We start from the raw sequence: 60,948 nt of genomic DNA on the forward strand, positions 1-60,948 counted from the left end.
ATATCGACTACATATTGACAAAAATAGATTATTGGTATCAACAATCAACGCCATGTTCACATTTAAAAATTGCAGTTAACCTCCTCAACATTGAAAAGAACATATTGTTGATCCTAAAAACTACTTAGCCTAAATGGCGTGCAGACCGAGTCACTAATGAGCTAACTACATTTTTTCTAGTGAATGTGGGCGTGCCAACTTGCCACCTTGCTTGGTTTGAGTAAGATGGATGTGGTAGTCGTGTCGAACTCGCTGCTGACTTTTGTGTACGAGCGATCATGGCTGAGAAAGAAAGACGCCTTGGCCTTTGGGTTTTAGAGCTTGAAGACAAGCCTACTAGTCATTGTGAAGTTCAAATAAGGTTTGACCTTCAATGTGCCGAACATTGATTAACCTAGTAATACCTCACTTTGCCAAGAAGGCTAATAAGATGACCTTTTTCAAGAAGAAGACTGAAGACTCCCCACCGACATAGACTTGGATAGGTAACCAGCCGAACTTGAAGCAGCGTTGTTACTCCAAACTGAAGATGCTCATCGGTCGCCTATTTCTATGATTCCAGTGCTATTAATCCAAACTGAAGATGTCACCCGTTGTCAACATAATGTTCTTAATCCAAATTGAAGGTGTGTTGATGAAGTAATGGAAGTTAGTGTTTTCTTAGAGTATGAGAGGTTCGCCTAGAGCGAGATTTATGCATAACGTTTTTGTGTTTTAAGTTGAAGGTCTTTTCAATGTTGCAGAACCACTTCTATTTATAATGGTGAATTCCGTGATGACTGACACCTTTTTGCTGATAGCCAGCTTTTAGCCCTTGATCTGCTCATATCATTTTTGGCTCGACAAGTGTCCTTGTCCTTGCTAGCTGAAAACAAACAAGTGTTTTTTTTGTTAAAACCCTAGCTAGGTCTCATTTGTTCTTTGGTTGTTGAGCTTGTAGAAACTTAAGATTTAGAATGCAATAAAAGCCATGAGCTTCCCCTCTTCCTCATTTATGAAACCCTAGCTGCCAAACTTTTCTTCATGCATTAAACACCTAATCATTGAGAAATACGTTTGTAATTTTTTCATGGTCTAGCTTCAAGTTTCAAATCTTCATTTAGCCTAGTTTTTTTTTATTACGTTAGTTTCTTCCTTCAATCATTTGATTGGAGAAACTGACTTGTCATTTGAATCCACATTACATATCATCTTCATCATCACACCATTATGCATAGAATGTGTGCCATAAGAAGATGAGCTTAAGGGATGAAGCTGCCCTCTTATGAAGATTGATGATATCTCCATCTCATGCAGAGTAAGATTGTACAAAAGTAAAGCCGCTTCGTAGATTAGATCTAGCAAATGAGCTGCTTGATGTGTTATCTTGTATGAATTTTATTTGCACCAGTGGATTAGACTCCGTGGAGTCCCTAGTTTTTTAGCGTATATGTGGGGTTTTCAGGCCAAATTTCTTATGTTCTTTATTACCTAAACTTGTTCACATATCTAATTTATTACCATATGATACATGCATTCTATGGCTTGTTATTTGATGCGTGTCTGTGCATAAGTTTACACTGTATGAGTATGAATAACGAACTGAGCAGTTGCTGATTAGGATAACCTGTAGTAAACTAAGTTTGGTTGCTAGATTTGTGTTTGCTTAACCAACGAATCTGTACTTAGTTGACTAGTGAGTTTGACTAGTCAATCTAGAATACATTTATTTATAATCGCAGGATATTCCGCCTGGTACCATTTTGAAAGAGTTTAACACATTGCTCAGTAGACAAAAGGGTAGTGATTTTTATACTCTCGTTTTCTCTTTCTTTGCACTTCGCCTCTTGTTTTTGTCCCTTGAATCTCTTTTAAATTAATCAATTCAAAGGTTAGAAAAATGGAGGAATGCATGGGAAAAAAGATAGAAATGCAAAAATGATCGAACCAAAAAAAAATTTGAACCAAACTTTTAATTGAAAAATATCAGTTTTGTGCAGTTGATATACAAAGTTAATAGTCAATTACTTGTATCAATTGGCCTTCAAATGACAACAATTCACAAAACCTTAATTACCTACACATAACAAAAACAAGTGATAAATTCTGGGATAAAGTACAAAAAACTACCTCAACTATGGGTCGAACGACACTATCATATCTCATCTTTTTAAAATGACATTGTCATACCTCATCTTACGAATTTGTGACAATGTCATACCTTCCGTCAGTTTTTCTGTTAATTACTCCATTAAATAGTGACATGGCTTAAAAAAAATAATTAAATATTAAAAACTAAAATTATAAAATCATTTAACAATTTTTTTTTACATGGGGACCCACCCCTTATCCCCTTCACATTTCTTCACTCTTCCCGTCTTCCCCCACCCCAAACCTAGATCCCACCCGCTCCCGTCTACCCTTAACCCACCCCTCAAACTCATCACCATCAACCTTCTTCCCCATTTCAGTCCCCAATTTTTAATTTACTTAAACAATTCAAATCCCAATTGGAATTTCGCAAATTGGGTGTGCTCTATTGCTACCCCTTTGACACATCTGCCTCGTGCATCCATTATTTTCTTTCTCCCTTGTTCAAATCCCAATTGGAATTTCGCAAACTGCATGTATGCCGTGACGGCGTGCTCCTGCGTCCATGGATCGCTGCACCGCAGTAGAGGAATTAGAGCGGGAAAGACGCCGGACTCGTCGATCAAGGCACGATTATCAACCCAATTCTTCGCTAAAAGCCTGAGCTTGGCCGCTGCAGATTGCTTCACGGCAAGCGACGACTATCGAAGGCCGTCGACGCAGATCTGGATCGTCGGCTGAAGATCCTCCGGTGAAATACTCTCGATGATCTCGGTCGAGATGTTCTCTATCTGTAAAAACCCATAGCATGGCTCCGGTTCTGGCACAACTTCAAATAATTTAGAGGTCAGCGCGTTTTTAGGCGGCAGCAAGCTTGCAAGCCGTTTTAATTCTCCTGATATGTCGCTGCTGTAGGCGGAGAAATCATTGAAGGCTTGGGATAGTTGGAGGTACTCCTCGTTGGAAGATGCATATTTGCTGGCATAGTTATAAGTGTGAAGGGCGAGCTCGCCGAGGCTCATGTCGACGACCGAATCGGTCAGGTTCTCAGAGACAAAAGGCTTTTGGCGTGGGTATGGAGGACGAGGTTCGCGAAGTCTAGGACTTGGAGCTTGCAAATGATGGCGGAACCAACGAGGCTGCTGTTGCAGCGTGAAAGGGTAAAAGGGAGAAATGGAGAGAGAATACGGGAGGAAAGGGAAAGAGAAGGGGGAGGGATGGTGGTTCTAGGCACGACGAGGGAGAGCGAAGTAGGGAAATTAGGGTGGGGACTGAAATGAGGAAGGAGGGTGATGGTGATGAGTTCGGGGGAGACATATGGGGAAGAATGTTAGGATGCCAGATGTCATCAGCTTGTGGTGATAGTTAGAGTTGAGTATTAGTATAAAAAGTACATTGTAAGAGAAGAAATGGCAGTTAATGAAATTGTATTGTATTGTTCTTCTGTTACTCTCTCTCTCTGTGCAATTATGGAAGATGTAGAGCAGGTTCTAACATTGGTATCACAACCAGCGTTGTTCTTCTCAATCCTTCTCCGTTGTCGCGGTAAATGTTTTGTAAAACCATGGAATCGAGGGGTTCCAATCGGAAAACCGAGTTTGAGGAATTTAAGATTTCTCAGGCCAAATTTCAGGATCAATTCAGGACTACCCAGGATTTAATTCTTCGTCAATTGAAGTTGCTTGCGGCAAAACTGGGTGTGGAATCTTCTGCAGCTACACCGACACATCAGTCGTTCATCAAATCGACATTTCATCTCTCTTTTGAGAAATCAAATCAAATTGTTCTCAAGCTTTAATCCTTCCACAAGGAAAAGGTTCGTGCCCGAGAAAAAGTGGATGAATTCTTATCTCAGTACCGTCCAAAATACAAGCCCAAAAGTCTTCCTTGTCTGCGACCCATATTGAAGAGATTCAAGAAGGTTCACGACTACGACAAACACCACGACGATGATTCTGCGACAATTCGTTCCAACCCCAAATTTCAAGTAAGTTTTGGGTTTTCTTTGAAAGCTCTAGCTGGGGAGAACGAGAAGGTTTTCGATTTGTTTGGCAAGGAAGCTAAAGATTCTGTGAAATGTCTTCCATTTCTTGATTCTGATTGCAAGACAGGTACCATAAACGATTTGGTTTATGGGTTCCCTGTTTCTGATTGTGAATTTATAGGAATGGAGAAAAAGTTGCTGCTTCAAAATTGTTGGCCAAGAAAGGCAAATACTCTTTGCTCTGTGATGTGGGTCTTTGTTCTTTTCCTAAAGTGGGTTCTTTCCTTGAAGTGGTTTTAATTTCGGTTGCAAAATCTGGTGAAAATGATGCCCACCATGTGTTTGTTGGATGGCAGCAAACTACTGATATTGCTTCTTTGAAGCATGGCTTCCATGAATTCATTCGTGACAAAGGTGGAGGTTTACCAAAAAACAAGATTTGGAAGGACCACTCAAGAATATCCAGGAATTTTTCAGAAGAAATCGACCTCTTAATTGTACCTGCTGACCAAACTCGTATTGCTCTCGAAGTGTTTGATGAAAGGTCACACTTAGCAGGTTATGATTTTCAGTTGGGCTATCACATGCCGATTTCTGACACCGTAGGTACACTTCGTAGGTTCTTTACTTCAAATGTTCAAATCAAAGATGCTCATAGTTCTAAATTTCTTGTTTGTACTGGTGAAGTCATGAAAAATGGTACTATTGTGCATTTGAAGCTTGGTTTCCATGAGTTAATTCGTGACAAGGGTGGGATAATTAGTCAGAGGCTCTTTCATTCGAAGTCCAAGAATACAGATTGTGCGCTGGGTTTTGATTGTTCCAAAGTGGTCAAATGTAAGGTGAGTTTTGATTATTCCATGATCATTAATGGGGAGTATGCTGGTAAATTGAGAGTGCATCATTTAGAAGCTTGTATGGACAAGAATAGAAAAAATGAAAGCAAGTTTACTCTCTTGAGATTTGAAACTGGTTGTTGTGTTATTTGCTATGTTGTTCTCGATCGTGACTCCTGCAAGGGCATTCGGGATAAGGGTGGTGGCTCAAAATTCAGGGTAAGGACGATGATAGTCCTAATTGTTAGGGAGGAATATCTGGTTCTTAGCTTTCACAGGCAAAAGAAGTTTCCATTTGGAAGTTCTGTTCATGGCTTTTTTGGCTTGCCAGATACTAATCATATACTTAAGGATGGTATATTAATTGGTCGAAGAATGACGACAACAAGATACCATACTTACGAATATGATGAGCACATGAAAGTGGATGTTGCCTTCACTGGTGCAAAACACATGCCAAAACAAATGATTTACAACAGTAATTCAAAGTTCTCAATCATATCAGAGTATACGGAGGTAGTAGATGGGGCTTGGATAAGTCATGATATTGATCTCAGATTGGAGTCGAGGTAAATAAGCAGCATAAGGAAGCCTATATGGAAACTAACGAAAATGCATGTGGGTTTCCTCCATCAGAACTTGGTTAATGATCAGACAATGCAAGTCACGGCCTGTCCTCGGGTACAATATGTATCCATCGAAGCCATTCCAAAGAGCATTGTACACAAGGAAAAAGAGCTTGAGAGGCAGAGGGAGGACCTTCTGTCCAAATCCAAGAACATTAGGGAGAGAATTGTGGAGGGGAGGATCTCAAAGAAGCTTGGGGAGCTGGCTCTTTTCGAGCAACCTTTCATTAAAGATGATAGTCTTTTGGTGAAAGACCTAGTGAAGCAGACCGTTACTGCTCTCGGTGAGAACATAAAAATTCGCAGATATAATCAAGCTTTGAGTGTGGAGGGTACTCAATTAGATATGAGTGTAGTGTTTCAGTTCATACTCTTTTCCATGTTCCATGTTTCTTGCTTGAAAAAGCATTTGGGATCACAAGTACCAACCACAGTACCACTGCCAGTTATCACAGATGATGGGATTTTGCAAAGATGTACCAGTTGCAATCTTGGACAGAAAAATGATCAAGAAAGTGCTGCAGCTACGGAAGCCTTAGTTCAATGGCAAAACCATTCCAAAAATGATGCTACATGAGAACTATACCATGAACTGAAGCTTAAGTTTCCAAAAATTGTGAACCTTTAACACATTCTTGTGATTTTGTTGTTTCTGGTTTTATTGCTGCTTTCCGATTGTATTTAGTTTGAAATTGTAAATCTTACTTGTAAGATTGGTTTTAAGGGGGGGTATTGTTAGGATGCCAGATGGCATCATCTTGTGGTGACAGTTAGAGTTAAGTATTAGTATAAATAGTACATTGTAAGAGAAGAAAAGGCAGTTAATGAAATTGTATTGTATTGTTCTTCTGTTACTCTCTCTCACTGTGTGCAATTTTGGAAGATGTAGAGCAGGTTCTAACAAAGAAGGTTAAGGGTGATGAGTTTGGGGGGTGGGTTAGGGGAAGACCAGAGCGGGTGGGATTTGGGTTTGGGGTGGGGGAAGACGGGAGGAGAGAAGAAAGGTGAGGGTGATAAGGGGTGGGTCCCTATGTAAAAAAATTGTTAAATGATTTTATAATTTTAGTTTTTAATATTTAATTAATTTTTTTAAGACACGTCACTATTTAACGGAATAATTAACAGACAAACTGACGAAAGGTATGACATTGTCACAAATTCGTAAGATAAGTATGACATTGTCATTTTAAAAAGATGAGGTATGATAGTGTCGTTTGACCCATAATTGAGGTAGTTTTTTGTACTTTACCCTAAATTCTGATATCACTTCTGCAAACTTTCAAGGTTATACAGAATAGTAGTCCAAGAAATTAACATACATACATATGAAAGCACAACAGATAAAGAACCCAATTATTTATTACAAAGGAAGCAAAACGGATCAAGATAGGTTAAGCTTGTGATCAGGACATGTCTAGTACAATAGCCTTTGAATTTGGCTTTTCTTCCCCAATTCCAGTACAAATTAACTCTACCTTAGAGCGATTAAACCATACATAAGTGCATACGAGTGATTATGATCCCACGCGCACTAGTTTATTTTCTTAGTAGCTAGACATTCTATTTAAGGATTTTGGATAACGTGGTAATACCGTACTACTTAGTTTTTCTTCCTATCCACCCCTTAAGGCAAAAGATTTATCAATTGATCCAAATCCCAAATAGCTTCATTATCAACGGCCATTGGCAAAGTCCCACTTTGTTCTGGTTGAGAGGATTGAGAGCCATGGCCTCCTGAGGGTGAACTCTCCGGTGAGCTTGAGTTTGTTCTCCCTTCCATTTTCTGAGGCTTCCTATTTGACGTTGTCAAACCCTGATCCAGATGATCTGCAGCCTGAGCTGGAGCTGCTTGAATGTTTAAGTTAGGGTTTCTTGTGATCTCAATCCCTGGAGGTCGCCTGTCAAATGCCCTAAGGCATTTCGATTTCTTGTATACTCGGCATAAGCTGAATTCTTGCCTTAACTACATGCGTACATGCCAACATAAATCAACATAATAATTAATATGAATTATGAAGTATTGTTAATTAAATTGGTTTAGATGCTAACTAACTGCACTGAAAACTCAATGCCGTAAGCCATCAAAGAAGTCGCTTAAAAACTGTGTGGCCTTGTGGTACCACTAACATGTTCAATCCTTGTTGGTGTCGTTCTACAAACTAACTACATGTCCTCTTGTGTGCCCAATCTAGAACATATATATATGGTTTTTGAATATATATGGTGCAACTTGCAGCTGATGGACAAAATCATTTCTCGAATATTATACATATACACGAACACATAAATGTCAGACAATAAATGTAGATCTTCGTCAAACATGTCGTCAGAAAACTTAGTGATGAAATTGAGGTTCCATCATAAAACCGATTAGCAATATGGGGAGCAAACCAAGACCATATAAGCACATAGCAAGCCTTGTCCCTCACCGATGTGGGACAACTCTCAACACGCCCCCGCATGTGTGATGAATTTTCAAGCCTACACGTGGACAACAACTGGGTGACGTGGAACGCGTGTGGCCGTTTGGCTTCACACGAGGACAACCTGATACCATGATGAAATTGAGGTTCCACCATAAAACCAATTGACAATATGAGGAGTAACCCAATAACATATAAACACATAATAAACCATGTCCCTCACCGATATGGGACAACTCTCAACACCTAGATCATTGTGTTGCAAATAATTGAATTTGTGAATTAAAAAAAAAACGATGTTAAGTTTGAGCTAGGAAATTAATTAGTACGTACGTACCGTGGGAGTAGAAGGAGTACTAGGGTTTGATGAGGAGGCGGCCATTGATGGTTGATTATTATCATCTGCATGAATTTCAATGGCTTTGTATTCATTCATCTTCCACTCCGTTTTCTTTCCATGGGGAGCTCTGCCAGTATAGAAAACCATGGTTCTTTTGAAGCCGATGGCACGATAGTGATTGGAATTGGAAGAGTAAACAGTGCTTGGAGATCCTGTTGCTTTCCAATACCCAGTTGTTGTGAGTCGTCTCGGTCTCCCTCCTCGAGCTTCACTTTCTTGTCTTGGGATGAAAAAGAACCACTGCTCTGGATCTCCATGGATCGCCTCCCCGGCAGCCTCTGTTTAATTAGTAACCATAATTAATTAAAGTACATGTAAAGTATATTCCCAACTATAAAATACAATAGCTGAAGCACTGCATATGCATGTATAAATAAATGCTTTCATAAAATTGCATCTTAAGCTTAGCTAGGTTCATATATCACGTTTTTCTTGGTCTATTAATTGCCCCAAAAGAGGGAAAATCTGATTGAGACTTGCATATTGGCCTCGTAATGTTAAGTATGCATCATATGGATTTTTCATGTTAAAATTATCAAATGTATATTCAGTACACTAAAGCCAACATTTTCCTTGAGTTAAGCAAGCCAGAAGCTAGCATAAATCCCAACAATTAAAGAGAGGGGGGGGGGGGAGGGATGGAGGGAGGGAGGGAGAGGGAGGGGGGAGGGGGGGAGGAAGGGAGGGAGGGAGGGAGGGATGGGGAAGGGGGGGGGGGAGAGAGAGAGAGAGAGAGAGAGAGAGAGAGAGAGAGATGTTAAATTACGTGGGAGTTCCCATGGATTGAACTCGTAAATGTAGACAACGGGTATGATTCGATCCACAACTCGGTTCAAGTCCTCACTCATCCCATCAAGTTTGTTCTGCAGGTAAAACGAAATCAGCTCTTCCTCTGTTGGAGAGAATTTAAATCCAGGTGGTAAATCCTCCATTGCATCTGTCTCTCGATCTCCCTCCCTCTACCCTAACCCTAATAATACTAGCTACTACCAGCTACCCAAATAAATAGGAATAGCTCAAAGCTAGTAGCTAGTTCAAGTTTCTATGTGGTACTAATTTGATGTTTTTCAGTGACGTAGGTTTCAAACGTTATATATATATAGCAGATGATTATGGAATGGCCTGTGTTAGCCAAATGATCGAGCAAAAAGGAGGCCGAGTAAGAGGAGAAAGGAAGGACAAATTTTTTAGTTGCTTGGAAATTTCCACGCGCTTGTGGACGAAGAAAACCCTTGTCCCTGATCTCGACTTCTTGGAATCAGTCAATATGCGTGTATATGGCATGTCCCTGTGCGACTGTCTCTGGGGTTTTTACACTACACCCGCTGTTATACTATTTGCGTTTATCCTTTTTAATTCTTCTCAAGACGATTAGCATATATTAATCGTTAGACCATTTTTTAAATCGTGTACTCAGATAAGGCATGGAAGAAAGCATCAGAGATAAGGATGTGGAGAAAACGTACATGGTGTCAAAACATGATGCTCTCGTACCATCACAATTTAGTTGATTTGAACCGCTATGAATTCCGTCTATATATGGGAGAGGGATAGTTTAACCCAAAATGCAGTGAGTTGAAGAAAAAGAACCTATCCACGAGGCAATTCATCACTTGTACATTATGCTGTTTTAATTTATATATTATGGACTCACATTTAAAACAAATTAAGTAACATATATGTGGTTCATACATACGTAAGAGAAATTTACTCGTACGTAGGAAAAGATGAGCATGCTTTCTGTTTTACTCATCAAAACTGTAGTATAACTTTTTAGATATTGGATCAATACAATATTATATTTTTGGATTTGCATAATACTTAAAATTGCATTTTAAATTATCTGTTTAATTGTACGAGAAAATTACTGCATATTAATATAAAGTAATTATAGCAACATTTCAACAGCCCTCTTGATTAGTTGAGCTGGGAGAGATTTAATTGGTTGGAGAGGGAGGGAAAATCTACACAAATACGGCTAAGTATGAAATTTACAATGTTCCAGCCAATCACTCGTCTAGGGTAACAGAGTGTGGCAGAATGATTTTTTATTTACATGCATGAATATGATAGTCAACCTTTTTCCTCGACTAGCATCTCTTCCTAATAATTCACATCTTCTTTAGTTTATTTTTTTATTTTTATAAATAAAACAATGATGTCACATTCATTTTAGGTTTGCTATTAGAGAAAAATACATTTTTGTGAATATATATTGAAAAAAACAAAGTAAAGATACAATAAGTTAGAGGGATATGAAGCCAAACCCTAACAAGAAGTAGAAAATTGTTAAAAAAAAAAAATTAAGAGAACTTCTAAAAGAAATGAAAATGTGGGAGATTTGAAAGATTATGAGCAAAAGCCACAACTGGGACATCAATCCTACATATGATCAACATACAGTATGCCAAACAATTTGTCACCTAATTTTTTGTGTGATTAATGTGAGAAAACCCAACATATATGGAAGAGAGGATAGTGCAATAATTTATCCAATCAACCGATATATTCCAGGGCACCTTAATGGAGAGAGTACAGAGACGGAAAGTTGAAATGTGAAGGCACAGTGTGTAAAGCTGACCATGTGAAGCTTAGAAATTATAAATTTTCTTTTTTCTTAAATAATCTATCGTTGCGTGCTTCAAATTTTACTTAATTAAGTAAGGAATACGACTTTTTGTTGTCTTCTAAATTCTAAAGCACAAATTTGAATTTGTTTTCTATGTGTCATTTTCCATGTTTAATTACGATTTAGTCATGCAAAACACAACGTAATTCCCAAAAATCTGACAAAAAAAATTCTACGCCGAGAAAGATTTGTCTCGCCAATACTGTACTTTATGGTAAAAATATTTTTCTCGATGAATTTCGTCGGCAAAATTCTTATCCGATGAATTTTCTACTTTTACTACTAACATGTTCCTCGCTAAAGAGGTCATTTGTTTTGTGATCGATGCAAAGAACCCAACGCAATCGCCCCTGGTGGTGCAACAAGCAGCAATTCGACCTGGCGGTGGTGGTCTAGTGGCAGTGGATGGCCTAACTCTTGGGTAAGTCGTGGATATTATGTACGAAGTTATCTCTTACCATATGTGTATGTTTATTTTTCGTTTAACTCTCTAATTCTTATACAAAACAATGAGATCTATTATCATTTTTGCCTGACCCGTAGCGACCATTTCTGCTTTGGAGAGACCGTTTCTTGGTTTGTGCCGGACAAAAGGAAGAAAACAATTAATCCTACATCAACGATCGATCAGTACCAACTCTGAAGCCTTTACCACTTAATCAACAGTAAGTGTAAAGTTCTTTATTAATAAACACAATCGAGGAATAAGACACTCTCTAAACTCAAGCACAAATTTGAACTGAGTTTCTTATCATTCTCCTTGTTTTACAATACTTTTGAGTCCGCGTTAGTCTTATAAAATAAAAACATCTGCAAATACCAACCACGAACCCTAATTTCTCTAATATGACATATTACTTTTCCTTTTTCCTTTAAGAAAAATAGAAACTCTCACCTTCTTTTTCCTCCTTTACTCAAAAAAGGAGGTGAACAAAAAACAAAATTTAAAATCACGGGAACACAAAAGTTTTTGGACTGTGATGATCATTTGCTAGCTAGTTCTTTGAAATTTCATTAGCAACTTCCTTGGTTCTTTCATGTGCTTATCCATTTGCACAACGGTCACCTATCATTGCAAGTGGACTGTTCTTATATTTTGCGTGCCAATGATCTGTAGCCCAAAGGCGAGTAAGGAAGGAGTAGGACCTGATGATGGAAATTTTTTTTTTAAAGTGCCCGATATTCAAGCATGTATTTTATGTGTCATAAAATAAGTAGATGGGTCACGAAAAAATGTATCACTTCCTTCATTTGTATTATGATATGTGAAGTACTACTTGAATATATACTCGGTACTTGAAAAAATCTCTTAAATGGAGAAGGTTGATGTTCTCACTTTTCTCAATAGTTATTAACGAATTAGGTCGTTCTAATAGTATTTCCTGTCTAGTTTTTTTTTTGAGTATTTATCTCACGTCAAAGCCTCATTCACAGAAGAATGTGTATGCAAAAGTTTACGTAAAGACAAACAGAGTTTTGTTATCATTTGTTTTATCTCTTGGAGATGCTAAGTCAACAACTAACTGACCTATAATTAACTAAAAACTAATAATGAGTTAAATTACTCTCTTTATACCCAAATAGTTTTTAATGAAACTTCAATTTCCCGATCTACAACATTGACCAAAAAAAAAAAATTCCCGATGTACAATCTGCATGCATTATTTATCATATAAAGTAAAGGAAGTTACCTGTGGACTGCTTCAAAATGCCTAGGCCTAGTTGTGCTGATCAATTGCTTGACAGTAATGCATGTCAAGAAGGATGAGGATCCTCTCTATATCCCTTTTATGATGTTATTGCACTTTTCAGATGATGGACACAAATCCCTATTATTGCACTTTTCAGAACAAAAAAGTGTGCTATCTTTAGTTTGTAGATCTAGCAAGATGCGTGGTGATATTATACAGCACGATTAAGTAGCTGGCCAGCTTGTTTGCATTGTTGGTCCCCACGTGAAACCCTTGCTTTTTTACGAGAGATTTTTCATTATAATCGGTACACAGAATAATACAATTAATGTTATTATATAAATTGTAGGATATATGTGTTAAAAAGTTAATAACTTCAAAAAATAAAATTTTTCACTACTTCTATTAAAACACGTGATATACTACTTGTGTTCCTACTTGTGTTCATGTTATAATTAAAAATTTCTTCCTTTTATCACATACACTTTGAGAGTGCAATGAACCAAAAAATCTGTTGAGTTTAATTTGGTCCCCACGCGAAGCCTCCGCAATAGCAAGTTCTCCTTTGAATGCACCGTCAAATTGCTCAGAACCACAAAATCCCTTATATTTTATTTGTTTCCCACAAGTCTCCCCAAAAGCAAGTCTCCTTTTTTATTTTCAAAGTAATTCCTTCTTCTTCTCTATTTTCGAAGTACTTCCTCTGGGAAAAAAACAGGCGCTTTCTCTGCTGTCTGTGGAAAAACATCGTTCCGCAGCCCCGCGGATAATCTCGAACGGCAGAGACAATTCTTCTTGGAGGATAGCGGTGTTGTCGGCGTGGTTTATTACCACGAGAGCATGAGACCGCGGCTGGAGGACGTGACTACGGTGGGAGAACACGTCCACGCTGCTGAGTGTTATGTGTCGGTGGGATGCTACGGCAAGTCCACGGTGGAAGGCGAGACCACGGTGGAGGCAGAGGGCGTGAAGGGCTTATTTTTCGAGCCGAAAGTTGCGAGTTCAAATTCGGATTTGCAGCAATCTGAGAGCAACTTCGAATCAGACTTGATGGTGCAGGTAAATTCCTTGGGCTTGGTGACCAAAATCTAGGAAATCGATCAGCACTTGTAGTTTCAATTTCTTGTGCAGATTCGATCTTTGCAGCCAGCAATGCCGACTGCAATGGGTTTTCTGAGGTTCTAATAGGACTCAATAAACCTTCTGGATTTAATTCATTCAAGTTCTGATAATGGTAATTATATTCGGGGAGTGAACTTAGTGAATTTGAACACTGAAATGGTTCAATGGCAGATTAAGTTTTGTTCTCTGCTCAATGAAATGGTGTGGGTGAAAATAGTTCGAATTGTTGGGTTAATTCAGGCCTGGGTTCAAACGGGTTGTAGGATGGGATTTCGAACGATTGGGTATTTTTGTGAGTTTTGGATTCTGCAGGAAAATTCTCAGATGCCGATTTCGAACTTTCGATCACAATCAGTTCAATATTTTCCTTGTCCACCAACGTCCTCTTCCCTAATTTCTTCTCAAGTTGAAACTCAGTAAGAACGATGTTGGATTCGTTACTTGACGAAGAGGATGTCTCAAATGTAGGTCGAGAAGTCCTCGGATGAAAACTGGGCAAATTGTTTTGATTCATGAAAACCTGGCTCTAAGGCCAATGATAGAAATAGGTAATTCACATGATCGGAAAAGGATATCGTTTACACTATGGGTCACAATATGTTGTGACAGTGAGAGTGAGTATTGAATTGAATCGGATAAAAAATGATTTGATAAATATATAAAGATGGAAAGGAGAAGTTGTATTTTTCAAAAAAAGTTATAACTTTTTATGTTGAAATAGAACGGTTTATATCACTTTAGAAATAAATAAATAAATATATATTTTATATTAATTAATTAACTTATTTCATTACAATCATATGTATATTAGTACGTATACCTTCACACATAATTACATATATTATGAAAATCATGTTATCATAATTATATTTCAACAAAGTCAACAACTTACTGACCTGTAATTAACTAAATACATTAGGTAGCAACAATATTCCGTCATATGTATGTAAGTATAACAATTTAATTACGTAGCTACCTTCATCATTCTCTTTAGGGTTTCTTCGATACGTAGACTAACTAATTATTGCAGGTGTTAGATAAGTAATTGCATTCCATTTGTTTTTAAAAGTTAAAATTCTTTAAAGAGAAAACAAGAAATAGGTGCCTACTTTTTTTTTTTTTTTTTTTTTGGGTGATTGCAGCTTTTCCTACTGAGCATATCTTTTGCATAAATATGGTGGGCTGCAGCTCATCATGTGTCAAATCCAACTTGTTTGTAGATGATCAGGTACTTTCATCGACATTCGTTTTCCAAATGTACACCAAACCTAAAAATTATATATTGGCACATTATTGAAGAATATTCGACACAGTGTTCCTTCATAGTTCATTCGGAACAAAAACTAACTAGCAAAAGCAAACCACTGAACAACTCCAACAGCTGTAATACAAATACCTTAAAAGCAATTAATTACATGTTTGCGATCACAGCCATTGTAAGAAGATGTCACGTTGAAAAGTTAAAAGAAACATGAATTTGAGTTATTCTTTCCATTGTCAAATTAGTTTGAGTAACATAAAATCAATTATGGTAACATAACATGTTAGTTCTCATGGCCCCTCAAATATTTAATTCGATGACATAACATAACATAACATGTTATTTTATTCGATGACATAAATGTATTTTGATTTGAAGGAAATTAAACAAACATAATGAGTAAACCACTATTCAACTACCACACCGACATTACAAATCTGTCGCAAAAGATTCGGGCGCATGCTTAAGATAATACCAATTGACTCATGGCCCCCCAAATATTTGATTGAATCTGAGTTTGAATTTTCAATCGTAAAAGAAGGTTAGAGAGATTATATATAAGTCTGTTTGGTTTCTTAGAAAGACTAAAAGTCAATCAGTCAAAAAAGTTTAGGGTTGCAGACTACAGTGACAATCATGCGATTTCACGCGCAATGAGACAAAACTTTACTGTTTCCTGGAGACCACGCTGAAATGTCTTCAGAACATGGACAAAACTTAACCGTCCAATAGTCCATGCATGGCATGGTTTTGCTAGTACTGTAGCTTCTTCCTTGATTCTTCACATTAATTTATAAATATTAGTCTTTGAGTCTACAAGTAACTCTAATTCTATATAATTCACTTAATGAGAAAGAAATACACACTCACTTCTTCTAATTTCTTGATAAACTTTTTAGGTCTAGCATGATCCACTACTAATATTATCGGTATTTTTCAAATTTAACCACCTGTTACCAAATGTTAGGTTTATATCGCAAAATGTCTTGATGATATTAGGAGTAAGATCTTTCATATATTAATTGTATGTTACTTTGTTATATACCCAATGTGGAATCCAACATTTTTCATTCCTCTGTGTTAAACAACCGAACTAACCCTTTTTTCTCCTTTACCAAATGAGGGGAAAGGAAGAAAAATATTTTCCATGAGCCCTTTGTTAGTATGTTTCTCCAATATTGTCTTTCAGTCATTCAAACAATCGAAATCTCATAAAAAAAGAAAAATTAAAACCGCAACAACGCAGAAGCTTTTCAAAATTTGACCTCGGAAGAAAATAAAGAAACTCGCATATAGAAATGTTTGGAAGATACGAAGCTTCGAACTGGCAAAAGATACGTAGGGCTGCCCGCTTTCCCTACCAAACAGACAAAAGAAACGGAGGGCTGCTTTTCCTACAGTGGCGAGTGGCGACATCAGGTCCCCACTCTTTCCTCACCCGACTAGGGCAACAAAAGTTTTAGTCATGACGTGCAAATATGTGAAGATGTATATTTCTACCTAATATTAAAAATGTGGCTAGCTAGGCAGATCAGGTTTAATGTATAACGACCTCACATGAATTCATAAGTGAAGCAATGATATATAACGTGACATGCCACATAAAATGGTGTATAATTGTGATTTAAACAGATGATTTTTAGCATTTTATATTTATTATATACATAGGAAATTACGAATAAATAATCTATATGTATTTTAAAGATGTTCTTCTATCATGTTATATCTATGGGCAATGCTAATTAACTAGCGACCTTCTATAAAGTAAAAGAGAAGGAATTTGGTTTAGCTTGATCAATAAATAATTTCAAATTTCAGTAGTATAAATTGATAGTCTTCCACTTTCTAGTGTAAGTCAACTGAAACAATTATTCTCTTCAACTAAAGTAATAAAAACAGATTTTATCTCCAACTAAAGTCAGTACCCCTTTCTAATCTTTCTCTTTATTAACATCTTCTTTTCTGTTAGGATCTTTATTTACATATCCTTTAAAGCATAAAACGTTGATTAACTCAACCCTAATTAATATGAAGTCATTTCCACAATCTCCTTTTCTCTCTGTCCCATGTTTTCTTTAGATTGATAAACTAATAGAGAAGGCAAATAAGGGGAGGAGTGCATAAGATAAAAACCTTAATGGAGGAGTGTTGCGAGGATGTGAGGAAATATTGTCCTACATCAAAAATTTGAGAAACCCTACAATGACTTATAGGGTGCGTTTGTTGCATTAGATTATCTCGAATTGGACTAGCTTCGAAAACTGAGTTGAACTGACTTGGCTTGGACTAAGCAAGATAAGAATAATAAGTGTTTGGTGCAATGCTGGTGCAGTGCCGGACTACTAAAGCCACCGATTATAATATTTTTCTACTGAGAAAAAGGGGTGGGGAGCGTGCGACAGCAAGATCGTATTCTTGTTGGTCAGTGAAAGCTGAGGACTTAAGCTACTGAAGCAACTCTAATGCAAATGACCCTTAAACAAAAGCTTGAAAATATGGACTATAAACCAAGCATTTGGTGCAGCATACTAGCTTGAAACGAAGATTTTGATTAATTAACACTATAAATTTCATCATATCAAACTACATTTAGCAAAGAAACAATTTTTGCAATCCAAAATGACCAAACCACTGTCAGATTTGAGCTAAACAATCTCATCTTATCATTAGAAATATCAAAAACCAAACATTACCCACTAAAAATAAATCAAAACAAAGTTAAACCCTTCTAAGTTAGATCAACAAAAAATCATAAACGAGAAAAACAAAATGAGGAAATTGAGCTGACCTGTGAGTCCGAGCTTCGAGTCATCGAGCTTCTCTTTCTAGGAGGATCGGACCCGTTTCCAGTGTTTGCTAGATTGGGCTCTCGCTTGGCGAAGCAAAGCAGGTCTTAGTAGTCCTTTGCTTTTCGGGGGGTCTCGCTAAAGTCTTTTAATGAGGGTGCTAGTCAAGGTGAGTCCCTAGTAATTCCATTAAGGTAGTCCTTGTAGATAACAAATACAAATCTGCACTAACTCTTAGTATAGTCCAATCCAGTTAAACTTAGTGAAAACAAACAAACGGGGCCATAAGGAGTTGGGTTACTCACTCCTCATATTGGTAATAGCTTTGGGTGGACTCTCAACTTAATTCTTTCATTGCGTTATGACCTATGTGTGTAAGCCAACAACCGTAGGGGAGTAGATGCGTGAGGATGCTTAGAAATGTCTTATATATATAAAAAAAAAGAACCTTGTAAGGATTTATTAGGAGTTGAGCAACTCCTGTATTGCCAATTGATTTTGAAGTAGAACGTCAAGTTCTTTTATCGTATTAGAGTGGGTTGACTCAACTGTGAAATCCATTGACCACACTATTCCATGTAATGAGTATAAGTAATTTTTACAAAATAGTTCCAAACAAGCCCTTAATTCATTTCTTACTCATGAATGCAACCCTCATCAACATTTGTCAAATTCTTTGATGAGATTGTAGGTAGCGGAGAAAACCGTAACTTTCAACATTTTTAATCCAAAGGAAAAATCCGAAATTTTTGCGATATCGTAGGGACTTAAAGGTGTCAAATCCAACATCTTTGTAGAAGTTCAGGTTACTTTCATCAATATTCTTTCTTCAAAAGGACATCAAACATAAAATCTATTGTAATATTTATTGCAGAATATTGTACATATTGCTCCCTCATCCTATGCAAAAGAAAAAAAAAAAGAACTCTAACAGTTGTAAGCGGTGTAACCCTCACTATGAAGACGAGCTAATTAGTGGTTCATTCACGGATTAGTTAGTTTTATTGTCTTGTGATTGTTACGATAAATTGTTGTTGACTTGCTGTTTTAGCAATAATTGATGTGGCCTCGCTTGTTTCAGCCTCGCTTTACGTGGACATTCATTACTGTATTTTTCGTTTCTATCGTTTTTGTGTCAAATTTGTATTGTTTGTTGTTCATGTTTCCAGTAGTTGGTGGTAGTAGCCATGTGGGGGCTTATCTAATTAGTTGTGCAAATGTTTCTTCAGATCAAAGATTTGATCACTAGAGAATATCTGAATATATATGTATTCAGAATGACACCTCTTGTATTGTTCTATTTTTATCAATAAAATCACCCTATTATTGCTCTCAATAAAATAGATGTAATACAAATTAGTTTTTGACATATGCATGTGTACAAACTTTTCTATTACCTGAATTCTCCCAGGGACATTTTATTTTTATAAGCAAGAGAAAGAGAGATTTTTCATTGTGTTTGGTACAGTGTGATACTTCATTATACAAGTGGAGAAATATTCTTTTATTTAAGTGTTCATCCACTTGTTTAATGATAAATAAATTACGTGCCCATGTTTTGTGGCACATTGAAAAGTCTCTCTAAGAGAAGCAACGCAGGATCTAAAGAAAATGCCAATTTTAAACATTCGTGCCTCCATATGATTGTATGTTTAGGCGATAGATATGTAGTTTGGTTTTTGAGAAATGTCAGACTCTTTATATTTTCAATTAGTCAATGCATGAGTCACAAATTAGTCAACAAAAGAAGTTAACAAAAACTTATGATGGCATATTTATCTTCTTTCCTCATCTATAATCTAAGGCTGTAAAATGTTGATATTAGTTCACGCGCAATGACATAATCGAAGAAGGGAATTAATTGTTCCGAGTTTACCTAATTGATAGGCCTTTGTACCATGCATATCTCTTAAACGGGCCTCGGAAAGTAATGTAGGAAAGAGCGAAGTGTGAAAACAGAAAATTAAAAAATTCAAAGGGATCAGATTAGATTCGATTTGTACTGAACATAGACCACGCTCCAATGTCTTGAAAACGAGAGTTATGTAATTATGATGTAAATCTGCAAACTGATTTTGTTTAGCTGTCACACGACTTGATATTGATATCTTTCAATTTTCAATTTTTGATATGTGCTATTTTATGAACTTCTGCAATTCAAGGACAATGACTTAATTTCCTTAATTTGCGGAGAAAATTAGCGCATGGATGATGTGTGTATGCATAAATTAGATTTATGTTTTATAAGCATTATGTTGGTTCATTTTTCATATTAAATTAATTATAAGTGTCATTGTTTGGTTGTTAGTGAAAAAGTAAGTTTATTTGTCATTATTCGTGGTTAGTGGGAAATTAAGATGGGATCTTTAGCCTTTCATCTTTTGTAACTCTTGTAACCTTTTTTCTTTGTTAAATTAATAATAAACATATAATTATTAGCATTTTTTTCATTATCTTTTTATTTATGATCCCACTACCAATTTCCTCACAACTACAATTTTTATTCCTCTATGCTTTCTATCTTTTACTTATTGGCCAAAGAAGGGTGTTCTTGTGGTGGAGCTTTGGACTCTTCTTTATTTGTGCAGAAAGTTGTTGTATCCTGAATGGGACAAGTTAAGAGATATACTGCTGCACCGGTTCGTAAACTTTTGTCAAACCGCAGTGTGCTTGAATCTTTTTAAAGAGAGCGAGATAACCGCACCTCAGCCTAATTGTCTACGTGCTTCTTAGAAGAATACTACAATTTTCTTGTAATTTTCCCAACATTTTACAAACGTGTTCGTTTTCTTGAAAATTTGACAAAATTTACATATTTTCCTTGAATTGCAAGAACTAGTAAATTGTTAAAGAATGTTAAAAGTTTACATGATTTTGATAAAATAAATTACTACCTATAAATAAATAATTTCATTACAAATAGCACGAGGCCATTCATGATTAATTCACTAATTAGTTGTATAGTAAAACCTCTCTAAAGTAATACTCTATAATGGAATAATTTCCAAGTCATAAAAAATTTCGGTCTCAACTCGGGACCAGTTATGTATTGAAATAAACTCCATATTGTAATAAGTTATAATTTTTTTTTTTATCTCATCTTAAGGAAACATGCCTCCACATATTTTTTATTGTTAGTGAGTACAAAAATATGTATGAAATAAAATATTTGGTGCTCAAGAAATCGTATTTAGGAACAATATTCTTACGGATAAATAGGTCACGGAATAACATTTTTTAACCACACATTTATTAAGTAATTACATCTCTAAGGGCTCATTTGGAAATACTTTTAAAATGACCAAAACGTTTTTGGTGATGTAATAAGCATTTTAAGTGCTTTTACAACTCAAAAATATTTTATCTAAAAGTGATTTCAATTATTTTAAAAACACTTCCGAACGAGCTATAAAGTTAGAAAATTGGTTTGATTTCAAGTTTATAAAACTTGGTTTGATTTCAACTATATAATTTAGGGTGGCATTTTTACTGTATCACACAATATATGACATTATAAACCTTACTTATTATTATTTATCAGTCACTACTACAAAACCATTTATTAGTGTCGCTATGATAACCGACAAGAAATGTATATTATTGTTGGATTTTAAGTAAAATCCAACAAAAAATGGTTTCCGTGGCGGATATAATAGGCGACAGAATTGCCAGTGTCAGGAAATGAATTTTCCGACAGAAAATACTCTAAAACCGACAAAACTTGTGTCGAACATAACCGACAAAGAATATATTAATAATGAATAAATAAGATTGTGGACATCGAAATTTCGGTGAAATGAATGTTGACCAATAATTAAAATTTCAACGCTCACGTGTCACATAAATTTTACATGTAGCGTGTGACTCAACGAAAAATTGAAATAAATTGGAAAAGTCATCAAATAGGACACGTGTCATTACCTGGCAGAAATGATTTATTTCATCTGATTATTTAAATCCAAAAATCAAGTTTTGGAATTCTATAAATAGGAGGCCAAGGCATTCATTTTGGGAGGAAGAAAAGAGAAAGAAAGGAAGAAGAAGAGAAAGAAAGAAGGGAATTTACATCACACCAAAACCTTGAAGCCTTGAAACTCTAAAGCTCTCAAGCAAAATCCCGAAGGATCAAGAAAACACTCTTCGTTCTTCGTCAAACCCTCCTTCAAGGTCAAGCCCCAACGGCCCTTGAAGAACTTCCGCCGACTCAAGATCAAGCCCCGACGGCCCCTTGAAGAAAGTGTTCATCATCCGTTCGTCCTAAGATCAAGCCCCAACGGCCCTTTGGATCAACAACCTCAACAAATCCACACATCCAATCAGTCTTCAAGATTAGGCCCAAAAGCCCTTGAAGATCCGCTCATCCATCAACCCTCAAGATCAAGCCCCGACGGCCCCTTGAAGAAATCCATACACCCAGTCTTCAAGATTAGGCCCAAAAGCCCTTGAAGATCCGCTCATCCATCAAACCTTCAAGATCAAGCCCAAAAGCCCTCGAAGATCCGTTCATCAACTGTTCATCCCTAGATCAAGCCCCGACGGCCCTTTGGATCATCAGCTCATCCACAAACCTACACCCTACGAAGATAGAATCAGAGGATCAAATTACAAAGAGATTGTAATCCCAAAAATCATTAAACACAAAATATATTTTGTGCACGGTATTCTTGTTGCTTGTTTCAGGAATTTTTCGTGTTTACAAAGATCATTCTTTGTCGGCTAAAACCGATAGAAAATACTAAAACTGACAGAACTTGTGTTGGATATAATCGATAAAGAATATATTAATAATGAATAAATAAGAGCATTCTCTGTCGGCTAAAACCGACAGAAAATACTAAAACCGACAGAACTTGTGTCGGATATAATCGACAGATAATTTATTAATAATGAAAAAATAAAAACATTCTTGTCGGATAAAACCGACAAAAAATATATTAACAATAAAAAAAATATAAACCACTTTTTGAATCATTTATTTCCCTTAAGCTGGCTTAATAATTAATAAGATTAAATGTCAACCTTGGATGAACACAAATTTGGGTTTTAAAAGCCCTTCAGAAATGGTTCTTCCTGGTTCCCAATAGGGTTCTTTGTTCACTGCTCTCCAGGTTCCTGCCATATATGCACTGTATTATGGGGATGCAATTACACATTTTGTTCAGGAGTTGAATGCCTTGGAAGTTGTAGTTGATGATTCTGGAGCATCTAAGATGATCGTTGTCCAATTTAATTCCCTAGTGTCTTTTTCTAACTTCCTGGGTAAGTTCCAGTGTTCAATTTTTATACAAGAACTGAAAAATTGGACAAAATTGAATTAAAACCCTAAATCTTGCACATCAACTAATTGGACAAAATTGAACTACATAAAGCACAAAAAATCCCAAAATTGAAAGTAATCCAAAACCCTAGAAAAATACCTGTAGTAATTGCTGAGCTGCCCACTTGAGTTCCAGAGCTCTCTTGGGATCAAATTACACAAAGTCTTCTGCGCGATGACAAATCGAGGTTGAGAACACTTTAGAGCAATGAGATGCAAAAACTGCAAAGGGTGGAGAGTGTAGAGTGCAGGGTGGAGAGTGCAAGTGTTGAGCTGGAAGTAAATGAGGAGAGAAGAGAAGAAGAAGGAAATGACGAGAAGAGAAATGACGAGAAGAGAAAAGAGAGGAGGAAGGGGGAAGGGGGAAGGAAGAAGGCATCGGCCCAAGGAAGAGATGGAGGGGTTTTATTTTGGAAAATTTTCATTACTGTCGGTTAAAACCGACAGTAACATTTTTTAAAATATAAATCGACATAAAATTTTCATTAACCAACAGAAACAAAATGGCGGCAAAATTCCCTTCCAAAATTTTAAATTCCCCCCAAAATTTTGTTACTATTTTAAAAAATAAAATAATAATTGTTTGGTTTAATAAATAAATAAATAAAATGTATTTAAATAGAATATGTTTTTAAAAATTAAATAAATAATTGTTTGGTTTAATAGATAATAATTGTCACCTTTCGGCTGGAGGCGGATCACTTCCCGGACCCGCTCCACCACCGTAGCACGATATTATCCGCTTTGGGCTTACCATTCCCTCATGGTTTTGTTCCTGGGAACTCACACGAGCAACTTCCCAGTGGGTCACCCATCATGAGAGTGCTCTAGCCCCCTTCTCGCTTAACTTCGGAGTTCCTACGGAATCCGAAGCCAGTGAGCTCCCAAAATGCCTCGTGCTAGGTAGGGATGAGAATATATATATAAGGATCACTTCCCTGGGCGATGTGGGATATCACAATAACCCATGTAAAATATGCAATAAAGAAACAAAAAGATAATTGTACAATGAAAATGTCATCATACAAACTAAATATTGTCTAATCAATACTTGAAAAACATAAATAAAAATTTAGCACAAATTACTTTTCCCACTTCAAAATTTAGGTAAATTTAATGGAGATATGCATTTTACGAAACTAGTTTCAATGATCTAACTCTCAAACTTGTTTGTAGATACTACAAGATCACATATGTAAAAAATCGTAAAAAAAAAAACATTCAGAGATTAGGTAACGGAACAAAAGTTTTCGATGGTTATAAACAAAAAATCACAATTTAACAGTTATTTTAGCTCCGGTTTTGATGATTTTTTTACAGTTACACTCATCGATCCTATAAGAATGCAATGAATGAATTCGATCTTCAATTTAAAATATTTACATTGGTGGATACCACAAAATCTTATTTTATACTTAATGAAAGTATAATATTAACTTTAAGTGTTTGTTTAATCTACCGTTTTGATGCGATATGCATTCTACGAAACTTTTTTCAATAATCCAAACGTCAAACTTATTTGTACACACTCCAAGATTGCATATGTAAAAAAATCGTAGAAAACAAACATTCAGAGATTACATAAAGAAACAAAAAATTTCGACGGTTATAAACGAAAAATCACAATTTAACGGTTATTTTAGCTCCGATTTTAATGATTTTTTACAGGTACACTCCTTGACCTTATAAAAATGTAATGAATAAATTTGATCTTCAATTTAATATATTTACACTAGTTTTATATTTAATGGAAGTATAACATTAACTCTTTAAGTGTTTATTTAATCTACTGTTTTGACGCGATACACATTCTACAAAACTTTTTTCAATGATATAACCGTCAAACTTGTTTGTTCACACTCCAAGATCGCATATGTAAAAAATCACAAAAAACAAATATTCAGAGATTAGGTAACAAAACAAAAGTTTTCGACGGTTATAAATGAAAAATCACAATTTAACGGTTATTTTAGCTCTGATTTTGATGATTTTTTACAATTACATCCTCGACCCTATTAAAATGCATTGAACGAATTCGATCTTCAATTTTAAATATTTACACTAGTGGATACCACAAAATCTTATTTTATACTTAATGGAACTATAATATTAACTCTAAGTGTTTGTTTAATCTACCATTTTGACGCAATATGCATTCTACGAAATATTTTTCAACAATCTAACCGTCAAACTTATTTTTACACACTCCGAGATTGCATACGTAAAAAATCGTAAAAAATAAACATTAAGAGATTACGTAACGGAACAAAAGTTTTCGATGGTTATAAACGAAAAATCAAAATTTAACGTTATTTTTGCTCTAATTTTAATGATTTTTTTTACAGCTACACTCCTCGACCCTATAAGAATGCAATGAATAAATTTGATCTTCAATTTAAAATATTTACACTAGTGGATACCACAAAATCTTATTTTATACTTAATGGAAGTATAATATTAACTCTTAAGTGTTTATTTAATCTACCACTTTGACGCGATACACATTCTACAAAACTTTTTTCAATAATCTAACCGTCAAACTTGTTTGTACACACTTCGAAATCACATATATAAAACCTGCTCAAAACCTGCTTTCCTATTTATAAGAATTTAATCACTAGCTAGCTCATGTTCTGACATTTTCTTAGTCTTTTTGAATTAATATTAGTTAACTTCATCAGTCAGTTTCTCATCTCTTTCATTTATATGAACATGGCTGATCTCCTTCAAGTGACACAAAATTTGGTAAAATAGCTGATCTCATCCATTTATTTGTATCATTTTCAAAATAATAGTTTCTAATCTTGAAACTAGTGAATGTGCTTTTGAAGTGTTACGTGCGAAGACGAGTGCTAATATTATAACAAAAAATAAAAACTTAATCTGTGAGCATAATATCTAAAATTTTGTTTTGTTCATGTCGGTTATATCCAACATAGCCATGAGTGAAAAAAAAAAATAGATTTAAACCATGTGTTTATTTGCTTATTTTTAATCAATATAACATTTTAAAATAATAAAATAGTCAATTTCTATCGGTTATAACCGCTAGAATACTAACATAATAACCCCCAGAAACTAAAATAACAAAATAGTCAATTTTCGTCAGTTATAACCGTCACCATTAAGCGAAAAACCGCTGGAATATGTTAAAAAATATTTTTTAAAAATTCAAAAATACTGGCGGTTATAATAATTTTATGGTGGTTGCATCTGACACTAAATATCCGCCAGGAATTTATGTCGGATATAACCGATAGGATTTCATTGTTATTCGCCACTAATTGAATGATGTGTTGGATATCTTTTATCCGACATAATGACTTATTAAACCGCTACCATCATCTGACACCTAAAACTAATATTGTAGAAGTGAGTTTTGAATTATTACATACTCTCCCTTGAGGGACTAGCTTATTTTATGTGTGAAACGACCCAGTCATCCAAACATGTCAAGAACATGTTGATATTTGAAAATATAGAAATTCAAGTTATGTGAATGCCCTGACGTCAAATATCAATATTCCCAACCCTGGAAAATTCATATAGGATAATGCATGCATTCACTTCTGTTAATAGTGCTACATTCACACTCATTTTTACTTTCTACACATCCTTATTAATTTTTTGTCATCAATCTTTTTCAACTCATTTGATCTGACGATCAAAAATTAAATATTTGCGTGAAAAGTAAAAATGAGTGTGTCGATAATATTACGTACACTTTTGTTTTATTTCAAATCTTTTTCTTTTTCTTTATTTTCAAGACTTGGTCATCAGTTATGTTTTTTGTTCAGAAAAAAAAAAGTCTTGGTCATCAGTTAAGTTTTGTGCATAACGTCTTTGTGTTTTAAGTTGAAAGTCTTTTCAATGTTCAGAACCACTTCTATTTATAAAGGTGAATTCCGTGCTAACTGACATCTTTTTGCTGAGAGCCAGCTTTTAGCCCTTGATATGCTCATATCATTTTATGGCTCGACAAGTGTCCTTGTCCTTGCTAGCTGAAAAAAAAACAAGTGTTTTTTTTTTGTTAAAACCCTAGCTAGGTCTCATTTGTTCTTTGGTTGTTCTCAAAGCTGTGAGCTTCCCCTCTTCCTTATTTATGAAACCCTAGCGACCAAACTTTTCTTCATGTATTAAACACCCAATCATTGAGAAATATGTTTGTATTGTTTTCATGGTCTAGCTTCAAGTTCAAATCTTCATTTAGCCTTGTTTTTTTTATTTATTTTTTATTTGTTATTTTATTTATTTTTTTATTACGTTAGTTTCTTCCTTCAATCATTTGATTGGAGAAACTGACTTGTCATTTGAATCCACATTACATATCATCTTCATTATTACACAATTATGCATAGAATGTGTGCCATACAAAGATGAGCTCAAGGGATGAAGCTGCCCACTTGTGAAGACTGATGATATCTCCATCTCGTGTAGAGTAAGGTTGTACAAAGGTAAAACCGCTTCGTAGATTAGATCTAGCAAATGAGCTGCTTGATGTGGTACCTTGTATGAATCTTATTTGCACCATTGGATTAGACTCCGTCGAGTCCCCAGTTTTTTAACCCAAAGGTGGGTTTTCTGATCAAATATCTTATGTTCTTTATTACCTAAACTTATCCACATATCTAATTTATTAGCATATGATACATGCATTCTATGGCTTTTTATTTGATGTGTGTCTATGCTTAAGTTTACACTGCATGAATATGAATAACGAACTGAGCAGTTACTGACTAGGATAACGTGTAGTAAACTAAGTTTGGTTGCTAGATTTGTGTTTGCTTACCTAATGAATCTGTATTAAGTTGACTGGTGAGTTTGACTAGTCAATCTAGCGTACATTTATTTATAATCGCAGGATATTCTACCTGGTACCATTTTGAAAGAGTTTGACACATTGCTCAGTAGACAAAAAAGAAGTGATTTTTACACTCTCGTTTTCTCTTTCTTTGCACTTCGCCTCTTGTTTTTGTCCTTTGAATCTCTTTTAAATTAATAAATTAAAAGGTTAGCAAAAATGGAGGAATGCAAAAATGATCGAACCAAAACAAATTTGAACCAAACTTTTAATTGAAAAATATCAGTTTTGTGCAGTTGATATATAAATTAGTTAATAGTGAATTACTTGTATCAATTGGCCTTCAATGACAACAATTCTCAAAATTTTAATTACCTACTGTTGACTCTAAAAATTACAAAACCTACTGGCACGCAGGTCGAGTAACTAATAAGCTAACTACGTCATTCGGTTGAATGCGGGGTGTGCCAACTCGTCGGCCGAGCTTGGCCGAGGAGTAAAATTTGTTGATGTCGCTTTGAGCGCGTCGCTGACTTCTCTATCTTGCAATTGTGACCGAGGAAGGAACACTCTCGGTCTCTGGATTCTACAGCCTGAAGACAAGGCTACTAATTCTGCGGAGTTCATAAATCGTTGGAGCCCGATTCGGTCATTGTGATTATATTCGTAAGAGTATAAGCACGTCGAATCGAGACCAAACTATATGGGCACAGGTACTTAAACACAATGTATGTCTTGATGGTAAACGTAGTTCGGCCGTCGGAATGCCGAACCCTGAAACTTACTTGTGAGCATCCAATCATAAAACCACTCGGCGTCCAGTACGCCGGGCAATGCAATTCGTAACACCTGACTATGCCGAGAAGGCTAGCAAGGTGACCTCTGCCAACAAAGGTTCGAAAACCCTTCTCGGCCGAGACTTAGATAAATAACCGGTCGACCTCGACGCAGTGGTGTTTATCCAAACTGAAAGTGCTTCTCGGTCGGCTGATTCTGCGGCAGCAGTGCTGTTTATCCAAACTGAAGATGCTCGCCGGGTGCTTCCACAGTGCTGTTTATCCAAACTGAAGGTGTGTCGGCAGGAAAGGAAAAGGAAAAATCTCAAGGTGTTTGAGAGGTTTTGCGCAGGGCAATTGTATGCTGATTTGAAGGGGCTTTTCTGTTGCATGATTTCTTGTATTTATAGCACCCCATTCCTTGAGACCAATTCGCATTCTGATTTGGATTGGGAGTCCTTGTCTTATTTCGATTCTAACTCGAACAAACTTACTCCTACTGGGATTCTGAATTTTCCTTCTCTTCGAGGCTTTATTCCTTCTCGGTCGAGAATCCTGGTCACACCAGGACTTCCTCGCCCTTTTTTATTTATCCGGACTACTTAGGATAGGGTTTGGCCGACTCTGCCAACTGGCCCGGGATTTATTATTCGGCCCATAGTATTTGTCATTACCTTGGGCCGAGTACATCCTGCTGCTTGGCCCAACAATAATATTTTGGGCCCAAACATTGCCCCCTCGCTTCTGAGGTCGCCGACTGTTAACTCTTGGCCGGGCCTCGGCCTTGAAGAAGCGTAAACGCCTATTGCTTTTTGGACTTTACTTTCTTAATGACCATTATTCCTGCACATTTATGAGACATGATTGCACTCTCCTTGTTGCCCCCAACGTATAGCCACGTGTCGATTCTCCGCCGCTCTTAAAAGCTTTCAATCATGGCCCTCGAAACCGTGCACTAACCGAAGCGTCTTATCCTCATTAATGCATTAAAACCGTCGCCGCACGCAATCGTGCGTCCTGGATTTTCGACCCCTCGATCCTATCTTCGCATGTTCCCAAAATATCCGAAATGATTGGAACCCTTCCCGGTTAAATTTCCCCCCAATTTGAACCCGTGCTTTTCGAATTCTAAACGTTTGATCTTTATTCTGAAAAGCCTATAAATACCCATACTTCTGTCATTCGCATTTCACGCCTTCAGAAATTCCAAAATCTCAATTTTATCATTCTTGTTCGTTCAAACAAAATTTCCAGTTCTTCCTTCTGCAATATCTTCTTCATCCAAACCATCTCCTCTCATCTCTACCAATGGCCTCCTTTATTTCGAAGCTCTCTGACGAGGTCAACAAATGCAAAGATTTCATCGATCGGAACGCGATCAAAACACTACGCTTCGAGAATGACATGGCCACTACTCATCAGATTCTGGGCCCCCTCTTCGGAGATGCAGTGCCGTCGTGCATCACCAATCTTATCAAGGAGCAGTGCCTAACACCCCTGCTTCAAGGGTTTAACTGGTCCAAATGGTGTTTGGCTCGGCCTCAAGGAGCTTGGCCCTCGACCACCACAACCTGGGCCGCCTAGGTGGACCGAATGAGATCATTCTTCGGCGAGGAGTGGAAAGCCCTTGGTATCTACGATGCCATCCTGCTCTCGACCATGGAGATTACCATGGACAAGGAGCTGCTTATGGCGGCCTTGACTTTATGGTGTTCGGCCACCAACACCATGGTCCTTCCCTTCGGCCCTCTCGGCCCCACAGTCCTCGACATCTCGGCCATCCTTGGGACTTCTCCATCCGGCCTCCCAATCGACGCCGCTCTTTCTAGATGCCCCTCCCTCCTTGACCTGAAGGTGCTTTTCGACAAGCAGGCCGTCGAAACGCTCAGTCGAGGCGATCGGGAGCCTTCAAGAGAAGAAGTTCAGAAGCTTCATAAGAACTTCTTCAACTATAATACTCTCATCCTCCACTTTGCCGGCCGAGGCGAGGAGAGTCTCAGGAAGGGAGAACATGAAGCCTTCCTCTTCTACTGGTACAACAAATTTATTTGTTGTACCAGGTCAAACAAATGCTTGGTCGAGAATATGCCGGTGGCCCAGGCCCTGGCTAGTGGTCACTCTCTGGCGCTAAGCCCGGCTATTCTTGCCAACCTCTTTCATCGCTCTCGCTCTCGACATCCTGAACAAATAAAAAACATTTTGCGTTACGGCTATTCTTGCCAACCTCTTTCATCGCTCTCCTCCCATTCATCCTCCTCCGGTCGTTGAGGCGCCCGCTCGACCGTGTCCTCCTGCGGCGGATCGCGGCAAGAGACCTATGGCCGATCCTGAGGCCACGGTCGAAACGCCAATCCACCCGCAGGACGAAGACCTTCCCATTCCTCCGCAGGAAGTCTCCTCGGCCTTTGTAAGTCTTGTTTCTTTTGCGTTGATTTTCTCATGAGGTTCGTGCCAAAATGTTAACTCTAAAAATTACAAAACCTACGTGGCGCGCATGCCGAGTAACTAATAAGCTAACTACGTCCTTCGGTTGAATGCGGGGTGTGCCAACTCGTCGCCCGAGCTTGGCCGAGGAGTAAAATTTGTTGATGTCGCTTTGAGCGCGTCGCTGACTTCTCTATCTTGCAATTGTGACCGAGGAAGGAACACTCTCGGTCTCTGGGTTCTACAGCCTGAAGACAAGGCTACTAATTCTGCGGAGTTCACAAATCGTCGGAGCCCGATTCGGTCACTGTGATTATATTCGTAAGAGTATAAGCACGTCGAATCGAGACCAAACTGTATGGGCACAGGTACTCAAACGTGATGTATGTCTTGATGGTAAACGTAGTTCGGCCGTCGAAATGCCGTGAAACTTACTTGTGAGCATCCAATCATAAAACCACTCGGCGTCCAGTACGCCGGGCAATGCAATTCGTAACACCTGACTATGCCGAGAAGGCTAGGAAGGTGACCTCTGCCAACAAAGGTTCGAAAACCCTTCTCGGCCGAGACTTAGATAGATAACCGGTCGACCTCGACGTAGTGGTGTTTATCCAAACTGAAGGTGCTTCTCGGTCGGCTGATTCTACGGCAGCAGTGCTGTTTATCCAAACTGAAGGTGTGTCGGTAGGAAAAGAAAGGGAAAAATCTCAAGGTGTTTGAGAGGTTTTGCGCAGGGCAATTGTATGCTGATTTGAAGGGGCTTTTCTGTTGCATGATTTCTTGTATTTATAGCACCCCATTCCTTGAGACCAATTCGCATTCTGATTTGGATTGGGAGTCCTTGTCCCATTTCGATTCTAACTCGAACAAACCTACTCCCACTGGGATTCTGAATTTTCCTTCTCTTCGAGGCTTTATTCCTTGTCGGTCGAGAATCCTGGTCGCACCAGGACTTCCTCGCCCTTTTCTATTTATCCGGACTACTTAGGATAGGGTTTGGCCGACTCTGCCAACTGGCCTAGGATTTATTATTCGGCCCATAGTATTTGTCATTACCTTGGGCCGAGTACATCCTGCTGCTCGGCCCAACAATAATATTTTGGGCCCAAACACCTACACATAACAATAACAAGTGATAAATTCTAATATCACTTCTGCAAACTTTCAAGGTTATACAGAATAGTAGTCCAAGAAATTCACATACATATGAAAGAACAACAGATAAAGAACCCAATTGTTTGTTACAAAGGAAGCAAAACAGATCAAGATAGGTTAAGCTTGTGATCAGGACATGTCGAGTACAATAGCCTTTGAATTTGGCTTTTCTTCCCCAATTCCAGTACAAATTAACTCTACATTAGAGCGATTAAACCCTACATAAGTACATATGAGTGATTATGATTCCACGCGCACTAGTTTATTTTCTTAGTAGCTAGACATTCTATTTAAGGATTTTGGATAACGAGGTAATACCGTACTACTTAGTATTTCTTCCAATCCACCCCTTAAAGCAAAAAATTTATCAATTGATCCAAATCCCAAATAACTTCATTATCAACGGCCATTGGCAAAGTCCCACTTTGTTCTGGTTGAGACGATTGAGAGCCATGGCCTCCTGAGGATGAACTCTCCGATGAGCTTGAGTTTGTTCTCCCTTCCATATTCTGAGGGTTCCTATTCAACGTTGTCAAACCCTGATCCAGAAGATCTGCAGCTTGAGCAGGAGCTGCTTGAATGTTTAAGTTAGGGTTTCTTGTGATCTCAATCCCTGGAGGTCGCCTGTCAAATGCCCTAAGGCATTTCGATTTCTTGTATACTCGGCATAAGCTGAATTCTTGCCTTAACTGCATGCATACATGCCAACATATATCAACATAATAATTAATATGAATTATGAAGTATTGTTAATTAAATTGGTTTAGATGCTAATTAACTGCACTGAAAACTCAATGCCGTAAGACATCAAGGAAGTCGCTTAAAAACTGGGTGGCCTACATATATCAACATAATAATTAATATGAATTATGAAGTATTGTTAATTAAATTGGTTTAGATGCTCATTAACTGCACTGAAAACTCAATGCCGTAAGCCATCAAGGAAGTCGCTTAAAAACTGGGTGGCCTTGTTGTACCGCTAACATGTTCCGTCCTTGTTGGTGTCGTTCTACAAACTAACTAAATGTCCTCTTGTGTGCCCAATCTAGAACATATACATATTTTGAATATATATGGTGCAACTTGCAGCTGATGGACAAAATCATTCAATTGTAATCTCTCGAATATTATACATATACACAAACACATAAACGTCAGACAATAAATGTAGATCTTCGTCAAACTATGTCGTCAGAAAACCTAGGTCATTGTGTTGCAAATAATTGAATTTGTGAATTTAAAAAAAAAAAAAACGATGTTAAGTTTGAGCTAAGAAATTAATTAGTACGTACGTACCGTGGGAGTAGGAGTACTAGGGTTTGATGAGGAAGCGGCCATTGATGGTTGATTATTGTCATCTGCATGAATTTCAATGGCTTTGTATTCATTCATCTTCCACTGCGTTTTCTTTCCATGGGGAGCTCTGCCAGTATAGAAAACCATGGTTCTTTTGAGGCCGATGGCACGATAATGATTGGAATTGGAAGAGTAAACAGTGCTTGGAGATCCTGTTGCTTTCCAATACCCAGTTGTTGTGAGTCGTCTCGGTCTCCCTCCTCGAGCTTCACTTTCTTGTCTTGGGATGAAAAAGAACCACTGCTCGGGATCTCCATGGATCGCCTCTCCGGCAGCTTCTGTTTAATTAGTAAACACAATTAATTAAAGTACATGTAAAGTATATTCCCAACTATAAAATACAATAGTTCAAGCACTGCATATGCGTGTATAAATAAGTGCTTTCATAAAATTCCATCTTAAGCTTAGCTAGCTTCATATATCACGTTTTTCTTGGTCTATCTAATGTCCCAAATAAGGGAAAATCTGATTCAGACTTGCATATTGGCCACATAATGTTAAGTATGCATCATACGGATTTTTCATGTTAAAATTATCAAATCTATATTCCGTACACTAAAAGTAACATTTTCCTGGAGTTAAGCAAACCAGAAGGTAGCATAAAACCAACAATTAAAGAGGGAGGGAGGGAGGGAGGGAGACAGAGAGAGAGAGAGAGAGAGAGAGAGAGAGAGAGAGAGAGAGAGAGAGAGAGATGTTGAATTACGTGGGAGTTCCCATGGATTAAACTTGTAAATGTAGACAACGGGTATGATTCGATCCACAACTCGGTTCAATTCCTCACTCCTCCCATCAAGTTTTTTCTGCAGGTAAAACGAAATCAGCTCTTCCTCTGTTGGAGAGAATCTAAATCCAGGTGGTAAATCCTCCATTGCATCTGTCTCTCGATCTCCCTCCCTTTACCCTAACCCTAATAACACTAGCTACTACCAGCTACCCAAATAAATAGGAATAGCTAGTAGCTAGTTCATAGAAGGTTTCAAACATTATATATATATAGCAGATGATTATGGAATGGCCTGTGTTAGCCAAATGATCGAGCAAAAAGGAGGCCGAGTAAAAGGAGAACGGAAAGACAAATTTTTTTGTTGCTTGGAAATTTCCACGCGTTTGTGGACGAAGAAAACCCTTGTCCCTCATCTTGACTTCTTGGAATCAGTCAATATGCGTGTATATGGCATGTCCCTGTGCGACTGTCTCTGGGGTTTTTACACTGCACCCGCTGTTATACTATTTGCGTTTATCCTTTTTAATTCTTCTCAAGACGATTAGCATATATTAGTCGTTAGACCATTTTTTAAATCGTGTACTCAGATAAGGCATGGAAGAAAGCATCAGAGAAAAGGATGGGGAGAAAACTTACATGGTGTAAAAACATGATGCTCTCGTACCATCACAATTTAGTTGATTTGAACCGCTATGAATTCCGTCTATATATGCGAGAGGGATAGTTTAACCCAAAATGCAGTAAGTTGAAGAAAAAGAACCGAGGCAATTCATCACTTGTACATTATGCTATTTTAATTTATATATTATGAACTCACATTTAAAGTGAATTAAATAACATATATGTGGGTCATACATACGTAAGAGAAATTTACTAGTACGTAGGATAAGATGAGCATGCTTTCCGTTTTACTCATCAAAACTGTAGTATAACTTTTTAGCTATTGGATCAATACAATATTGTATTTTTGGATTTGCATAATACTTAACATTGCATTTTAAATTATCTGTTTAATTGTACGAGAAAATTACTGCATATTAATATAAAGTAATTATAGCAACATTTCAAGAGCCCTCTTGATTAGTTGAGCTGGGAGAGATTTAATTGGTTGGAGAGGGAGGGAAAATCTACACAAATACGGCTAAGTATGAAATTTCCAATGTTCCAGCCAATCACTCGTCTAGGGTAACAGAGTTTGGCAGAATGATTTTTATTTACATGCATGAACATGATAGTCAACCTTTTTACTCAACTAGCATCTCTTCCTAATAATTCACATCTTCTCCAGTTTATTTTATTTTTATTTTTTTTAAGTAAAACAATGATGCCACATTCATTTTAGCATTGCTATCATAGAAAAATACATGATTGTGAATATATATTGAAGAAAAAAAAAGTAAAGATACAATAAGTTAGAGGGGATATGAAGCCAAACCCTAAAAAGAAGTAGAAAATTATTACAAAAAAATAAAAAATCAATTAAGAGAACTTCTAAGAGAAATGGAAATTTGGGAGCTCCGAAAGATTATGAGCAAAAGCCACAACTGGGACATGAATCCGACCAATGAATCCCAACATATGATCAACTTACAGTTTGCCAAACAATTTGTCACCTGACTTTTTGTGTGATAAATGTGAGAAAAACCAACATATATGGAAGAGACGATAGTGCAACAGTTTATCCAATCAACCGATCAACGCCAGGGCGCCTGAATGGAGAGAGTAGAGAGACGGAAAGTTGAAATGTGAAGGCACAGTGTGTAAAGCTAACATTGTGAAGCTTAGAAATCATAAATTTTCTTTTTTCTTAAATAATCTATCATTGCGTGCTTCAAATTTTACGTAATTAAGTGAGAGGAATACGACATTTTGTTGTCTTCTAAATTCTAAAGCACAAATTTGAATTTGTTTTCCAAGTGTCATTTTCCATGTTTAATTACGATTTAGTCATACAAAACACAACATAATTCCCAAAAATCTGACAAAAAAAATTCTACGCAAAGAAAGATTTGTCTCATCAATACTGATTACTTTCTGGTAAAAATATTTTTCTCAGCGTAGAATTTTTGGTGAAAAAAATACCTCGGCCTAGACTTCACATTGGTCCTATATCGAGTCATCAACAACCTAGCGAGAAAGGAATTTCGTCAACAAAATTCTTATCCGATGAATTTTCTACTTTTACTACTAACAAGTTCCTCGCTAAAGAGGTCATTTGTTGTGTGATCGATGCAAAGAACCCAACGCAATCGCCCCTGGTGGTGCAACAAGTAGCAATTCGACCTGGCTGTGGTGGTCTAGTGGCAGTGGATGGCCTAACTCTTGGGTAAGTCGTGGCAATTACGTACGAAGTTATCTCTTACCATATGTGTATGTTTTTTTTTCGTTTAACTCTCTAATTCTTATACAAAACAATGAGATCTATTATCATTTTCGCCTAACCCCTAGCGACCATTTCTGCATTGGAGAGACCGTTTCTTGGTTTGTGCCGGACAAAAGAAAGAAAACAATTAATCCTACATCAACGATCGATCAGTACCAACTCTGAAGCTGTTACCACTTAATCAACCCGAAGTGTAAACTTCTTTATTAATCAACACAATCGAGGAATAAGAAACTCTCTAAACTCAAGCACAAATTTGAACTGCGTTTCTTATCATTCTCCGTGTTTTACAGTACTTTTGAGTTCGCGTTGGTCTTATAAAATAAAAACATCTGCAAATACCAACCACGAACCCTAATTTCTCTAATGTGACATATTAATTTTCCTTTTTCCGTTAAGAAAAATCGAACCTCTCACCTTCTTTTTCCTCCTTTACTCAAAAAAGGAGGAGAACAAAAAAAATTTAAAATTACAGGAACGCAAAAGTTTTTGGACTGTGATGATCATTTGCTAGCTAGTTCTTTGAAATTTCATTAGCAACTTCCTTGGTTCTTTCATGTGCTTGTCCATTTGCACAACGGTCACCCATCATTGCAAGTGGAATGTTTTTATATTTTGCATGCCAATGATCTGTAGCCCAAAGGCGAGTAGGGAATGAGTGGTACCTGATGATGGAATATTTTTTTTTTCAAGTGCCTGATATTCAAGCATGTATTTTATGCGTCGTAAAATAAGTAGAGGGGTCACGAAAAGATGTATCATTTTCTTCACTTGTATTATGAGATGTGAAGTACCGCTTGAATATATACTCGGTACTTGAAAAAATCTCTTAAATGGAGAAGGTTGATGTACCCATTTTTCTCAATATATATTAACGTATTAGGTCGTTCTAATAGTATTTCCTGTCTAGTTTTTTTCAAGTATTTATCTCACGTCAAAACCTCATTCACAGAAGAATGTGTATGTAAAAGTTTATGTAAAGGCAAATAGAGTTTAGTTATCATTTGTTTTATCTCTTGGAGATGCTAAGTCAACAACTAACTGACCTATTATTAACTAAATACATTAGGTAGCAACAATATTCCATTATATGTATATAATTATAACAATTTAATTACGTAGCTACTCATTCTCTTTAGGGTTTCTTCGATACGTATACTAACTAATTATTGCAGGTGTTAGATAAGTAATTGCGTTCCATTTGTTTTTAAAAGTTAAAATTCGTTAAAGAGAAAACAAGAAATAGGTTTGCATGCAGGATGCTGCTTCCTACTTTTTTTTTTTTTTTGGGGGGGGTCATTGCAGTGTTTCCTACCGAGCGTTACTTTTGCATAAATATCGTGGTCTGCAGCTCATCATGTGTCAAATCCAACATGTTTTTAGATGATCAGGGACTTTCATCGAAATTCCAGAAGTACACCAAACCTAAAAATTATATATTGGCACATTATTGAAGAATATTCGACACAGTGTTCCTTCATAGTTCATTCGGAACAAAAACAAAACAGCAAAAGCAAACCACTGAACAACTCCAACAGCTGTAATACAAATACCTTAAAGCAATTAATGACATGTTTGCGATCACAACCATTGTAAGAAGAAGATGCCACGTTGAAAAGTTAAAAGAAACATGAATTTGAGTTATCTTTTTCATTGTCAAATTAGTTTGTGTAACATAAAATCAATGATGGTAACATAACATGTTAGTTCACGTGTGAAGTTCAATAAGCACATGTGTTTCACTTCACTTTTATCCAATATATGTTGTATGCAAGTTTAACATGAGTATCATCACATATAAGATAGTGTGTTAGGATTTAAAGAATTATCCCATTTAAAAAAATTAAGAAACTTTATAAAAACTAATAATGGGTTAAATTACTCTCTTTATACCCAAATAATTTTTTAATGAAACTTCAACTTCCTGATCTACAACATTGACAAGAAAAAAATTCCCGATCTACAATCTGCATGCATTATTTATCATATAAAGTAAAGGAAGTTACATATGGACTTCTTCAAAAAGCTAGGCCTAGTTGTGCTGATCAATTGCTTGACAGTAGTGCATATCAAGAAGAATGAGGATCCTCTACAGATCCTCTTTGTGATGATCCCATAAATCTTTTAATTGTGTTTGGTCATCGTTCATTGTGCGGTCAATTTTTGTCAGATACTATCTGTGTTCAATTTATAAAAAAAAAATTAAAATGATTTCTGATTGTATTATATACAATAAACGAACACATTTAAAACCTCAACGAAATTCTCACAAAGAGAATCCGGATAAGATCCTCATTCATTAATTCGTAACAAGTAAATTGTAATAAGTGAATTATTTAGGCAACAAAAGCAACGCGGATTTTTTTCTTACCAAAAAGTGACAAATATATTTTATTGATCACTGAGTGCAATATGAGTATATTTTATTTGCTGACATATGCATATCTTAATTTGAAGATAATTAAACAAACATAATGAGTAAACCGCTCATTCTAATGGGTGCAACATGACTTTATTTTATTCGATGACAAAAACGTATTTTGATTTGAAGGAAATTAAACAACCATAATGAGTAAACCACTATTCAACTACCACACCGACATTACAAATCTTTCGGGCGCATGCTTAAGATAATACCAATTGACTCATGGCCCCCCAAATATTTGATTGAATCTGAGTTGAATTTTCAATCGTAAAAGAAGGTTAGAGAGATTATATAAAAGTCTGTTTGGTTTCTGAGAAAGACTAAAGTCAATTAGTCAGAACAGTTTAGGGTTGCAGACTACGGGGACAATCATACGATTTCACGCGCAATTAGACAAAACTTTACTGTTTCCTGGAGACCACGCTGAAATGTCTTCAGAACATGGACAAAACTTAACCGTCCTATAGTCCATGCATGGCATGGTTTTACTAGTACTGTAGCTTCTTCCTTGATTCTTCACATTAATTTATAAATATTAGTCTTCGAGTCTACAAGTAACTCTAATTCTATATAATTCAGTTAATGAGAAAGAAAATACACACTCACTTCTTCCAATTTCTTGATAAACTTTTTAGGTCCAGCATGATCAACTACTAATGTTATCAGTATTTTTCAAACTTAACTACCTATTACCAAATGTGCGTTCAAAAAAAAAAAAAAAAAAAAACCTATTACCAAATGTTAGATTTATATCACAAAATATCTTGATGATATTAGGAGTAAGATCTTTCATGTATTAATTGTATGTTACTTTTTTATATACCCAATGTGGAATCCAACATTTTTCATTCCTCTGTGTTAAACAACCGAACTAACCCTTTTTTCTCCTTTACCAAATGAGGGAAAAGGAAGAAAAATATTTTCCATGAGCCCTTTGTTAGTATGTTTCTCCAATATTGTCTTTCAGTCATTCAAACAATCCAAATCTCATAAAAAAGAAAAATTAAAACCGCAACAACGCAGAAGCTTTCCAAAATTTGACCTCGGAAGAAAATAAAGAAACGCGCATATAGAAATGTTTGGAATATATGAAGCTTCGAACTGGCAAAAGATACGTAGGGCCGCCCGCTTTCCCTACTAAACTGACAAAAGAAATGAAGGGCTGCTTTCCCTACAGTGGCGAGTGGCGACATCAGGTCCCCACTCCTTCCTCACCCGCCTTGGGCAACAAAAGTTTTAGTCATGACATGCAAATACGTGAAGATGTATATTTCTGCACTAATAGCACGAGGCCATGCATGATTAATTCACTAATTAGTTGTATAGTAAAACCTCGCTAAAGTATTACTCTATAATGGAATAATTTCCATGTCATAAAACATTTCGGTCTCAACTCGGGGCCAGTTATGTATTGAAATAAACTCCATATTATAATAAGTTATAAGTTTTCTTGATCTCATCTTAAAGAAATACGTCTCCACATATTTATGATTCTCAATGAGTACAAAAATATGCAAGAAATAAAATATTTGACGCTCAAGAAATCGTATTTGGGAACAATATTCTTATGGATAAATAGGTCAAGGAATAATATTTTTAACTACACATTTATTAAGTAATAACATCCCTAAGACCAACTCCAACCCAAGTGTTAAAACCTATTTTTCCCCTTCTATCCTCACCCCCCCCCCCCCAACCCATTCCAACCCAACTTAAAAATTGGACCTAAAACCTAAAAAAAAAGCTAGATTTAGGCCTCTTGTCTGGTTGATCAACGACTCACATTTGAATAGGCTGTTGGTTATCCAACGGTCCACATTTAATTTAGTTAATATTTTTGTTTTATATTTATAAATTTATTGAATCCAACGATTGAGATCGAACATGATCAAATTTAACGGTAAAAAAAAAAAACAAATCTAACGGCCCAAATTTAAATTCAACGGTTAAAATAATTATAAAAAATTATTTAACTCAAAATTCACCCAAAAACTCTATAAATACCTATATATTTATTGAAACATCCACACAAAACTAACTTTTCTCCTACAATTCTTCCAATTTTTCTTTCTACCATCTTCCAAAACCATGTGTTTGCTCATGTGTCTTGTGTTTATACATCTCTATCATGTGTTTCATATTCTTTTATAGTGTTTCATGTGTCGGTTTAGTGATTTTTCAATGTTTATCGAAATTTAAATATTTTTAGGTTAAAATGTTCATAAAATTAATTTAGGATAGTCTACATGTTTTTTTTTTTAAAAAAAAAGCCTAAATTCATTGTTTAATAATCTGGGGCTAAAATTTTAGGCAAGAAGAGTTGGAGTAGAAAATCTGTTTCTGAGTTAAAACCTAAATTTTGGACCAAGGTTTTAGGCCAAGGGGTGGAGATTGTCTAAGGGCTCGTTTGGAAGTGCTTTTAAAATGACCAAAACGTTTTTGGTGATGTAATAAGCATTTAAGTGCTTTTACAACTCAAAAACATTTTCTCTAAAAGTGATTTCACTTGTTTTAAAAACATTTCCGAACAAGCTATAAAGTTATAAAATTGGTTTGATTTCAACTGTATAATTTAGGGTGGCATTTTTACTGTATCACACAATATATGACATTATAAACCTCACTTATTATTATTATTTATCAGTTTTGAATAACATACTCTCCCTTGAGGAACTAGCTTATTTTATGTGTGAAAAAGACCCAGTCATCCAAACATGTCAAGAACATGTTGATATTTAAAAATATAGAAATTCAAGTTATGTGAATGCCCTGACGTCAAATATCAACATTCCCAACCCGGAAAATTCATATAGGATAATGCATGCAAGCATGCATTTCTGTTTAAATAGTTTTGACACTCATTTTTACTTTCTACATGTTTTTATTAATTTTTTTTTATCATTAATCTTGTTCAATTCATTTGATTTGACGGTCAAAAATTAAAAATATACGTGAAAAGTTAAAATGAATATGTTGGTAATACTACATACACTTTTGTTTTATTTCGAATTTTTTTCTTTTTCTTTATTTTCAAGACTTGGTCATCAGTTATGACTTCTTGTTCCAAAAAAAAGATAAAAAAAAGAGGACTTTGTGATCAGTTTTTGCTGCTAAAAAAATTGGTCATCGTTTACTTCTAACTAAATTGATGTGAGGACTACCATGATTAGGTCCTATACGACATGGGAAATGAATAATCAATTGCACGACTGACCTCTACATAACAGAATGTTGACCTTAATTTAATTCGTTCTATTTTAATTTGTTAATTACTTGTGAAATTTTGAGGACATTCACCCATATCCTTAATCAACTCAAAAATAATATTTCTAATTAGGTTAATTAGTCATATATATATAACAATTAGTAAAACATGTGTGGAATTGAACATCTCAGTCAGATAATTTCAAGCCAAACAACTAAGCTATTGTCGGGAAAAAAAATTAGTGAAACAGGCGTATATTAAGGGAAAAAAATTTATGAGTTTAAACTAGCTAGCATTTAATCAGACAAAAAACATGCTACGTTAGTCAAAGAACTTGATTTTATTTTATTTTTTACAAACAATATTATCTGCATTAAGGAAGAAGATGTGAGTTTAGCCTCACAATGTGCTAACAATAATATGATTCAATTTGACCTTTGGCAAGAATCAAACCTAAAACCTCTCACTTACAAGTGAAGAGGAATACCGTTAGACCGTATTACTAAGTGGCGGATTCTTTACTTTGTTAAGAGTTTTGCTTAAAATAAATTTAGGAAACCATTATTGACAATCTCCTTAGCCGTATACTTTAGTATGTTGAAGTGGAAAGATTTTTCAGTATGCCGGGAACACAGTTCGGTACAACAGTGTCATAATGCAAGTAGTTGAATTTTTTTTTAAAATATTGAACCACTTATTTTAAGACTTGATGTACTAGGCCCAGGCCGTGTTTCAGACACGTTAATAAATTTCTCGTTGAAGTGCTAACATTCATATTATTCTTTAAGCTATAGATGATAATTGGGCTGGCACCACCGTCTTCAAATGAAATACTAAACTTGTTTGGCCCAAACTCTCTAACATCTCATCCCAACAAAAGTTGAAATTATAACATTTTGGGCCTCACGCAAATTGCAAGTCTTTGGGTCTTCTGCTACTCACAACCAAAAGCCCAACCAACACAAGAAAATGCGCAGAGGCCGCATCCCCTGTATATTCCCACCTTCTGCTCCTCATCCGCATCCTCTGCCTCTTCGGGCATTTGGGTTTTCTAGTTTTCTTCCATTCAAATTCTGCAACTATTAATCTAAATGCTTGTTCTGCAATATTTGTTTGTTCTTGTTAAGCGTGGCCCTTAAGATCGCCTTCCCTTTTTAGCCATGGAAGCGTTTTGAGTCATAGCTGCGCAATAGTGAAAAACTCCATTGGGGATGGTCTCTTTAGGGTTTTCCTTCTGAAACCCTGCTCTCCTCCCACCTGGGTTGTCTGAGGCATTGCTCTGTCTTCCTTTTGGGTTTTGGAGCTCTTTTTCCCCATTTTTCTTGAAACCCTAAGGCAGATAGTTTCCATGCGATTTGATTCTGGGTGTTTCAGTCAATTGGGGTGCTTCTGGCTCATTTGGTAAACTGTTAATTTGTAAATGTCTCGATCTTGGGTGGGTATCATTTTAAATTTGAATCCTTTTTGAGTTTTTTTTGCAACGTTTTTGATGAATTTGTTTGAGTTTGAAGTGGGATTTGGCAAGAGTGATGATTCAATTAGATGTGTGAAAAAAGGAGAAATCTTTTTTCATGAACTCAATTATTTGAGGCATTTGGATTTGTCTGACTTGTTTTCCATCATTATATATCTTGTTTGTTGCTGAAATTAGTTCACCAAACCTTCAAATTAGCATAACCCACTTGTTTGTGAGTTCTTTTACTTAATTGTTAGCAATTTTGAGTTTTTAGGGTTTCTATGGTTGGATTAAGAAGTTTAATTTACAAATTAAATTTACAATCTTGCAATGATAGGAGGCTTCAGTCCCAGTTGGGTATTTTTTCGAAATTTCGATGTCCACAATTTTTTTCACAAGTTTTTAACAAAAGGAATTTAATTTGGAAGTGGGATTTGGCAAGACTGATGATTGAATTAGATGTGTGAATAAAGGAGAGATCTTTCTTCATGAACTCAATTATTTGAGGCATTTGGATTTGTCTGACTTGTTTTGCATCATTTATATATCTTGTTTGTTGCTGTAATTAGTTCACTAAACCTTCAAATTAACAATTTAATTTGGAAGTGGGATTTGGCGAGAGTGATGATTCAATTTGATATGTGAAAAGAGGATAAAAAAAATAAAAAAATAAAAAAAAGAGGATAAATCTTTTTTTTAATTTTTTATGAACTCAATTATTTGAGGCAATTGGATTTGTCTGACTAGTCTCTCATCACCATCTATCTAGTTCCTCACTGAGAAAAACTTGTGTGGAGTTTTGCTTGTCATTTGACGTTACTAAGTGACACTACAATCCAATCAAAACTCGCCACATAGCAAATTTTAAATATAATCTTTTATATTTAAAAACTCCTGTAATTATTTTTCCTACTAATTAATATACACCATTTTTTTTTGTCAAATAATATACACCATTAATGGTTCATTTTTTTTTTCCCTCTCCTCTCTCTCCTTTTAATTTCTTCCCAAACATTATCTATCGTCTTCTTTCCTACTCTGTTTTTTCTTTCTTCGTAAAAATATGGTCACAAGGGCAACAAAATGTTTATGCTTGAATCATAGCACAACGGATGTGGGATTTCATTTCTTGCTATAAATGTAATAGAAGAAATTGAATAGAATAAAAGGAGAAGGAAGGGCGGGCCCCTGAAAATGTTGGGGGGTGGGAGTTGCTTTCGGGGAAAAACGATGTGGTGGGCGATGGTTTTTGGGAGTTTGGAGGTTTTAGTTTTGTAGGCCCAAGGGATGTCGCATCTAGGTCCAAAACCGAAACTTTGATTCTTTTTCTTTGTATGTGTTAGAAATAGGAGAGTGAATTTGATGTTGTGATTTAATAATGTAATATTATGTATAAATAATTTAGGGTAATTCTTAGCTTATTTATAGGGTGGGCAAACGGGTCATGAATCTGGGGATCGAGACAGGTCCATGCGGTTTGGAGTGGGTACAAGGCAGGTCCCAAAACTTTTAACACAGAATGTATTAGGACAGGGTGAGTCCATAGAATTAGCAGGGCGAGGCAAGTCTAAAAATTTGGGAAACAAGGGCCTGGCCCGAACCATTTCCACTCCTGTCTTATCACAGATTCTCTTTCTCTCTCTCAAATTTGCATCACGTTAGACACTCAGTCATTTCTTCGACCAAAAAGAAAACACTGAATCTCTTTCTCTCTCTCGCTTCCATAGCCCACTACGTATCCGCTTCGGTGTTTGACACTGTCTCAAGAATCTTCTCATTGTCTTTGCTCTTCTTAAATACGTGGACTTACACTTATGTGATGGTAGTTACGCCCCTAACATGTGGTATGAGATTAAGTTTTACGTTGATGCTTATGATGGGTAACCGTGATTTTGTTCAAGTTTCTTCACTCGATTATGAATGAGTTTGTTCTTTTGTTTTTTGGTGACGTTATTAGGGAGTTTATTTATTTTTCTTTTAATAAACAATTTTTAAATTTAGGTGATTAGGGCAATTCCAAAAATTATTTTCTTTGTTGAATTATCTACTAAAAATATTTATTATCTACATTTGGTTTGTGATTCTCACATATACATTCAGTAAGCAATTTGACCATTATTTAAGGGTGAGCATTTTAAACCATATAATCGAAAATGAGCCGGAATTGTTACATATAGTCAACGTTCTGTGTTTATGATACTCTAGGGTTACTTGCTTAGTGTAAGTTTTGTTAAATTTTGATTGATAAAACTTCCAATTTCATCTTGAAATCGATTCGTATCCCATTAAGCATGATTAGTGCGGTATCCATTGGTGGGAACTGACTAATGCTGTACCGAACAATTGAAAAGTAAATATATACTAGCAACCGGCACACATACTATGCATGTGCAACTAGCTTCATGTATTACTTGCATTCGGGATTCAAATTACAATCCCTAAATCTTTGTTTTTTCTTTCTTGTGTAAAGCCATGGAGATGCATCTACTCATTCAAAAAAAACAAAAAAACAAATTAGGAGAACAAAAAGTGCAAAAAGTACAAATTAGAAGAACAAATTACTGAGATTCTAACCTTGAAACAATCTCTGAGATATGAGAGAGTTTCCCTTTTTACTCTCATCCGCAAGTTGCCTTACGCTGAATATGAAGCTGTTGTCGATCAGAAGAAGAAAAAAAAAAAAAAAAAAAGCCAGTAAAATGAACAACAATTAATTAAAATACAAATGTCATAAATCAGATTCACATATCATATATTTGTTACAAGAGGGGATCAACTAATTGCAGCTTGAGCTCAATATCGAGCTGGACGTTTTTAAGTTCGCTTGAGCTCGGCTTATACAAGAAGCAAGTCAGGTCTTTAAGTCCAAACTAGAAAACTATGCCCGCACGTTGTTGTAGGAATGAAAATCCAACTATAGAACATGTTCTCAAAATATAAATGCATAGAAATCCAAACTAATACTATTCATACAAAGATAATGTAGCGAATTTTTTTACAAGCCAGTGTCTAGATTTATACATTTTATACAAAAAAAAAAAACATTAGCAAACACTTTGTCATTGACATACATAAATGGTTAATCTGATATTTCCCCTTGGCAGTCATCCTAGTTCTTGATTCACATTAGTAGTTGCAGATAAAAGATTTGAAAACATTAGATTGTCCTTGTACACAAAAAATTAGGGAACTGATTTTACAATGGCCTATTCACATGCAAAAAATATGGAGAAGCATTGTTTTGGTTCGAACAATGCTTGTACACAAAAAATATAAATGCATAGAAATCCAAACTAATACTATTTACACAAAGATAATGTAGCGAATATTTTTTACAGGCCAGTGTCTATATTTATGCATTTTATACACAAAAAAAAAAAATAATAACATTAGCAAACACTTTGTCATTGACATACATAAATGGTTAATCTGATATTCCCCCTTGGTAGTCATCCTAGTTCTTGATTCACATCAGTAGTTGCAGATAAAAGATTTGAAAACATTAGATTGTCCTTGTACACAAAAAATTGGGGAACTGATCTTACAATGGCCTATTCACATGCAAAAAATGTGGAGAAGCATTGTTCTGATTCGAACAACAGATGATAACATTGTTTTGTACAGCAGCAAAAGTTTGTTCCTTCCAAGATTGACTGCAAATAAGAGAGTGTGTAGAGGGGAAAAAATATAAATGGCAACGAAGATGAAATAAAGCGTGTATATGAATAAAGTTACATCATATAAAAAACGGGAATAAAGGGAAGTTACCTAATTCTTCTTTTGTAGTGGAGGGTCTGTTTTTGAGCTAATTGGAGAAGATTTTTTCTTCAATAACTTGATTGGCACTTGATCAAAATCTTGCACATCTGCTTCAGAGACTTCCTCTATGTCACTGTGCCAAACATATTAAAAGTGTTGCAAAAATAAATTTAGATCACATTGAAAATAATCTGAGGCATAGAAAAAAAATGTTGGTCTACAGAATATAACCTTTTTTTAACTCATGTAAAAAGGGCTCTCCTGATTGGATCTCTTTTCTCTTGCGTGATTCTCCGGATGTTTCAGATGTTGTAGTAGAAGATGAAACTGTTGTGGAAGACATTGCAATTTCTCTACTGTTAGACTGCGGAGTTGTTGGTGGGATTGCAGTGTCCTCATAAATGTTGTAGATGAGAAAATCATTTGAATTCAACAAATTTCTCCTAGTTCCAAATCGGAGGTGAAATTTTTTTTCTTTGGCCTATAAGTATGAGAAATTTGCTCGGCAATTGCTTTTGATCTACTGATCTTTGATTGAAAACCAAATCTTTGTAGGGTACGGCAAAGACTTTTTCACCTGATTTGCCGATAATGAGAGCATTGATTTCATTTGTTTCATCTTCAAGGACCAAGAACTCTTTGTACCTTCATTCAAACACAAAAATCATTCATTACAAAGCATATATAGTCTAATAAGTTTACAACTACATTTTTATATATTTTTCTATGTTATAGCTTAATGTTAATATCAATGGCGTGAAAAGTAAAATTATGGATGTATAAAGGTGCATTTCAAATATAATTAAGTTTTTAGCTCGTCCTGTAGTCAGATGATTAAAAGCGATGATTTTATTGCATCATAAATTTTTTATGATTCATTGGCTAAACCTTGATAGTGTTGTTCTAAAGAGTGATGAACTATTAATTAAAAATATGTAAAAACTAAATAAAGTATAAATTTTAATCTGAGAACGGTGTGAAACAACGATTGATCAATAGAACTGAAATCCAGTATTTGAATTATTACCAAGGAGTTGGGATTTGAATTGGATGTTTTTGACAAATCAATTGACCACTCGTTGGATCCTTGTACATATGTTTGGCACATGTAGAGTAAGTAGCATACCACCATTCATACCTTGTCTTAAACCGCTTAATTGATGCCTTGCACAAAAATGTGTCATCCTGTAAAATTGATACTTATTCGATAACTCGAATGTATTTCATTCTAGTCAATGAGAAACAAGAAAGAAGTAACGCTTGATTTGTTGTCATACTAGGTGACAACCGCAACCAATTATATGATGTACGTATCTTTTTTTGGTGGTACTGTTAGGTGGTTTATGGAAGGATTATCCATTCAATTCATGTCAACCATTCATATTAATTGATGAATAAAACTCAACATAAGTTTTTTACTTGAATAAAACTCATTGACTAGATTCTACATCAGCAAATTCATTAATTATGTTTGACTTCACACATTTAAAAATTTTGAATGCCTAAAATATCCCTATTTGATTTTTTTTTTTTTTTTAATAACCCCTATTTGGATGTTTGATGTACATAATTAATGCCATGCAGATTGTAAGGAAGAATTAATGATTTTACGGAAAAAAAAAACATTAATGTTATAAATTCATTGCCAATATATAATAACATAAAACATGTCTAATGTCACATCCCGGCCCGGGGTCCACCACATCCCAAGCCCGCTCCATCACCGTAGCACGATATTGTCCGCTTTGGGCCTCGACTACACCCTCACGGTTTTGTTTCTGGGAACTTACACGAGAACTTCCCAGTGGGTCACCCATCCTGGGAATGCTCTCGCGCGCTACTCGCTTAACTTCGGAGTTCCCATGGAACCCGAAGCCAGTGAGCACCCAAAAGGCCTCGTGCTAGGTAGAGATAGGAATATACATATAAGGATCACTCCCCTGGGCGATGTGGGATGTCACATTCCACCCCCTTTAGGGGCCCGACATCCTCGTCGGCACACCACGGCCAGGGTTAAGCTCTAATACCAAATTGTCACATCCCGGCCCGGGGTCCACCACATCCCGAGCCCGCTCCACCACCGTAGCACAATATTGTCCGTTTTGGGCCCCAACTACGCCCTCACGGTTTTGTTTCTGGGAACTTACACGAGAACTTCCCAGTGGGTCACCCATCCTGGGAATGCTCTCGCTCGCTACTCGCTTAACTTCGGAGTTCCCATGAAACTCGAAGCCAGTGAGCTCCCAAAAGGCCTCGTGCTAGATAGCGATGGGAATATACATACAAAGATCACTCCCCTGGGCGATGTGGGACGTCACATCTAATATGTGTTATTATACATGCTTAATTAAGTCAATAAAATTATATTTTACATATTAATGAAGGTAAATTATTTCACACACACATATATACATACATATATATATATATACATATATAAATGCCTGATATATGTAAAATTCATGCAAAATAATTTACCTATGAAAAAAAAACATTTTGATTCAAATAAGGCACCTATTATTAAAATTTTAAAATGTTAGATTGGTTAAAAAAAATTAATAATTTACCCAATATATGTAAAATACATGAAAAATAATTTACCTACATATTAACAAACCCATATTGTAAGATCCCACATCCTTATATATATATTCATATCTCTACCTAGCACGAGGCCTTTTGGGAGCTCACTGGCTTCGGGTTTCATAGGAACTTCGAAGTTAAGCAAGTAGCGCACGAGAGCAATCCCATGATGGGTAACCTACTGGGAAGTTGCTCGTGAGTTCCCAGAAACAAAACCGTGAGGGCGTGGTGGGGGCCCAAAACGGACAATATCGTGCTACGGTGGTGGAGTGGGCTCGGGATATGGTGGACCCCGGGCTGGGATGTGACAATTATATGCAAAATACAAGCAAAATAATTTACGTACATAATAAACAATATTTATTTTACTTAATACTAATTTACCTATTATATATACATATAATAATAAAAATGTGCCATATATATATATATATATATATGATATTGATACATACAAAATAAAATACCTACATAACAAAAGAATTCTATTTGATTCAAAATTAATTTACTTACAAAATAAAGCAAGGTTATTTGATTCGAAGTTAATTTACCTATTATTTGTGCATATATCTTATAATAATAAAATGTGTCCAATATATGTAATAATATATGAAAAAAAAGTTACCTACAAAATAAAAGAATGCTATTTGATTCATTATTAATTTAGTTACAAAATATATATTATTTGCTAATCATAAATTTACATATAGATAAATTAATTACATATAATATTTTTTAACATATATGTTAGTACTGTGCATATATATATTTGAACATATAGTAGTACACATTGGTAAATTACATATATACATATATATATATATATACACATATATACATATATACATATACACATATATATATATATATACATATATACATATATATATATATATATATATATATATATATATATATATATATATATTAGCATCTCAATATATTGAATGAAGAAGAAATGAGGCTGATTGAAATGAAATATCCATGGATGACAGATTATAACATGAAAACATAAAATTAAGCTAAACATAGATGATATTTCCATGAAAATAATGAATTAAAATTAATGATGCTACTAGGTTTTGAAAATAAGTTTTTATTAAAACTTACTGCAAATTACAAACTGTTTTGCCTAATGGCAGATGATGAACAAAAACCAAATGGAGCTCGCAGACATCCTTGATAATATGTAATATAAGTGTTTGATATTTCAACTGATAGATTTTCTCTGTTCTTTCGAATACGCAGAGAATTCTTTTCTACTAAAGTCCCTTTGCTCTAAGACTGAGCTCCTTTTTTATCCTGCTGAGAGGAATGATTGAAGCTTGGGATAATTGAACCGGGAATCTCGCTGGCATGTGCTGGTAGCTGGAAAAGGCTGGCGCATGATTAAAAGCTACTGTGGATTCACACTGTGTCTTCAGAAAAGCTGGATGAACAGTAATTTGTCAGCTACTTTTACTGTTGATAAACAGTGACTTGTCTGGAAATTGAAATGATGATAGCTATTGCTGATGATGCTGAGTTGGAAACGATCACATGGGAAATTATTATAATTCTGAATTTCAAAAATCAAATGGATCTTGGGCATATGGGAGATCTGCCCACTTGGCGGGAAGCTGAGATGAAGCATCAGAAGCATCTGAGTCTGAGTCCGAACTTCCTCTTTTGTGAAGCATTGCTGCTTCTGCCATAAGCTGCTGGGCCAAATCCAGGAGTTGTGAAGACTTTGAAGATTTCTCCTTTTTCTTCGAACTGGAGGACCTGGAGGACTTAGGTTTTCTTTTAAGAGAGGATGATGGACTGATGTCTGAAAGAGACGGAACTGGTTCCTGAGCTTTTAGTAATTCAGGAAATTGCTGGTTTTCTGGCAAAGCCTGTGTTGATGATGCAGAAATTGATGGAGCTGGAACTTGGGGAAATTCTGATTTAACTAAATCGATAATTTTCTGATGGTTGAATTTGTCCCACCATTTTACCCACCGGGTCCTATAAATGCCACCATTGTCTGCTTCGAAGTTCAATTTCAGTATCTAAGGAATCTTGTACTTGGCCATGAACAGTGAGAAAAGGGAAACCCTGCTGTCGAAACAACTACGATCAAATCTGTTTTGGAAGCTGTTGATGAGTGCTTGAAAAAGGTCATCTGGAATGAGAGAAACATTTGGGCCATGAGTAGCCCACCAATCTGGAAACCATGCTGGAAACCTTAATTTGAAATTTTTATCAAAGGTTATGAACCATGAGTGACTAAAATCAGCTGTCTGATGGAGAAAAATATTAGTCCATGCTTGGATATAATCATAATAATTGTAATGGTTGTTCGGGATGAGAACATGTTGTGTATGAAGAGGTTTGGTGTGGTAAAGGGGGATTCCCCATTCTTGTTCAGTAAGAAATTTTCCGATGTGGAGGGAATGGTACAATATTTTGTTTTGATGGGTGGTGCTGAAAATGGGTTTGATAGCAATGCTTTCTGTCTCAGAGAGAATGGCTTGGTAATATTTAAGACTTTTGTAGGATTCGGTTGGAAGAAAGTGATAGTTGGGAGGAAAGAGAAGTTTGGCAATGCGTTTTGGGGTTTGATTTTTATCAATATAATGTGGGATGCTAAAAAGCTTTTCAGAATTGGGATTTTGGACATAGGGTGATGTTTTAGCAAAGCTAGGTGTTTTTGGAATTGAAGGAGATGGAGATCGAACTGAAGAATAAGGATCATAAAGGGTAGCTAATGCTGTTTGGTAGTTTGGGCGGATATTTCCTATGGTTGATCCTAAAGGAGTAAATCTGTTTGTGATGGCTAAGGCCGATGAGGAATCGGGAATAGATTCCTGTTTAACTGGTGCTAGGGTTTGGGTGAGAATGGCTGGAAGCCTTCGTTGATTAGTACCCATTCTTCCCCTGCAAAAATTCTCTGGTTAAAAAATCAGGAATGCAATTCTGGCTGCCTTTAATGTATTCAATTTCAAAATAAAAAATACTTAATATGGCTTGCCAGTGTGCAAAAATCTGTTTTGATGCAATATTTTGAACATCTTTTTGTAAAACATGTTTTACAGATTTGCAATCAATACGAACCAAAAATTTTTGATTTAGTAAATCATCTTGAAATTTGCTAATGCATAATACAATAGATAATATTTCTTTCTTAATAGTACTATAATTATGTTGAGTAGGATTCCAAACCCCTGAATGGAAACGAACAATTTGTTCAGGAACTTTGGAAGAAGTTTTCTGCTTGAGGATACCTCCATAACCAATGTCAGATGCATTGGTTTCAACTATCTTGAATGAGTTGGGAGTTGGAATGCCAAGGCAAGTCAAAGTCTTGACATGATTTTTAATCTGTTTAACAATAGAAGTATGAATCTGAGACCATGATGGAGGATTCTCCTTAAGACGATCAAATAAAGGTTTGCATTGTTGTCGAAGATGAGGATAGAATTCAGAAACATAATTGAGAGATCCAAGAAAACGCCGAAGTTGGGTTTTATCAATAATTTGATCTGGAAATTTATCAGCAAACTGGATGACTCGATCTATTGGTTGAATGGTAGATCTATAGATATGATATCCTAAAAATCTAACATTGGTTTGGAACAACTTAATTTTGGTGGCTGAAACAACTAACCCATTAGTCTTAATGATTCTAGTGAATAAATGCAAATGTTTCCAATGTTCATCTATTGATTTTGAAAAGATTAACACATCATCGATATAGACAATTGAAAAATGACTGTATGGATTAAAAATTTCATTCATAATATTTTGAAATTCACTTGGTACATTTTTCAAGTCGAAATGCATTACATTCCATTCATAGTGTCCGAATGGAGTGACAAAAACAGTTTTGTATTTATCAGATTCATGAATTTGAATTTGCCAAAAACCTGATTTCATATCAAATTTGGAAAAAATAGTTGCTTGAGAAAGTCTCTTTATCAAATCTCTTTTGCTAGGGATTGGATACCGGATCTATTCCAAAACATCATTCAAAGGTTTATAGTTAATAACTAATCTGGGAGTGCCTTTTTCTAATTCGGCATTTTTCTGAACATAAAATGCAGGGCATGACCATAGAGATTTACTTTTCCGGATAATTCCTTTTTCCAGAAGCTAGTTAATTTCTGTTTTACAAAATTCTAAGACTTCTTGATTCATTTGGATAAGTCTGGCTTTTGTTGGTATTTTTGACTCATTGAAATCCTTAACATAAGGGAGTTTAATAATATGTTGTTTTCTGTGCCAAAAGGCATTGGGGATATCTAAACAGATTTCCTTAGCAAGTTTATCAGAAAACTGGCTAATGGATTCTAACAAAGACTTATTTGTTAGCTGTTCTTCAATTCTTTTGTGTTTAATTTCTTCTTGTAAGAAATTGATTTGTTGGGATTTTGAAGTGATTTGGCTAAGAGTTTTGGAGACACTGTCTTTTTGGAGTTGTTTTAATTTTTTGAGGTCTGTTTCCATGCAGAACTCAAAGGTAATTTTTTGACCTAAAACGTTGGTAGTGATGCAGTTATGATGAACTTTAAAAGGATAAATCAAAGCAATGAAAGGGAGTCCCAATATAACTGGATCAGAAATATTTTTGATTAAAACAAATGGAGTTTTGAGACAAACATTGTCTTGACAAACATGAGCTTTAGGAATTTCATATTTTAATTTCATCGGGGATTGATTCGCAGCACTAAGTATTTCAATGGACTTGTGATAATACCTAGTAGGAATTAATCCTTCTTGAATGCAATTCAAGTCTGCACCCGAATCAATTAACGCTATGGTTTCTAAATAAAAATCTTCGATTATTATCTTGATTTTCGAATACCATTTTCTAATCCTTATTTTGTCTAAAAGACTTAAAACCAAATCTTTTGAAGAAGCTTTCCTCGAATGTGCATTAGAACCGTGGTCTGAAGAAGAACTATCCGGTTTTTCAACAGGAGTTTGAATACGGACTCTACTGAGTTGTGAACGAATCTCTGTGTTTTCGGACTTTAGAAACCTAATTTCCGATTTGATATGATTAACTTCTTTTTGTAAATCTTTAATGGTGATTTCCTTTTTAGGTTTACTGAACCTTTCCAAAGTGGTGGTGAGAGAAATCTTTTGGGCTGGTGTCTGGCTAGTGCCGGGTTCTTGATGTGAAATCAATTTTTTAAATTTCTTTAAATAAAAAGATTTCAAATCTGGGTCATCGACTTTACTTATTAGTTCAACTAGAAATTCTTCTTGTTCTTCTTGCTTATTAAGCACTGATATTTTGTTACAACAAGAGTCTGTACAACCGAACTTAATGTTTGGCGAAGAGACTTCACTGGAACTGCTATGATCAGAAGAGGATAATTCCAAATCCTTATCTGATTGACTAGAGTCTGTATTTCTAAGCTCTAAAACCTGGATAAGTTGTACTTTCTCTTCATCAGAGATTTTCAGCTGATTAATAACTTTCTTAACTTTACATTCATTGGCATAGTGACCAAATTTGCCACACTTGAAGCATTTTCCCTTTTTACCTTGACGCTGTTTGTCAGGTTTTTGAAAAGATTTCTTTTTAGGGTTTTCATAAAACTTGTTGGATTGAAAAGGTTTGGTGGATGACCTTGACTTGTACTTATGGTACCTGGGATGGGGTTTAGAATATTTACTTATGTGTTAAGCTTTCTTCTTCTTATGGGAATGGGCTATGGGTGGTAAACCATATTGTTCACAAAACGTTCCGAGTTCATATTTGGCAATAGATTTGTCTTTGTTGACTTGTTTTGAAATTTTCATATCGATACACATTTTCAATCCTTCCTTCTGGATAACATTAACTGTGTTCCCATAAGTAAGGGTATGATAAGGTATGATACATTCTTCGTTTACTAAAACATTTCGAATTTTATGAGCAAAAAGGTTTGGTAATCCATTAATAATAATAAATTTTTCTTTCCAAAATGATTGATTACTATCTTCTCTAAGTATGACTCTGGACATAAAAACATCTTTATACCATTTGAAATCACTTAAGGTAGGGCACCTTAAATTACTCAGTTGGTCGTGTATTCTAGTAGTGACATTACTAGGTGTTCCTATAAAGTGTTCTATGATAGTGTAAAGTAAGGTATTTACTCCATCAGGTATTCCTTGCCCTATAGTTTCATCAAAGATGGGGAGTCCTTCCTCATCTTTTTTAACCGCATAACGTATTTCATCCTTGGAATGAGAAGTTAAGTGCTTTTCCCACCAAGAGTGAAGCATTCCTGTAAAACCAGTGACTAAGAGGTCAACAATTTGTGTTTGTGTAAGACTGTGATTAGTAATGTAGCTATTAGCAACCATAGACATGTGTTGGAGTTTGTTGAGAAGTTCTTGTTCTGACAATCCATCTATATTCCATTCATAAAGTTTGTCAGCAGAGACTGAAAATTGATTCTGAATATTTCTTTCTTCGAATTGAAGATCTGGGGGTGTTGGTCTGGGATACCAGTTTTTTGTAAGAGTTGTGGGGTTGATAGGATTAGTACGAATACGTTTAAGATCAAAAGTTGGTTGAAGATCAATATTTTGAAAAGCATGTTCAATTTTTTTAATAGAAGTATCAGTTTCTGTTTCCTGAGAAGAATCTGAAGTGGATGTCTTTTCTTCTTCGACAGAAACATCATGATTTTGTAAAACATTAACAACTTTCTCTTTTTGAGCTCATTGAGCATTTGATTTATTTTCTGCATAATAGTCATTGACTTTAAAGCAGTAAAACTTGAAGAAGCATAAGTGAAATGCACTAATGGTTTTTCTTTTTGAAAAGATTTTGGCTGAGACAATTTGTCGATTTTGGTTTCAATTTTATCTAACTGTTTTCCAATAGTATGAAGACTCTGGTTTGTAAAATTGTTCTGTTCAATGACAGATTTAAAACCTGCATCTTCTTTTGGAATTTTGAAAGGAGTAGCTGAAATATTGGTATTGCCAGTGGAAATCAAAATAGTTTCTTTGGGGGGATGACTGGAAGAAACCAAGGTTTTGTCTTCCTTAACCCAATTTTCTTTGGTAACAACCGTAAGTTTGTTTTTGGTCTCATAATATTTTTCAATGAAATCAAAGAAAGATATTTCAAATTGGTATTGTTCTACAAAAGCTTTCCATTCAGCATAAATAGCTAATTTTTCTTCATCAAAATACTTTTTTCTGAAAACATTTCTTCTTGGTATATTTTCAACAGATTCGATGTCAGCTTTGAGCTTCCTTCATCGAATTTTGTATGGTTTGTTTAAAACAAGTAATTGGTGATTCACCGATGTTGTTTCAAAATCAGAAGCTGTTGATGAGGTTGGTTCTTCTTGATTTGGAGGTTGATAAACTGGGTGTGCTACTTGTGAAGATGTGTCGACAGACTTTAATTTAATCAAATCATTGACTAGTTCTTGTTGGGCAGTAGCCAAATTAGCTTCCTGCTCTTTTAATTTTTTATTTACTAAAGACTTTATCAGATCTTGATGTCGACCCAATCTATCGGTTGATGTGGATCCAGAAAAAGAATTTCTACTAGAAGTAAATGATTTATGCGAATGCACTGATTCACAAGATCTTCTTGCTGGTCGATCAAAATTAATTTTTACCGTACCATCAAAATATTGTTTAACATTGTCAAGATTGACAAGGCTGTTTTGTATAGCTACTGGCTTGCTTGAAATTTTTGGAATATTCCAATCACCAAAATCAATACTTTCATCAGTTTGAAAATCAAGTTTTTGTTCTTCATTAACAATGTCTGGTATAGTTCCTAGGTTGGATCTGGAGCTAGTGATGGCCATTGAATTAGATCTAAACAATCTACTCATGATAATCACAAAACTAAAATTCTATATGCAGAACTTAAATGAATCACCTTCCTCTCGTGTCTAAACCTTTTCCCCGCTCATGCGCTCCGCTCATGCCTCTCCTCGGGCCTTACTTGGCACCAAAATTATTGACTGGCTTAACACGATGGATGACTAACAATCTCCAAATTGAATGGTTTTTTTGCATCTTTAGGTGATAAAGAGAATGACCAGTTTTGATAATTATGTTCGAATGGTAAATATTCGTTAATCATAAGTAGAGGAACAAGTAAGTTTTTTCATGATGAAAACACAAGCATTATCCTTAACTAATCTTATAATTGATAAACATGCATACATTCATTCTATATTAGGGTTTTACTTTTAAATAAAATATCGACTACATACTGACAAAGATAGATTATAGGTATCAACAATCAACGACACGTTCACATTTAAAAATCGCACTTAACCTCCTCAACATACAAAAACTGAACATGCATAATCTCAAATATCGACTACATATCGACAAAAATAGATTATAGGTATCAACAATCAACGACATGTTCACATTTAAAAATTGCAGTTAACTTCCTCAACATACAAAAACTTCACATGCATAATCTCTTTTAGGGACAATATGTAGAAGAAACTTTTTAATAGCATTTAAAAAAAAAATTTCTAAACTTATAAGAAGTTGCAATTTAAGAAGGGCAAAAGCGCTATTTTAGAGTGCTAATAACAACTCTTTAATCGTTTAAAAATAAGAAAAACAATTATATTTTTCATCTCACGTACTAACTTATCTAATACTGAAAAGAACATATTGTTAACCCTAAAAACTACTTAGCCTACATGGCGTGGAGACCGAGTCATTAATGAGCTAACTACATTCTTCTGGTGAATGCGGGCATGCCAACTTTCCACCTAGCTCGGTCAAGTAAGATGGATGTGGCAATCGTCTCGAACACGCTGCTGACTTTTGTGTGCAAGCGATCATGGCTGAGAAAGAAAGACGCCTTAACCTTTGGGTTCTAGAGCTTGAAGACAAGTTTACTATTCACTGTAAAGTTCAAACAATACTTTCAATGTGCTGAACATTGATTAACTTAGTAACACCTCACTTCGCCAAGAAGGCTAATAAGACGACCTTTTTCAAGAAGAAGACTAAAGACTCCTCATTAACAGAGACTTGGATAGGTAATCAGCCAAACTTGAAGCAGCGTTGTTACTCCAAACTGAAGATGCTTATCGGTCGCCTGTTTCTACGGCTTCAATGTTGTTAATCCAAACTGAAGATGTCATTGGTTGCCAACACAATGTTCTTAATCCAAACTAAAGATGTGTTGATGAAGTAATGGAAGTTAGTGTTTTCTCAGAGTATGAGAGGTTCGCATAGAGCGATATTTGCGCATAACGTTTTTGTGTTTTAAGTTGAAGGTTTTTTCAATGTTACAGAACCACTTCTATTTATAAGGGTGAATTATGTGCTGACTGACACATTTTTGCTAAGAGCCAGCTTTTAGCCCTTGATTTGCTCATATCGTTTTTTGGCTTGACAAGTGTCCTTGTCCTTACTAGCTGAAAACAAACAAGTGTTTTTTTTTTTTTTTGTTAAAACCCTAGTTACGTCTCATTTGTTCTCTGGCTGTTTAGTTTGGAAAAACTTAAGAGTTAGAGTGCACTCAAACCCGTGAGCTTCCTCCCTTCCTCATTTATGAAACCCTAGTTGCCAAACCTTTCTTCATGTATTAAGCACCCAATCATTGAGAAATAGGTTTGTATTGTTTTCATGGTCTAGCTTCAAGTTTCAAATCTTCATTTAGCCTAGTTTTTTTATTACGTTAGTTTCTTCCTTCAATCATTTGATTGGAGAAATTGACTTGTCATTTGAATCCACATTACATATCATTTTCATCATTACACCATTATGCATAGAATGTGCGCCATAAGAAGATGAGCTCAAGGGATGAAGATGCCTTCTTGTGAAGACTGATGATATCTCCATCTCGTGCAGAGTAAGGTTGCACAAAGGTAAAGCCACTTCGTAGATTAGATCTAGGAAATGAGCTGCTTGATGTGGTACCTTGTATGAATCTTATTGGCACCAGTGGATTAGACTCCATGGAGTCCCCAGTTTTTTAACCCAGAGGTGGATTTTTCCAGTCAAATTTCTTATGTTCTTTATTACCTAAACTTGTCCACATATCTAATTTATTAGCATATGATACATTGTAATACCCGGTATTTAAAAAAAAAAATTGTTATATGTATATATGTATGTATGTGGGTACATACAAGAACCTATTTTCAATATCTAAAATAGTTTCAATATAAAATCATTTTTGCTACAAATCATTTCAAAAACTAGCTATTTCATGTTCATATGTAATTAGAGATATTTTTAGTTTGAATTGGAGAAGGGGGATTAAATGAGTTTGGTTTGATTTTCCTCACGAAGGGCCAAGAGTTTGAGGTTGGACTAAGTGAGTAATTTTGTCTTGATATTTTGTTTCAAAGATGAGGTGGAGAGTTTATAACATTAGGATTTAATGATTTAGTGATTATTCACCACTCTAAATGTGAAGGTGGAAGTCTACTTAAGGGTGAGTTGGCAAGTTTGTATTCATTAGGAATCTAAGAGTTAAATGTTTGGTGATGAGTCATCCCTCCAAAATTTGAAGAGGTGGGATTCATATCCCTTAGAGATGAATGTGGCCTTGGATGCTTGTATCCACCTTGCATAATATTAATTAACTTCACACATGTCTCTTTGCCATTTGAACACATACCATTATCAATGATTAGGTTGTTTCTATTGGAACACATTTTATGTCTAATGATTGGCACAACACTTGCTTTCTTTCTATTGGCACACTTGGAAGCTTTCTTCTCAAACTAAATGGGAAGGAAGAGGTTATTCAATCTTTATAAAGGAAGGAGCAAAGAAC

The 60,948-nt window shown here is 35.7% G+C and overlaps 2 protein-coding genes and 2 non-coding genes across 4 annotated transcripts; 2 read left to right on the forward strand and 2 right to left on the reverse strand.

Annotated features, from left to right (window-relative positions):
* Positions 1–6,857: 6,857 nt before the first annotated feature.
* On the reverse strand, positions 6,858–9,411 carry LOC137746221 (NAC domain-containing protein 90). The gene is made up of 3 exons (XM_068486295.2): positions 9,106–9,411; positions 8,277–8,617; positions 6,858–7,479 (listed from the first exon to the last, which is right to left on the reverse strand). The coding sequence occupies exons 1-3, from the start codon at positions 9,269–9,271 to the stop codon at positions 7,141–7,143; spliced, it is 846 nt and encodes a 281-aa protein (XP_068342396.2). The 5' UTR covers positions 9,272–9,411; the 3' UTR covers positions 6,858–7,140.
* Positions 9,412–32,329: 22,918 nt separating this feature from the next.
* LOC137746210 (NAC domain-containing protein 90-like) lies at positions 32,330–34,633 on the reverse strand. The gene is made up of 3 exons (XM_068486287.2): positions 34,364–34,633; positions 33,598–33,935; positions 32,330–32,990 (listed from the first exon to the last, which is right to left on the reverse strand). Exons 1-3 carry the CDS (start codon positions 34,527–34,529, stop codon positions 32,652–32,654), a joined length of 843 nt encoding a protein of 280 aa, XP_068342388.2. The 5' UTR covers positions 34,530–34,633; the 3' UTR covers positions 32,330–32,651.
* Positions 34,634–43,916: 9,283 nt separating this feature from the next.
* On the forward strand, positions 43,917–44,015 carry LOC137746363 (small nucleolar RNA Z266). Its single transcript, XR_011069833.1, has one exon. It is a non-coding gene; the product is annotated as a small nucleolar RNA Z266 (small nucleolar RNA).
* Positions 44,016–44,285: 270 nt separating this feature from the next.
* LOC137746364 (small nucleolar RNA Z266) lies at positions 44,286–44,388 on the forward strand. Its single transcript, XR_011069834.1, has one exon. It is a non-coding gene; the product is annotated as a small nucleolar RNA Z266 (small nucleolar RNA).
* The last annotated feature ends 16,560 nt before the right edge of the window (positions 44,389–60,948 follow it).

This window comes from Pyrus communis, chromosome 12, assembly GCF_041283825.1.
Source record: "Pyrus communis isolate YQ-2024b chromosome 12, ASM4128382v1, whole genome shotgun sequence".
Classification (NCBI taxonomy): domain Eukaryota; kingdom Viridiplantae; phylum Streptophyta; class Magnoliopsida; order Rosales; family Rosaceae; genus Pyrus; species Pyrus communis.

Bases quoted from the DNA above. Each gene is read 5' to 3' on its own strand.
- LOC137746221 (XM_068486295.2), bottom strand. From the start codon at position 9,271: ATGGAGGATTTACCACCTGGATTTAAATTCTCTCCAACAGAGGAAGAG. The intron at 8,618-9,105 runs GTAATTTAACAT...CTAATTAAACAG, and splicing joins CAATCCATGGGAACTCCCAC to AGGCTGCCGGGGAGGCGATC. The intron at 7,480-8,276 runs GTACGTACGTAC...GTACGCATGTAG, and splicing joins GTACTCCTTCTACTCCCACG to TTAAGGCAAGAATTCAGCTT.
- LOC137746210 (XM_068486287.2), bottom strand. From the start codon at position 34,529: ATGGAGGATTTACCACCTGGATTTAGATTCTCTCCAACAGAGGAAGAG. The intron at 33,936-34,363 runs GTAATTCAACAT...CTAATTAAACAG, and splicing joins TAATCCATGGGAACTCCCAC to AAGCTGCCGGAGAGGCGATC. The intron at 32,991-33,597 runs GTACGTACGTAC...GTATGCATGCAG, and splicing joins CTAGTACTCCTACTCCCACG to TTAAGGCAAGAATTCAGCTT.